General features: G+C 43.8%; 1 pseudogene; it reads left to right on the top strand.

The window, feature by feature from the left end:
- Nucleotides 1-34,123: 34,123 nt before the first annotated feature.
- Nucleotides 34,124-66,190, top strand: LOC130119774 (ubiquitin recognition factor in ER-associated degradation protein 1-like; annotated as a pseudogene).
- The last annotated feature ends 5,899 nt before the right edge of the window (nt 66,191-72,089 follow it).

Below are 72,089 nucleotides of genomic sequence, written 5' to 3'. Positions count from 1 at the left end.
GAAGTCCGTCCCTCTAACCCCTCAACATGTCATGGAACAGCCCTGTTGTGCTCACTATGTCAATATGTGCTGCAAGTCTAAGATCATGCATTGTCTGATGCAAGGTGGGATATCACTCAGTTGTAAGCATAGACTTCAAGTAGCTGTATTAGATTTCAGATGCCAGAGCTGATAACAGAAGTTCCCTCCTTATGGTAGAAGTAGAGGTGGAAACAGAGTGAAAGATGAATGCCGGCCTAGTCCTGTTTCTCCCCAACACGTATCATCTCGGGGGAAGCACGTCGCTGAGCACATCTGAAGGACCAGTGACTTGGTAAAAAGGTGAAGACAAAGATGAACTGTCAAGCAAAAAGCGAAGTTTCCTCATGAGGTGTGAATTGTTCATATCACCGCCTGCCTTGACACGAGTTGTTCTCGCTGCAGGAACATACGGCATTGTGTTCACCAAGTGCTTCAGGTGTGGTTGTATGAACATTATTTGCTTTCACAATGAAAATATCTTGCTCTATTCTCTATATTCCAAAACTTGATTTTTAAAAAAATATAAACTTAGTGCGAGGTGACTCGGCCATACTAAATTGTCTCTAGGTGTGAATGTGTGTCGGCCCTGTGATGGCCTGGTGGCCTATCCAGGGTATCTCCCCGCCTACTGTCCAATGACTGCTGGGATAGGGTCCAGCATCCCTGTGACCCTGAGAGCAGGATAAGCGGTTTGGATAATGGATGGATGGATGAACTGATTTTTTTTTCTTTTTTATTGCATTGTTAGGTGGGACTTGAATGTCTTTTGAGAACTGCTGCTTCTGCAAACGTACCAGCTGTCTGTCTGTACAGCTTGCTAATGGAGAGGCATTTTGGGTAGGCAGGGGGAGGGTGTTAAAATTAATAGGTGTGTTTTAACAAAAAAACAAAAAAAACTATCTGAATAGGGTGTGTAGTATATTGGTCATCTTGTATTCATTTAGGGACCATTTCCAGAAACTGTGGAGGAAATTGTGTTCAGAGTGTGCGGACTCAATTTTTAGACAGCAGAGCATGACTTTATTGATTGGTGTTGTGTGCATTTAATCAAACCACAAAGGAATCGATATTGTCAGGGGACATGTAAATGTGTACTCAGTCTCATATTTGTGAATTATGAGACTTTAAAGAAGTTGGAATAATAGGAAGATGTGTGATCATGGATGGTTGTTAATGTCCTTGTGGTTGTAGCGTTCCTCTGATTTATCCTTTAATGACTATGAATCAATCAAAATAATGTTGGAGCTACATTAAATCCACAGTCATCAAAACAGAGACAAATAATGAATTATTTATGGCTGCACATTGTGGGATTTGTATTGCGAGAAATGCCATGCAGTAAAATGGTGGAAAATAACTACAATGCAGCATGAATGCAGTACTAGTAATGTTTTGGGATATAGAGACACCTGCTGTAATACAGCCACCGAAAGAATTGGCGCCTCTCACTTTGGACATGTTTAAAGGCCAGCTACACCTGTTTACTCATGTATTCATTTCAAGACTTGTTGTTTTATTTAATCATTAATGTTCTGTACTTCTAGGCATGGGGGGATAAAGCCTTTCCCAGCAGGCACTGGGAGACACCAAAGACAGGCCTCCAGTCCATCACAGGACCGACACACACAACCAGTCACACTCCCCTTTCATATCCATGCACAAGTTTGAGTCTCTAAATAGCCCTACCAAGCATATAGACCATGTTCTCCACACACATTTCTGTTATGCACCAGTACTACACTGAGGTGCAACATGAGCTGTGTTTACACAGAACTTTTTCTTCCATTAATAATCAGAATAACAGCCCAGTCACTGTATAACATGCCCAATTTAATCACCTTGATCAGAATTGACTGGGCGGTTTGGAAATGAATTTCCATTTCAGAGGAGTGGCATAAACCTTTGATAATACATTTGACACATAAACAGTTGTCATGAAAATGCTCCTTATGGTTACTCTCTACTTTTGGAATAGCTATTGCCTCCTTTTTCTTTTCTTTTCTCATGGCACCATAGAGATGAACTCATAGGTGACATGTTTTTTTTTAAAATAATAAACTTTATTTACTTAACTGAACGTACAAAACGTTCACAATTTCAACAAGGTAGTGCATGCTCGAGGTATCTTAGGCGCAACGTGACGTGAGCATGAAGTACTTTTGGCGGACACGCCCCTTTTTGTGTGAAAACTAAGCGGTAAAATTGACTGGTGCAAATGGGAGATAGAGGTAGCCACCATGCCTAAAGGTTGCTGTGTTGTGTCCTGCGCCATTAACAATAAAACACAACAGCATTCGTCTCTCCTTGCTACCGTGTCAGGAAAGGGAGGGGGGAGGGGAAGGGGGGGGACGGATTTTATGGCTTCAGGCTATTCAGAGGGAGGATCCCGAGGGAAACCTATGGGATCCCGGGAGCAAATACGTCTAGTCTACATTTTATAATGACCATTTTAACTTTGAATCATTGTACACAATAGGCTATACGATAAAGACCGAAAAAGCAAAGAAATCAGTAGACCGGAAAACGACCTCAGTCAACGGGATATCAGCGCGCCTTGGCAGTGGCTGCACAAACGTAGCAAACGTAGCAAGACACATTACACAAAGTAGGCTGGAAAGGTTTTAACCCCGTCCTCTCGTCTCCTAACCGTGCTATCGTCACAGGAATGCAAATTAAAAGATTGATAATAATACACCACCCATCTCAGCAACTGTCAAAGCACAAAGACATGGGAACGAAGTTTTGCAACAAAGTTTTGCATTAACATTTTTTTAAACAGGACATAGAAGAATTATACTTTGCACATTATAAATGTATTTGTTCCGTACTAACCATTGCATAGTTGAAACATGAATCGGTTCTGTAAAATTGATACAGTGGGCTATACAACATGCTTTATCCTTTGCTTAAGTATTTCAGGATTTCATTTAAAGGATCCACTGCACCCGCATTATGCTCCCTCTGTATACCCGCATCGCCAGGGTTCACATTAGCAGCAGTAGAATAAACAAAGTGGGCAGACTAAGAAGGCAGCTACATATAACCATCTCTAGACAGAAAAAAGGTCATAGATGACAGAAATCGACTTTACCTGGAGACTCGATGAGGTATCGTAGTTGTAAATGTCAGGACATGACACTTCCGGCCATCGAGTGGCATCATTAATCCATTCTGATGTTCGGCTAAAAGGACACTGACCACCATACTGCGAAGTTTATCAAAATACCGGCACCTGTCATCAGCCAGCAAAGTACTAACGTAACTCCCCTTATATGTCATTGCAACTAAAATTTTACTTTTTTTTCTTGACATACACATGCGAACTCAGTGAGTCGCCATTCAAATTGAAAGGTTTTGTTTTCACCCAAAAGGGGCGGAACCACACCGCGGCATGAAACTTCCCGGATGATTCCTCTGCGCCCCCCTCCCCCATTCTTCTAGTTCCGTCCGTGGCTGCCTGTATTCCATCTAACCACAACCCCATGCTAGAATGGACAAGTGGCGGCCATCTTACCTGAGTCCTGCTCTAAATTTGCCACATAATTGGAAATTATGGTGAAAAAGGCGCAGGCTATGTTGTCTTTATAATCCTTGTACTTGTTCAACCAACACATCAGTAGACAATACAGTTGTTTTTTTTCCCCTTCAAAGTAATGACAACCCCCCTGTCTAGAATAAACAAATAATTGGTAGTGTTTTGATTACAATAACTCCAAGAGAACAAATTATGCTTTCAGTCATAAAATTAATTTGATGTACTTTGTTAATCCCCGTGGGGAAATACATCCTCTGCATTTAACCCATCCCAACACACACACTGGAAGCAGTGGGCAGCCGTGTAGCTAGGAGCAGTGGGCAGCCGACCAACTCCAGTTCTTTTTGCCATGGCTCGGTCAGGGGCACTGATAGGAGTATAACCTAACATGCATGTCTTTGATGGTAGGAGGAAACTGGAGCACATGGAGGAAACCCACACAGACATGGGGAGAACATGCAAACTCCACACAGAAAGGACCCGGGATGGCCTGGGGTTCAAATCTAGGAACTTTAGCTGTAAGGCAACAGTGCTAACCACTGTGCCACCGTGCAGCCCAAAAATGCTTATAATTGCATATTCATATTGCAGATTAAAAGTGCACATCCCAGTGTTGAGCCGCAAGGTGCTGAACCAAGCAGAACATCACGAAAAACAAAAAAAGGGAATCAAGTCTGCACACTTTCTGACAAATGCCCTCAGGTAGACTTAATATGGATTACTTGACCTGGTTAAAACATAGATTAGTGTTGATTTACTTTACTGAAAGGATATCATGCAACGATCAGAGGTAAGATGGCAGCGATTGATGCTAATATATAATGAATGACTGCAGGATTCAAACCAGCTGTGCTAAATATGTGCTCATGTTGTGCACGACATCTCAGGTAAACTGCATCGTTTCTTGGTAAGGTTATACCCAGTGGTGTACTGGCCATCAGGCATACTGGGACAAACCCTGGTGGGCCACCACATTGGTGGACTGTCAAAAAAAATCCACAGGCCCAGTGTGCCTGTCACTCGGGATGCGCATGAGAGCGTGTTGTGTGTTTGTTCTGGGACTGGGCTCATTGGCCAATCACAACCAAGTTAGTTAATGCGCATTAACATTCTGCAAAAGTAGCAGGCAGTAGTGAGTTGACCAACAAAAGCCATGGGCTAGAAAAAGTCAAAAAGTAAAGGAGGGGCTGAAAAAATTAGAGAGAAAAAAGGAAGCATGTATTAGAGGCACAGTCTGACAAATGTAAACAAACACGAAACCGGCCAGACCCACAGCGCACCTGTGCTGCACATGTAGGTCTTTTCCTGGATTGCCACCTTGTCGTGATGGAGAAGCTTGCATATACCAATAACCCAAGACCTATGCCATTTGAAGCTTGGATCCTGGTAGGGTCACCCAAGGTGGATAGGTCAAGGGGGACGTTTCAGATGAAGTGCAATCCAACAAAGATCTCAACGGCGGTACTGGCAGAAGATATCTCCAGGTCACAACAGCAGCGAAGGTGGGTGCAGGCTGTGACAGAGGATGGTCCCCAGTCGTCTTGGCTCCCCATGCCATTGGACTCTGGCCACCCCCTGCCAAGGGCCGTGTGGTGGCTGCAGGCGCATCAACCACTCCATGTAAAAAGCTGTCACACGAAGGTGTCCTCCCGCAAGGATACCCACAAGGACCTAGAAGGAGGACAGTCATATTCGACCCCAAGTGACCGCTGATGATGATGATGATGATGGTGGAGCAAGGCAGTGTTCAATGAGAAAGGCGGGGAACCAGCAAGTAGCGATTATGTTCCAAGGGTTACTCGTATCCTAAAAGTGTCATGAGTAAAAGTATGCTAATATAGCAAGCTCACTTCGGCATGTCCTCATCTCGATAACGTTATTTGTTGTCCTCCGTGTGTCAATACATCAGTCATCAGTGTGATCGCGTCCTACTAATTGTCCCTCTCAGGTCTTTGCGACACATAGCCAGTCCACAGCGGCAGTTGCGCACGTACCTTGGGGGGGGGGCAGACTGGGCTTCAGCATCCTCTAGTGGCCAGCAACGCTATTCAAGAGGAGCAGGCTGAAGTGGTAAGATGGACGTTAAATTACAGGCTAGGCTACATGTTCAGTAAAAACTGCTGTAACTTGTGGTTACAAAACGACCCCGCTGATAGGCTACGTGTTACTATTTAAGCCATGCTGATGGCGTGTTACAATATAAGTCTGAGCCTTCTGAACTATTTCCTGGAATAGAAATATGCTACTTTACATTGCAAAAGCCTTTGAATACGCGTTCAGAATCACCTGTCAACAATAAAAGGCCATGTCAGTACCAGCAAGGACTAGGGTGCTCAATCTAGTAGGCCATGTCCTGTAATTACATTACGCACCCCCCCCCCCCCAACTGTAACTGACTGTCCTTTTTCATATGTAATCAACCCTCACCGACTGTGAACCCCACCCGGGCCAGCCCCATCAGATAAGTCCAGGGCTGAATCTCTTTCCCAGTACACCCCTGGTTGTACCATGTGTTATGATGTTACTGGACGTCACTTTGAGCTCTGCATTATCTTGGCAAATATTAAAACCAATACAAAACAAAAGTCCAACTCATATGTTCAGCTAACAAAATAAAGCTGTTCACGCCTATCAGAATATTGTAAAACTGACTGGTCCATTAGCTAATGGTATTGTAGCGAATTCGGGGGGCAACCACAGGAACCACCGTAGCCGGGACGCGAACCCGTAGCTCCCGCACCGCGGGAGACATCGCTAACCGCTCGACAAAAGGGTCCGACCCGTTAGCCAAGGGCCAACATGTCTACTTATCTATGCACGTTACAGTATTTTTATTTACCTAACCAAGAGTGTGCAAGTACTGGCCACCAAATATTTGAAGTCCTCTTTCTCCTTCTCATGATCAGCAGTTCAGATCAATAGGCATCAAGATGACCAGACAGCAGAACAGCTTCTTTCCACATACTATCATACTCAAAACTGTATAACTCTCCACACGATATCTTTTTTTCTGTTGGAAACGTGCTTAGAATGGAACATCCGTACACAATTTTCATTTCAACATGATTAATTTAAATTAAACCTCATTGCATGTTCACTACACAATAGTTGTACATAATTTCCAGCAGTAATTGCTTATTTACTATATTCAGCTCCATTTTGCACTGCTCAGTATTTATATCTACATTTGAATTCATCATGCACTGAAAGATACACTTTGCAATTTGCACGCTTTGCAATAGTTGTACATAATTTTCCAGCCACACATAATTATTTAGCATTTGTTTATATTCAGCTTCATCCTGAACTGCTCTGTGTGGCTGCTGTTTGCATATACACTACCGTTCAAAAGTTTGGGATCACCCAAACAATTTCGTGTTTTCCATGAAAAGTCACACTTATTCACCACCATATGTTGTGAAATGAATAGAAAATAGAGTCAAGACATTGACAAGGTTAGAAATAATGATTTTTATTTGAAATAAGATTTTTTTTACATCAAACTTTGCTTTCGTTAAAGAATCCTCCATTTGCAGCAATTACAGCATTGCAGACCTTTGGCATTCTAGCTGTTAATTTGTTGAGGTAATCTGGAGAAATTGCACCCCACGCTTCCAGAAGCAGCTCCCACAAGTTGGATTGGTTGGATGGGCACTTCTTTGAGCAGATTGAGTTTCTGGAGCATCACATTTGTGGGGTCAATTAAACGCTCAAAATGGCCAGAAAAAGAGAACTTTCATCTGAAACTCGACAGTCTATTCTTGTTCTTAGAAATGAAGGCTATTCCATGCGAGAAATTGCTAAGAAATTGAAGATTTCCTACACCGGTGTGTACTACTCCCTTCAGAGGACAGCACAAACAGGCTCTAACAGGTACTATTTAATGAAGATGCCAGTTGGGGACCTGTGAGGCGTCTGTTTCTCAAACTAGAGACTCTAATGTACTTATCTTCTTGCTCAGTTGTGCAACGCGGCCTCCCACTTCTTTTTCTACTCTGGTTAGAGCCTGTTTGTGCTGTCCTCTGAAGGGAGTAGTACACACCGGTGTAGGAAATCTTCAATTTCTTAGCAATTTCTCGCATGGAATAGCCTTCATTTCTAAGAACAAGAATAGACTGTCGAGTTTCAGATGAAAGTTCTCTTATTCTGGCCATTTTGAGCGTTTAATTGACCCCACAAATGTGATGCTCCAGAAACTCAATCTGCTCAAAGAAGTGCCCATCCAACCAATCCAACTTGTGGGAGCTGCTTCTGGAAGCGTGGGGTGCAATTTCTCCAGATTACCTCAACAAATTAACAGCTAGAATGCCAAAGGTCTGCAATGCTGTAATTGCTGCAAATGGAGGATTCTTTGACGAAAGCAAAGTTTGATGTAAAAAAAATCTTATTTCAAATACAAATCATTATTTCTAACCTTGTCAATGTCTTGACTCTATTTTCTATTCATTTCACAACATATGGTGGTGAATAAGTGTGACTTTTCATGGAAAACACAAAATTGTTTGGGTGATCCCAAACTTTTGAACGGTAGTGTATGTTTGTAACTATTGAAGCGTTTCGATCTATTGAAAAGTTAGGATCACGTAATCTCCGTAAAGCTTTTGTCCCCGAATGTGAAAATCTGTGTGCAGCAACTCGCACTGATGGCTCTGGTAATCTCGAACACACCTGACCCCTCGAACCTAAGAGACAGATATAGCTAAAGTCTTAGGAGAGTGGGAAAGAAATCTGGAACTTTTTCTTTTTTTTGTCTCTGTATAATGTTCTGTATTGAACCTTGGTTTTCTTATCACGACGACACAGGCAACTCTGTAGAATCACACTTATTTTTCATTGTCTTCTTCTCTAGCTACATTTTCTGACTAATTGTCTTGACTTAAGATCTAGCGCCCCCTAGAGGCCCGATGTTCCACTACATCCCCTTTTAGTCAATTATCACATTTAACTTTTCATTTAAACCTTTTCCAGCTTGTTATAGAACAAAACACATTTTCAATATTATGCATTTTCTTTAAACATGAACATGAAGGGCAGGGTGGACTACCGACCCTTCAGGCTCTGCTGCAGGGGTTTATTCTATCCTTTTTCAAAGCAGGTCTTCCTAGTACTGAACATGACCCGTTTTACTAGCCCAGTCTTCAGGTGGACGGCAGACTCCCTGATCTGGCCACAGCCACATTAGGGTCGGGCTGGATCTGGTCGCACTGGTCTCGTTCTGGAAGAGCAGTAAGCTGAGCTCGGTTTCTTCTGTGTTCCCAGCTGTCTCTACTTCATATGATCTTGGAGTTGAAGCCGGTGCTTGTACTGTTCCAGTGGTCTTTGCTGTTCTGATCCAGACTATCTGGCCCAGTTCAAGTATTGGCAACTCCTTTGCTCTGTGTCTTGCTCCATAAGCTCTTTTGGTTCTCTTTCATCTTCTCCCCATCAGCAGTTCTGCTGGTGAGACTCCATGAGCTAACGGGGTTGTTCTGTAAGCCAAGAGAGCTTTCTGGTGATCTTGATTCTTGCTCAGTATCTGTTTTACTGTTACCACCGCTCTCTCTGCCTCACCATTGCTCTGTGGATATCTGGGGCTACTAGTGATATGTGCAAAGTCATATTGGTGAGTGAATGGTGTAAACTCAGAAGAGGCGAACTGTGGCCCATTGTCCCATCACCAGTACCTCAGGAATGCCAAATCTGGCAAAGATGACTTTCAACCTCTCCACCGTGGTAGCAGTTGTGAGCGTCGGCAGGTTGGCTACTTCAATATATCTTGAGAAGTAATCAATTACAGCTAAGTAGTAATAACAATAATAATAATAATGATACTAATACATTTTATTTGTGAGCGCCTTTCAGAGCACTCAAGGACAGCTTACAGAACACAGTATAAAACAAGCAGGCACTGTATCAGCCAGCATAAAATCAAAACAAAGCAGGGTAGACAATAAAAAGTAGTGGCCTTTTCCCCACTGAAATATGTCTGCAGCCACTCTCTGTCACGGTCTTGCAGGAAATGGTGTTGTCATCAGAGGCTCTGTTCGATAACTGGAAAACTGGCAGCACCTGTCACATCTTTCCCCCAGCTCTCTGATAGAACCCAGGCCACCACATGGACTGTTGTGCCCTGGCAATGCACTTTGTCATGCCCTGGTGTCCATGGTGGATTCTTTCAAGCATCTCTCTGCGCATGGGTGATGGAATAAGGATTCGTTCCCCCTTTAGTAGGATACCATCTGCTACATGCATGTCTGCTCTGTATGACCAGTATGGCAGTAGATTCTCAGGGACTGCTTTCCTGTGCACTGGCCAAATCTTGTCTGTGTACACTCTGAGTTGTCTCATCATTGCATCTCTGTTCTGCATTTCTCTGATCTGCTCTATTTCAGTTTTTGTTGCCGGAATGTGCTCCATGACATAATCAATGTAGACTTTACACTCCCTTTCTAGTGTGTCACACTCCTTCATGCTGTCTGGTCCAAGTGGAGCTTGTGACAATGCATCAGCTGGCACTAGCTGTTTCTCTGGTACATGAATGATTCGGTACGTGAACCTCATCATCCTCAGCCTGAATCTGAGTATTCTCCGAGGTAAGTCATCAAGTGGTTGGGAGCCTAACGAGGAGATCAGAGGCTTGTGGTCTGTATGCACAGTGAAATCCAACCCCAGGAGATAGGCACTCAGTGGCTCGCATGCCCAGGTCACGGCGAGGACCTCTTTCTTGATCTGTGCTTATCAAGTTTCAGTGGGCATCAGACTTCTGGATATGTACACCACTGGTCTGTATTCTCCATCTGACTGTCGCTGCATTAGTATTTCTCCAAGGCCATATGATGATGCATCTGCGGACAAGAGTTTCTCTTTTTGAACTATACTGTGCTAAGACAGTTGGCGAGCTGAGCTCCTTCTTTACTTTCTCAAAGGCCGTCTTTTGCTGCATGTCCCATGTCCACTTGCTGTCATTTTTCAAGAGGTCTGTCAAAGGCTATGTGAGACTGGGCAGGTGAGGGAAAACTTGCCGGCATAGTTCACCATCCTCATAAAGCATCTCACTCCTTCAACATTGCGAGGTTCTGTCATCTTGATAATGGCTTTAAGCACTAATTTTATGTCCCAGAAACTTCGCTTCATTCACCCCAAACTCACATTTTTCATTTAGAGTCAGACCTGCACTCTCAAACTTTCCAAGGACTTCACACAACCTTTCATCATGCTCCATTTGGTCTTTTCCGAACACCAAGATGCCATCTGCATGGCACAGTGTTCCTGGTGTGCCTGCAACGATCTGTGAGATTCTCAGCTGAAAGTGCTCAGGCGCTGAGGAAATCCCAAAGGGTAGTCGCTCAAAACAATACCTGCCGAAAGGTGTAATGAATGTTGTCAAGGGCTCAGAGTCTTTATGTAAGGGTATTTGCCAAAATCCTGATGTAGCATCCAGTTTGGAGAACACTACTGGCTCCAACTTCGCAAGTGTGTCATCCACAGCTGGGTGTGTGTCTCTCTCGACGCACACTTTCATTGAGTCTTGTTAGGTCTACGCAGATCCTAATGTTTCCATTGGGCTTTGGCATAACCACCACTCCTGCACACCACTCAGTGGGCTCTTGAATTTGTCGGATGACTCCCATGTTTTCCATCGTATGGAGTTTTGACCTCACTTTGTCCAGAAGGGGTAGTGCTAGACGTTGAGGAGCTGACAGCGCATATGGCGTTGCCCCCTCTGCCAGCTCTATCTTAGCTACCTTGCAGCTTCCCTACGCCTGAAAACACCTTTTGGAACATTGCTTTGAATTTGTTTCCCATAGCATGAACTGCTGCAACCTGTTGCAATAGTGGCAAAGTGTGGATAGCAGGGAGACCTAACAGTGGCATCACTAAATCCTTCACTACAGTACTTCCTGCTCTGTTTTCTTTTTGCCCTTTTTCAGAATTGCTTTGAACGTGCTCAGTACAGTGAGCGGTTGGTTGTTGGGACCGCTTATCATTCGCTGTGCATTGATTACCATCTCTGGCATTTCAGTACATGGATTCTGGTATGGCTGTGACTGGCTGCAGCCTGCGGGAAGGCAGAGTTGACCATCCAGCCCGACTAGCCCTGCCCACATTCACCAGGGCTGGTCCTGTGGACATGGCTGGTCGGGGCCAACTCCGCCTTCCCGCAGGCTGCAGCCATTACCTTCTTCCTCACCCCGATGCACTATTATTATAACAGTATAGTGCATTCATTGTACAGTACAAGTTTTTGATGCTATTCTCAGCATGACAAAATACAAGCGTCAAATACTCTGTTGTAACTCGCTGGTTGACCTAATGTTCTTAGCTCTGGCAGTTGTCATTTTAATTATTTCTGCATTGAACATTTGAGTGGTTAATGTGAAAAAGAAATGCAGAAGGCTTCTTATTTCCAGTTGGGACCTCTCTTAAAGGTTAACTCAGCTCAATTTGCTACTGGCAGATGTGTGTGTCGCTATTTTCATTGGGAGTGACAGAGAAGGACAGGATTATGAACAATTATATTAGAGGGACAGCTCAGGTTGGACAGTTTAGAGACAAAGGAAGAGAGGTAAGATTGAGATGGCTTGGACAAGCGTGGAGGAGAGATGTTGGGTATATTGGGAGAAGGATGCTGAATATGGACCTGCCAGGGAAGAGGGAAAGAGGAAGGCTAAAGAGGAGGTTTATGGATGTGGTGAGGGAAGACATGCAGGTGGCTGCTGTGACAGAGGAAGATGCAGAGGACAGGAAGAAATGGAAACACATTATACGCTGTGGCAACCCCTAACGGGAGCAGCTGAAAGTAGTGGTGGTAGTAGTAGTAGTAGTAGTAGTAGTAGTAGTAGTAGTAGATGTGTGTGTCGCTCATTGAAAGTGATCATAAGAAGACCTTGTGTCACACCTTGTAATGAAATCACTCTTCCAGCAGTAGTAAATAGAGATGCAATAAGGCCTTATGGAATATAAATAGAGTGGCTATTGGGGTGTGCTCCATCCACACAATGCTGTGTAAACTTCTGCTGAAATTACTGTACTAGGAGACCTTCCAATTATATGCAGTAACATGAACATGTGACATCAGTTTGAGTGTTTATAAGACATTAGTTCATACACATGTGATTTGCTGGTAGGAGGAATCACTCATTGCTACCTCTTTGGAGGAATTAGTGTGTACAGCTTTTTTTTTTACTACTTTATTAATCCACGTGGGGCAATTCTTTCTCTGTGTTTAGCCCAACCTATCTGTGTAGCCAGGAGCAGTGGGCAGCCGGCATGCAGCATCCGGGGACCAACTCCAGTCCGTCTTGCCATGCCTCGGTCAGGGGCACAGACAGGGGTATTAACCCTAACATGCATGTCTTCTTGATGGTGAGGGAAACCGGAGCACCTGGAGAAAACCCACCGCAGACACGGGGAGAACATGCAAACTCCACACAGAGGATGACCTGGGATGATTCCCAAGGTTGGACAACCCCAGGGTTCAAACCCAGGACCTTCTTGCTGTAAGGCGACAGCGCTAACCACTGGGCCACTGTGCCACCCACCTTGAGACCAGTCCCAACAGGTTATCTTCATGCAGTGCCTACCTTGATGGTAGTTTCTGTCTACTTTACAGAATGCTAAATTTTGGGTTAATTCCTGAAGTAATTTTTTTGTTTTGTTTATGTTTTTGTTTTTTGGGGGTTTTTTTTTGTTTTTTTTCACCTAAGCCCAATTTTCCCATCATCAGGAGTCAAGCCAAGCAATAGGTAGCAAATCTTTTCAAATAATTCAGTATTGGGCAATCTGGCATAAGTCAACTTCTGCACACTGAGCTACTATGTAATCCTTTGGGGCAATTTCTGATCATCAAACAGTGTCCACCATTTTTGGCACTGCCAGAATGCTATGAGAAATGTCTGAAAACACCTCTTATTGTGAAAAGACAATAGCAGTACAGTCAGTCAGTGAAGTGATGGCTCTTTTTATATCGATTTGAGTTCATAAACAGTTGAAGAAGAATATTTACAAGAATCACCTGAACATTCATCTGCAGTAGCAATTTCTTTGCACAATCATGGCTGAATATTTACCTGATTTTGAGGACCTAGAGGTCTTTTCATTTCACTGGCCATCAACATTTATCTGAGTTGGAATATAAAGATGGAGAGCTCTAACCAAGCGGCAACCACCGAGACTGGAAATTGAAGTCAATGCAGAAGTGCCTTAAGTTGCAGTTCCAACCAGGCCACTAGGTAGCTGGCTCCAAAAAGCTTTCGGTCTTACGTTAAATCAGTGATAGAATTCCACACTTCTGCATTCAAATACAAAGCTGATTATTTGTTTGCTTGTTTGTTTGTTTGTTTCATTTATTTTTATAAGAAGTTGGGGTTTCAATTGCTAATTTCGGGGCAGGCACACAGTGTGATGGTGTTATTTTTAAAATTACTGTTCCATTCAGGATTGAAAAAGTAGGATGTTGAGGGCATATCTGCCTTGTCTACCAACTTACCTGCCAATGAAGTCCCACCCCAGCTCCATGCATGGCTCACCCTGTTACCCAAATTTTGATTTAATGGCTCCAGCAACTGATGAGGGTGGTGAGCATAAAGCCAAACTTAAGGCTTCAAAAAGCCCATTCAGAAACCAATGGGCCGCATCACAGGTGCTGTGTCCATCTTTCTTATACAGTATATGGCTCCAACTAATCAAGGAGAGGACAAGGAGCGTGAGGGAGGAAGATTATCTCTGATTGAACAAGTGGGACCAGTTGCTGCCTGAAATTGGTGGTCATGATGTGTTAACCACTCAGCTACATTATGAGGTTATTGGATATACCTGGCATGCAAACTGGTTAGGGGTGAAAAAGGTGAGAAGGATGCGTGAGCAAGGGTCCGGAGATATAATCCGCCGGAGATATTTTTCTTTTATTTTTTGATATGCTACTAAATGCTCATTTCTGACATCTTTTAGGATTAAACTGGTGCTGGTCACAAGCTAACAGAATTTCAAGATTGAGCAAAATAAAGTACAACGAATTGATTAAGTGCCAACGTACCTTTATATATGATATGCTCACATTTACAAAGAAAATTAACAAAGGGCAGTCACACCTGGTAAACAAGTAATTGCAATTATTTTTAAAATGATCACTTTCCATTTCCACTCTGTGCCAGAAACCACGCTAAAATGTGAAAAGTAAAAGCACAAATGTGAATATGAAATAGTATCTAATGCTTTAGCACTGGTGGGGGGACAGGGCTAGAGGGGATCTGTCCTTATTTTTTCTTCTTGGCCTAGACCAGTGTCTCAAGGGCCCACTTTCACTGTTTTACCATATGCCTCAGCCTTGCCCTCTTCTCTTCAGCCATCTGCCATTTGTTCTTCTGAGCACTGTCAAATGGTTGGCTTCCATACTTGCTCTGCTGCCATTGCTTTAGAAAAGTGGTCAGTTATGGTTCCTGCTGAACGGATGTTCTTAGAGTGTATGGTCCACCTCCCAGTACCTGACATCCTCCCTTAACAATGTTGGCTAGCTTGCTAACAATTCTTGTTTCCTCCAATTTGATCTCTTACCTCAGGCTTTCCGACTGGCAGGTATTTTCCTGTTTTCAGTTGACGCCTTCTCTGAAGTTTTGTGTCTGGCACGCACCACCGTGGCAACTTCATTTTGGCTTTTTCCACACAGCAGGTCAGAAACTGATGGTCTGGGCTCGTGCTGTACTGTAACTAGCAAATTGATCGGCTGCTGCCTTTTGTTGACAGTTGATGCACATTCACAGCGTCAGATGTTCTTACTCCATTGTCTGTCTATGGAAGTTGCTTCGAGTAGGCAGGCTGTCGACCCCCCACCCCCAATTATTTCTCAGTGGATCTGCCTGAATCATGTACTATTTTGGATTCAAAACGATGAATTTTGCCGAGGTATAGGTACTGGTAAGCATGAATACATATATATATATATATATATACACTACCGTTCAAAAGTTTGGGATGACCCAAACAATTTTGTGTTTTCCATGAAAAGTCACACTTATTCACCACCATATGTTGTGAAATGAATAGAAAATAGAGTCAAGACATTGACAAGGTTAGAAATAATGATTTGTATTTGAAATAAGATTTTTTTTACATCAAACTTTGCTTTCGTCAAAGAATCCTCCATTTGCAGCAATTACAGCATTGCAGACCTTTGGCATTCTAGCTGTTAATTTGTTGAGGTAATCTGGAGAAATTGCACCCCACGCTTCCAGAAGCAGCTCCCACAAGTTGGATTGGTTGGATGGGCACTTCTTTGAGCAGATTGAGTTTCTAGAGCATCACATTTGTGGGGTCAATTAAACGCTCAAAATGGTCAGAAAAAGAGAACTTTCATCTGAAACTCGACAGTCTATTCTTGTTCTTAGAAATGAAGGCTATTCCATGCGAGAAATTGCTAAGAAATTGAAGATTTCCTACACCGGTGTGTACTACTCCCTTCAGAGGACAGCACAAACAGGCTCTAACAGGTACTATTTAATGAAGATGCCAGTTGGGGACCTGTGAGGCGTCTGTTTCTCAAACTAGAGACTCTAATGTACTTATCTTCTTGCTCAGTTGTGCAACGCGGCCTCCCACTTCTTTTTCTACTCTGGTTAGAGCCTGTTTGTGCTGTCCTCTGAAGGGAGTAGTACACACCGGTGTAGGAAATCTTCAATTTCTTAGCAATTTCTCGCATGGAATAGCCTTCATTTCTAAGAACAAGAATAGACTGTCGAGTTTCAGATGAAAGTTCTCTTTTTCTGGCCATTTTGAGCGTTTAATTGACCCCACAAATGTGATGCTCCAGAAACTCAATCTGCTCAAAGAAGTGCCCATCCAACCAATCCAACTTGTGGGAGCTGCTTCTGGAAGCGTGGGGTGCAATTTCTCCAGATTACCTCAACAAATTAACAGCTAGAATGCCAAAGGTCTGCAATGCTGTAATTGCTGCAAATGGAGGATTCTTTGACGAAAGCAAAGTTTGATGTAAAAAAAATCTTATTTCAAATACAAATCATTATTTCTAACCTTGTCAATGTCTTGACTCTATTTTCTATTCATTTCACAACATATGGTGGTGAATAAGTGTGACTTTTCATGGAAAACACAAAATTGTTTGGGTGATCCCAAACTTTTGAACGGTAGTGTATATATATTACACTAATGTTTGTAACCCCTGCCTTGCTTTTGCGTGGACTGTGTAATAATGCCAGCTCAACATAACTTTAGCTAATAAATTAAATAACATTACTTCCACTCTGTCTGCAGCAGATCTCCCCAATAGTAATCCCTTTCAATATAGTCACTGAAGACCAGATGGGAGTGTTTAGATCCATTTGTAGCATGACTAGGCACAACTTTGGTGTTTCCCTATCTCTCAAAGATATTCTATGAAACCTATGCTAGATGTGTGACCCTATTTTGTTAACACAATTTGGAAAAGCATAAATCTGAACCTTTCCCTTTGACAATCCCTCCAAGTCTCTTACGCTTTTTTCCTGCAACAACTCACTCCTTGTTGGATTACAGAGCAAGACCTATGCTCCTTTTTAGCAATGGATTGATATCTTTATAAGTGAATAACAGTGATTGATATTATGGCTGAGGCTCTTTAGATTTCTCTCACTGCATTCTGAGTCTGTCATTGATTAAAAGTGCTTTTGTAGTGGACGTTATTTGATGGTCAGAAATTGCCCTGAAGGATTACATTGCAGCACAGTGTGCAGCAGTTGGCCGATGCCAGATTGCAAAATATTAAATTATTTTAAAAGATTCTGCTACACAATGCTCAATTGGGAAAAGGGGCTTAGGTTAAATAAAAAAATAAAACTAAAACAGAATTTTCCTTTAAAGGGAAACATAGTGTGATATTGTAGAGTGACATATCCAGTGATAATGACTCAACCTAACAACCACCTACACATGCAGCGGAAAGGAACCATAAGCCTCTGTCACTAATGAGGAAACATAATTCCTTATGTTGTCATCTAGAAAACCCTGAAATTACTTCCAAGCTGCTCTTAACGTGAGCAAAGTTAGCTCACATTTTCTTCTCTGAAACTAATGACATGAGAACAACACAGAACAAGACAGCGTCTCTCTCTTTTCTGACAAGATTAATTCTTGAGCCCCCCGAACAGACAAGTTGGCTGGGGATTTTCCACACTTTACACCCAGGCCTATATAATTGCCTTTGGTAAAACAGGCTGAGTTATAGGAAGACAAAGCTGCAGGCACAGTTGCAGAGAGGCTCCGAGGTATTTAAAGCAGCAAAATGCTGTCAACATCCTATGCATACCCAAGCAGACCCCAACCCTCATAGTCATATACATTAGCCGGGCAGCTAGCGGTATAGCTATATATGCCGTGACATCAACACCACATCCTTTTTGTGTGGATTCTGCAGGGACTGGATACAGTTGGGCAGCAAAGAGGAGCTGACATGCACCTTTATCACATGGCTTAAGGAAGCTAAGGCTGTGGAGAAGACAGGGCCAGTGATGAATGGGCTGCAGGCCTTGACTTCCTCTCTTCCTTTGACAGAGCTGCTGTAATCTGTTACCAAGCCACCGTTGCCTCCATTAACTTCTGACATGTGCACACCTGCACACTCACCGACACTGACCTTCCACACCTCCACGTTCAATCCCATACACTCGAGACAGTGTATGGGATTGAAGACTCCCGAGTGGGAGCAGGGGACAAAGATGGACCGAAGCCGGGTCTTAAACATAATGTGTATACACGCACACAGATGTCACTGAGAATGAATGGTGCCATCTTCACACTGTCATATTGGGTTTAATCCCTCTTTGTCCTCTAAGATCATTTTTAATGTTAATAGCTTAAACCCCAGGGAGACTGTCCATATTCATTGTCCTTATGTATGAGAGTGGATCTATGAAGGGCAATTTCAGAACTGCACCTGCGTAAGATTCTTTTTTCACCATCTAAATGTCAATTACATAAAGATGTCTTGTCAGGCAGCATACCTGGAAAACCGGGGGTCCAATATTTGAACAGTTTTTCAGGAGGTGATGCTTATTTCTACAATCACGCCTATAAATAGAAATCCATACTCATAGAATAATCATTTTCTAGATTTTTCATGCTGAGGATAATTGGCTAGGTTTTTTGTTGTCAAGGAAACTGGAATTGCTCTGGTGTCGATGCCATTTTACATCAACAAATATACATGGAAGAATGATGAATATGGAGGAAAATACATGACGTGACATTAAGGGGGGGGGACCATACTGACGGCTGAAGTGGTTGTTAATTTTCCATCATCAATTCAGAAAAAACATTCAAACTACAGTGAACATATTATATTATTAGTGAACATAGTATTGTTTAACGTGTTAACAGCGGCAGTGGAAGGAAAAAAGGGGTTCAGGTTGGATTTATGAACGCAGAAAGTGGCAAAGTCAAAGTTTTCATTCAGTTGCAAAATTGCAGTTTAGCCATGTTTTATACGTGTATTTTTTTGTTCTCTTTCAGTTGGTGTTTTTTTTTTCCTCCAGGAGCGTTCGTAAATGGTTATGTGTGTGGTTTAAGTGTGATTTATGCTTAAACGGCTGTGCGCTTCGCAGCTGCGTGGGTGTTGCATTGATGCTGTATAGGTGCTTGCCCACGTGTTTGCTCACAGCATCCATGCATACCTCAGATGTCAGTGTCACATTTACTGAAAACGAAAACACGGAGAGGGAGGGAAGCACCAGCCGGGTCAGATTTAGCATTTCCCATGCGCGACACATTTTTGTAGTTAAGAGATGTGGATCTCTCTGAGACAAAGAGGGGTTCAGCCTGGGCTCAGCCTGCTCCGTGAGAGATGTGCTGTACTATAGTATGTACAGTGCACTTCTCTACAGCCATAGATACAAAGACCTTGTATGCAACATTCACGTAATTCAATACAGATTCCTTTTGCTTTAGAACGTGTTGTTGCACTGACCTGAGCCTTTGGGGGAGGGGGGGGGGGACACATTCTGCACATCTGGGATGCTGTGAAGAATACCATGGATGTCAGGGGAGGGTTGGCTGAGTGCCCTTTTGAACTTTTGGGTTTGTTCCGAGGGGAAAAAAAATCAAATTGGTTTTTTTTTTCCCCCGAAGAGGTCGTAGAGCTTTGTAAGGCTACTCCCCCCCCCCTCCCCTGTATTTACTGGGTGTCGCACAGGTGAGGTTGTTCAAAACAGTAATCAAATCCACTTCAGTTTCCAGGTTTTTGTAAATATAGAGCAAGCTCCATTTTCTATTTCACTTACGTTTACGTAGGCGCTATCATTTCTCAAAATTGAAAGACCACTATTAAACATTATCTAAAGAAAAAAAAAGTAAATAATAGAAAATCTACACAAGTATTCAGGAATCAAGAACACTTCATTTGTCGTTTCACCTCATGCACTTGCGCACATGAAGTGAAACGCAATGCCGTCTCCCCCAGCCCACAGCAGTGCAACATACAGACAACAACACATGCAAGAACTACAAGAACACACATATTCAAACTAACACATACGTACATCCAAACTAAGGAGAGAGAAAAAAAGATCACTGTGCAAGGGAACACGCGTCAACCAGCATGCATACTGACCGAAACCAACGACTAGTTGCACATGCAAGCAGTGTCCAAATGCCACCGGGTACACATCTCTCGCCATCTTACAATGCTATGATTGCAACAATCTCTAATCCTCTGTCAATAGTACACATGGCCTTTGAACGTCTAATTAATGGTCAAACCCATATTTGCATGTGAACCTGGTCTTGGTTTGGGTCATTATGCAGCTGTATTGCAGTGTGTTGTTTATAAGGGTGGGGGGTGGGGGTGTCTGCAGTCAGTTTAGGCTGAGCATGTCACTTAGTTGAGTGATGAAACGTATCTGTCAGTAAACATTGTATCCAGATGAGCTGATGCAACCTTCTGTGATGCTGTTTGGTGCTGTTTTAAACCACCTCATGTATGTGGTTTACCGGTGAAACCGAAAACGGGATCCTAGTTCCTGTCTGTCCTGCTGGTTAGCTAGTGTGCCTAAAGCTTCTACTTATCATCGAGTGGGGGGGTCAAAGACATTTTGATGACATTGTGGGGCCTTTAAGTGCTTTATCCATCCTCATAATGAGAATGGAAGCACATCTGCCACTCATACTGAATAGCAGGAGAGTCACATGGACAGCAAGCAGTGCGAGCCATGCAGCTAATCTAAAGAAACCACACCAAAGGTTCACCACACTGGACTTACACTCCAAAATTTGCCATCATCCTTTTACATAGAGAGGATGAATGATAAGCCGTTGTTCGATGCCACACAAGTCATTTATTTGACTTTTTTTTTTGTTACATGGTGATGCTGGTTGCGTGGCTCAGGTCCTGGGCTGTTCTGGTGGCATCTGGACACTGCTTGGCATCCTTCACATCATATTCTTCATCTATCCATCCATCCATCCATTATCCAAGCCGCTTATCTGAATTCGGGTCGCGGGATGCTGGAGCCTATCCCAGCAGTCATTGGGCAGCAGGCGGGGAGACACCCTGGATAGGCCACCAGTCCATCACAGGGCTCACACATTCACACATCCTCATTCACACATCCTCATCATATTCTTCATACATCTTATAATTCCATTATAATTGTGTTATCTTCTTTCAATGTTGTATTATGTCAATTGTGTAAACACAACATGCATTGCACATTGCCCGTCTAGGGAGAGAGATCCCTCCTCTGTTGCTCTCCCTGAGGTTTCTTTCCATTTTTTTCCCCTGTTCAAGCTTTTTTTTTTTCTTAGGGAGTTGTTCCTTATCTGATGTGAGGGTCTAAGGACAGGATGTTGTGTTGCCATAAAGCCCACTGAGGCAAATTTTACAATTTGTGATATCAGGCTATACAAATAAATACAAGTAAAATGGACTATAAACTACACAATAAATGCTTTACAATTTTTTCCCCATTCATTCATTCATTACCCAAACCGCTTATCCTCATCCGCGGGGATGCTGGAGCCTATCCCAACAGTCATTGGGCGGCAGGCGGGGAGACACCCTGGACAGGCCACTAGTCCAGCTTTTTAAAAAAAAATATTTTTGCAGCGTCACGTGTACATATGTGTTATATTCTGCACACCATGTGATACTATTAACGGCGCAGTGGTACCTGAGAGGGATTAAAGACAGAGCCCCGTTATCGTCGCATCTGTAGGGTTTTATCCTTGGTCGCTGCATTCATGGCTGTTCAGATGCCTCAGCCTGTTTGCCTGCAACACACAATGTTCATGGTCACGCCACATGGACAGCACACCTTGGAGCATTATGATGGGGGGGGGGCACTTGTGGTTGCTGGGGAGGAAACGGTAACAACAATGGAATTTGTCACAAAATTGAATTTTGTTGTTTGACTGTAGGAGAAGGGGGGTGGGGGAGCATGTTGTGCAGTGAACAATGGAAACAGCATTCACTGGACTGAACTGTGGTGGTACTGATTTAGGTCGCAGGAGGTTGGCGTGTATCCCAGCAGACGTTGAGGGGTCACAGGGAGACAACCTGGATGGGTCGCCAGTCCATCACCGAGCCCGAACACAGTCACTACATATATTTTCACCCAAGGGTGATTTATTTAAAGTCTCTTTATTTAGATTTTATATTTATATTATCTATATTATTAAGAGTATTATTAGTAGTAGTAGTAGTATTATTAGTATTATTATATCATTTATATTATATTATATATTTTGTATTTATATTATATTATTTACATATTTATATTATCTTTATTTAGAGTCTCTTATTCACATAGCGTGCAAGTCTTTTTGACTGTAGGAGGAAACCCATGCAAACCCATGCAAACATGCAGTCTCCACACATAAGGGCTGGGATTGGACTCAGGACCCTTTGCTGAGAGGCGACAGTGCTATATGTCAGAGGGTTGTTGTGAATTTAGATCTCAGAGTTGTTATCAACCCACAAAGAAGCAGCTGATCTACCTCTCCACCAAATCCTGTTAATCCTGGAAGCTTATAGCAAAAGTCAGTCATGGCTAGTACTTCCAGCAGGCCCAGGTTACAAAGCCTTGCGTCTGAATTAATTTCAGGATACAAAACTTGCTAACCAAAATATGAACTTGGGTGGTTTAGCACATTTCTGTTTCAGACAATGCGAACACATGCCAGTAAATTGAGTCACTAATACAAATCCGCCATAATCCCAATTAGGATTTGAGGAAAAAAATCCCTCATCCTCAACAAAATCCAGGAAAAGCTGGATAGAAGTGTGTACAAACTGAATCCCATGTTGACCCCTCAGTGCCTTCTTCTCTAATTCAGAATTTTTGACCATACGGTTTCTGAATGAATTCACATGTTAATGAAGGGTTGCAATTTCGGCATGCTTAAGTCCATTGTAAATCAGAATAGAATTACATTTACTTCACAATTTTATATGCATAACCCTTCTACGTATTAACATCAATTGTAAAGAGTATTCACCCACATATGATGTGGAATTACTATGCTGTTTTTACATCTTCCCAGCACCTAAACTGCTCAGGCCTTGTACTGTACTTGCCTGTACAACCAAAGCTCTGCGCATCAGTAAAAGCGTTCGTGCATTTTTTTTTTGCCCCTTTTTCTCCGCAGTTGTATCCGGCCAATTACCCCACTCTTCTGAGCCGCCTCAGTCGCTGCTCTACCCCCTCTGCCGATCCGGAGGGGGCTGCAGACTACCACATACTTCCTCCGATACATGTGGAGTCGCCAGGCATTTCTTTTCACCTGACAGTGAGGAGATTTGCCAGGGGGATGTGGCACGTGGGAGGATCACACTCTTTCCCCGAGTCCCCCTCCCCCGAACAGGCGCCCCGACCGACCAGAGGAAGCGCTAGCGCAGCGACCAATACACATACCCACATCCGGCTTCTCACCCGCAGACATAGCCAATTGTATCTGTAGGAACGCCCGACCAAGCCGGAGCTAACACGGAGACTCGAACCAGCGATCCCTGTGTTGGTAGGTAACGGAATACACCGCTACGTTACCCGGACGCCCGTCCATGCATAATAATATGACTTGATTCCAATGGTGAAGCTGCTGTTTTGCTTACATGTCAATAATGCATGGAGGATCTACGAGCATTAAACTTAGAGATACCCAATTGTATGTGAGGAGTAAATAATGAAACAGCAGACAGGTACCGCGGCGGCAAAAACTAGGGTGTGGGTGGAGTTCGGCGAGGCTATGGAGGAGGACTTTTGGTTGGCCTCAAAGATGTTCTGGTAAACCATCCAGCAACTCAGGAAAGGAGAAGCAGGGCTTGACTCAGGCTGTGTTCAGCCAGGGAGGGGAACTTTTGACCCGGACTGGGGATGTTGTCGAGTGGTGGAAAGAACACATTGAGGAGCTCTTGAACCCGGCTAACATGTCCTCAGTAGAGGAGGTAGAGTCTGAAGACTCAGGGGAAGCCTCACCCATATCCCTGGCAGAGGTCTCTGAGGTAGTTAAAAAGCTCGTCAGTGGCAAGGCGCCGGGTGTGGATGAGATTCGCCCTGAGATGCTGAAGGCTCTGGACATTGTTGGGCTGTTTTGGTTGACAAGCCTCTTCAGTGTCTCGTGGAGGTCGAGGAAAGTACCTGTGGCGTTGCAGACTGGGGTGGTGGTTCCCATATTTAAGAAGGGGGACCGGAAGGTGTGCTCCAATTACCGTGGCATCACATTGCTCAGCCTCCCTGAGAAAGTCTACTCTAGGGTGCTGGAAAGGAGGCTCCGAGCAATTGTCGAACCTCGGATCCAGGAGGAAGAATGCGGATTTCGACCTGGTCGTGGAACAACGGACCAACTCTTTACCATTGAGGAAGTGCTGAGGGGGGCATGGGAGTTTGACCAGCCAGTCTACATGTGTTTTGTGGACTTGGAGAAGGCTTACGACCGTGTGCCCGGAGCACTCTGTGGGGGGTACTGCAGGAGTATGGGGTACCGGGGCAGTTGCTACAAGCCATACGGTCCTTGTATAACCAAAGTGAGAGCTGTGCCCGCATTCTTGGCACAAAGTCAAACACGTTTTCGGTGGGTGTCAGACTCCGCCAAGGTTGTCCCTTGTCTCTGAGTCTGTTTGTGATATTCATGGACTGGATCTCAAGGCGCAGCCAATGTGAGGAGTGTCTCCGTTTTGGGAATCTCAGAATTGCATCTCTGCTCTTCACAGATGATGTGGTTTTGTTGGCTTCATCAGAACGCGACCTCCAGAGCGCACTGGGGCGGTTTGCAGCTGAGTGTGAAATGGTCGGGATGAGAGTCAGCACCTCCAAGTCTGAGGCCATGGTTCTCTAACGGAAAATGGTGGATTGCTCCCTCCGGGTTGGGGATGAGCTGTTGCCTCAAGTGAAGGAGTTGTAATATATCGGAGTCTTGTTCACATGTGAGGATAGGATGGAGCAGGAGATTGACAGGCAGATCGGTGCAGCATCAGCCGTAATGCGGACGTTGTACTGGACCGTTGTGGTAAAGAGGGAGCTGAGCCGGAAGGCAAAGCTCTCAATTTACCAGTCAATCTTTGTAGTGACTGAAAGGGTGAGATCGCGGACGCAAGCGGCTGAGGTGAGTTTCCTCTGTAGGGTGTCTGGGCTCAGCCTTAGAGATAGGGTGAGGAGCTCGGACATCCGGAGGGAGTTCGGAGTAGAGCCGCTGCTCCTTTGCGTCGAAAGGAGCCAGTTGAGGTGGTTCGGGCATCTGATTGGGATGCCCCCTGGGCGCCTTCCTTTTGAGGTTTTCCGGACACGGCCAACTGGGAGGAGACCCCGGGGTAGTCCCAGAACTAGCTGGAGGGAATACATGTCCAATCTGGCCTGGGAACGCCTTGGGATCCCCCAGTAGGAGCTGGAGGGCGTTGCCGGGGAGAGTGACGTCTGGAGTGCCCTACTTAGCTTGCTGCCACCACGACTCTACCCCGGAGAAGTGGCTGAAGATGAATGAATGAATGAGTAAATAATGATACAGTTTCCCCGCTGGATTCTTCCAGATGATACAATAATATTGCCAAAATAGCCTACTTGATCATTTTCCTGTTAGTGTCATATAAAATATTTCAAACATAACACATGCATTTCACACATTCATTCGACTACATTGATTCAACTTTTACCATGCTACTGTGTGGTATGGCGAGAAAGCTCACCCCAAATCACTCTTATGGAAGAGGAAAACACAAACATAAAAATGACAGATTTTTACTCGGTGGACAGAAATATTAGATAGATGAGGTGTTAATAGTCACGGTCTCTCTTGGGCACTGTAAATGTACACATAAAGATGACAGACATGTTTATCCTACACCGCTTCAGCCACTGGCCACACAGAAACACTGATAAGGAGTTGAAAATCAATAGGCTACCCAATGTTTTATGACCTCTGTGCGGCAGGAATGCTTATGCAGCATCTCTGCCCTCCGACCCGCGAGTGAATTTCCAACACTTGCTTCCCTTTATTGTCTTCTGTGTAGTCCACAGACCCTTTAGGCCAAACGTCACCAGACAACAGAGGTCACTAAAATTCGCTTTTATTTTTTTCCTCCCACCACATCCAGGTTTACTGTAATCCAATCACATGCGTTAGAGCAAGCTACATTCACCCCGGAGGGGGGGGTGTTCAAGAGCCCATAACGGCCCGAACATCCCATAATGAATCGTTGCCTCTAACAATGTTGTGCGCTTTCTTGCTGTAGCAACAAAGGTGAGAGTTCATTTGTTTTCATGAGGTGCGTCCAGGGGTGGAGGAAGACAAATTGCAGAGCTGTTCAGCGCTGCTATTTGGCTCAGTGCCCCGTGCTGCTGAAGCCTCCCCAGTGTCTTGCCTCGGGTGTCAGGTTCTCTGTGTGTGCGTGCGCGCGTGCGTGTTTTTTTTTGGGGGGGGGGCGAGTATCATCCCCTGCCCACATCACCATAATATAACATGCAAAATACTTTGGGTCGGGTGCTCAAGTAACTCGGTTATCCAACACCCGTCACCACACAGATCTCAAAGTTCATGCGCTGCTCATCGAGACACAACAAACAGTGTCTCCATAGAGGAAATGATGTGGCCGTATTACATTGTTATTCATACTGTAACGATCATGAATGAGTAGACTCGCTAGCCGGTTGGCTAACGGGTCGGACCCTTTAGTTGACTGTTTGGCGCAGTCGCCCGTGGTGCAGGCGACCTGGGTTCGCGTCCCGGCTGCGGCGGAATCACGGGGCTGCCCCCCCCCCCCGAATTCGTTACATTGGTGTCAAAAGTGGGATGGTGAGACCGTGATGCCATTGGAAGCGCGTGCACCTAGAGGCGCGAGGTGTGAGGGAGCTGATATGCTGAAGAGCGGGGACGCGCTTCCCGAATACGAAGGGGGGGGTAGTGTAACGATCATGAATAAGTAGACTCGCTCGCCGGTTCCTAACGGGTCGGACCCTTTAATCGACTGGTTAACGTAGTCGCCCGTGGTCCGGGAGACCCGGTTTCGCATCCCGGCTGCCACCCCTCCCCCCCGAATTCGCTACACTATATAGCTGGACAGCGTTTGACAGGGCGGGAAGCATTTTTTATTTTTTTTCTACGAGAGGGACCTGTGTAAAAAACTGCTCAGCTGTGTCCTCGAAACGAGTCTGAAATGCTGGCTTGTCTTGCTTCCTCAAGAGCTCATCATCATGTTTGGTTGTTGGATCCCCAATTTGCTGCCTTTGGTGATCGGTTCCTCGTTTCATAAACCATTAGAAATGTGCGCTTAATTGGCTCAGGGTTTGCTCTGCAGCTGCATGGTAATGCAAAACCACATGATATGTGGTTGAATACTCGATGCGACTGATGTTATGCAAGCAGTGTGTTATATAGTTAATAAGTGAATGAATTAATCAGCGCTCTTTGCATGTTTAATAGCACATGGTATAGGGGTGTCTGCGGTGCAGGACCATGATGCAACAGTCTTCTTCATGCTTGGTGTTTTCAAGAAGTAGCAGCAATTTTTTTTCCCGCTCTTGTCAGATGAAGGTCTAGACTTTTATGGAAATGAGGAGCTCTGCCACAGGGTGTACATGGTGAATGAGCCACAAGATACAGTCAATCTATATTTGCTATTCATCATCTTTTTTTTCTTTTTTGCCCTGTTTTAAGTTCCAATTTCAACTTTCGATGGTTCTGCCTTTCATCTCTCAGAGTTGCTGCAATTTACACTTTGTGTTTCAATTCATTCCTGTCTGATGTACTGCTTGGTTATCAGTTCACCGAGCCCCCCCCCCCCCCCCATCGCCTTCCCACTTCTAAAAGGTTGAGAGATGACTCACGGGGGTCATCCACTTCGGTGAATATGAACCAAAAGCCGTCTTCTGTCACCCTCCAAAGCAGCGCTCTTTATGTAATGTCTGTGCACACTTTTCATTTTATCGGGGGGGGGGTGTGGGAGGGGTCCACTTTGTTGATATCATCAATCTGGACTACATTAAAAAGTACTTCTACAGTGTTTGGGTTGTTCTATGTCCTAATCTGTCACCTGGGAATGATTGAACCATGGAAACAAAAAAAAAAAAAGAAAGAAAAAGTGAACCCAACTGACCCCACATTCCTGTTCAACTACTGCCACCTACTGTTCATTTCAGCCAGCCCGTTTCCTCTCGCCGTGCGGCAGCTCGGTGAGCACTACCTATATGCATTGTACGTTGACCTGACAAGCGGTGAATGGTGAAAACTGTAATTGCAGGGTAAACTAAGCATACCTCCGGCTCTCCGAGGGGTACGCGTGTAAGCCCCGAGTCAGCAAACTAGGACTTGGCTGAGGGAGGGCGCAGAACAAAACAACAACAGCCCCGGCCCATTTATTGGTGTCAAGCCGGTGTAATTTGTTAGTGTGAAACAGAATGAGAGGGGACACGCTGTCTAATAGTCCCAGAAAGAGGAGTTACCGGGGCACAGGCTTCCACGGGGAGGTGCAGGGATGTCGTTTCAAGGTATGCAAACAAAAAACAACAAAAAAAACACGCGCGTGCACACACGCACGCACACGACAAACGTTAAACAACAGTGACCCGGGGGGTGTTTGTTGTGGGGGGAAAACGTCCAAATCTCGCGCGACACCGGGACTCCCCCGCCCTCTTTTAACAAGTCAGAAAAATGCCCCTCTTCACAAATCCGAGTCTAAAAGAGAAGACAATGCAAATGTTCAATTTATATTCTTTCTATCAGGGGAATCGGACCGGAGGGGGGGCAGCGATACTTTAGGGGAGGCACAGCTCATCATGTCGACAACTGTCGTGGTTGCGCTTGTAAACCGGATGCGTAGTGACGCACAGACCCTCTGCTTATACAATTAGACGTCATAATTGCTAAATCAACTAGTTGCCGATCTCGTTGCGCGGCCTTCTTGTTGTTAATGCACAGCAAACAGCTGCTGTGCACTTCGCTGCAGCTCCTCTATACGCATTTTCAGGTAAACATGAGCAAAGGGATAAAGAATTACAGGAGCAATCTGCATCTGAAAGGACATGTTTGATGGATACCAACACCGGTGAATCAATTTAGTTCAGATAAAAAGAATTAATTACCGCCATAATTCAGGATTTATTGCTATCCAAGTGTAAGCCCCCTTTGTTTTCAACGTAACTTAATGCATCGGTGGAAAGAGCAAGTCACCGTGGCAAGCATCTTGTCCAAAACATAGATGCAATACTGTATCGTTATTGTCTGGCACCTTGTCTTGTTGGGATGTAAACCGGGGGGCTTTGATTCTCATTCCATCATCCCAGATGTCACTCAAAACCATTTGACCTATGATGCCCTCTACATATATAACACATGCACCCTCTGACATCTTTATATTCCACACCTGAAGTTTGTTGCCTTGTAAAAAGAACAAAATTCACATACAAGTTAACGGACAACTACAAACGGAAGCTTGCGAGGACAAAACATTATGCAAGTCATGGGGTATGTAGGTGTAGGAACACAAACAACTCCAACCGCCTACACAACATGACACGGGGGTGAAGCGACAAGGGGACACAAGCAAGTCAGACATAAATCACCACCCAAAAGCGCCAACATTTTACTAAAATAAGATGTGAGGTTGCTGCGCAACAACCACAAACCTTATGTTGTGCATTTTGTGAGGGAAACATCGTCGAGCAACACCGATCATCTATTTTCAGATAGGTTTGAACTTTGCTCCGTCCAGATTTTCCAGGACCTTCAGATAGAATCAAATTACTTGACTCGCAGCAACCTCTGCAGACTCAGTGAAGAAGCACCTGCTGTGCCAGTCTGAGAAGATGGCAAAGCTGGCAGCTTGTAGATTAAATACAGCTATCTTGCCAGTGCCAAGGTAATGACTTCTCAAACCAGAGTGAAATGCAATACTGAGTCCAAGTCAGGGTTGTTTTTCTGGATGGCTTCATTTGGGGGGGTTGACAGGGAAGACTAATGCCAATGTGCAGTTCCTCACACAGTGCATGCATCGTGCATGGGTCTCCGTCTGAAGCGGTCTCAGTCTTGTGTCGGCAGCAGCCCACAGATTTGATCTCACGTGCGGTTGTACACCACAGCCAGCAGCAGACTGGTATATAGGTTGAGCATCATGGAATTATGAAAATGTAAGGAAGGTAGGCAAGAAATGCCTTCTGTTGGAACTCGGATAATACTGTAAGAACTGAATAGAAACATGTTCCCTCCATGGTTTATCTGAGCATATCAGGAATCGTTTATGCTATGAAATATCGCAGTCTCACTTGCTTACAGATGGATAATGCTGACTATCTCACTCTTTCAAAGATATTAATCATTTGCTTGACACATACAGTCATCTCACACCATTCAAGCCCTGCAAAACACAAAGGACACATTATTTTGATAGGTATTTTCATTTGATTGTATTTTAAATTGTCCCAAACTGGTCCAGCAAATGTGTTGCTCTTTTTCACAGATTCCACAACATGTAGAGTCATATTATGAGTATTGCACCAAAATATTACAAATTCGTTTGTAGATATGACATCATCTATAATGTGAAATGAAAAAAAATGCAGATTAAACCTTTAATTTGCAGGTCTTTAGTGCTGATGTTTAACAGTTTACCAGAAATATTTGAAATATCCTTCCATGACTGTTGACGCTCTTGGTTTGCCAAGTTTTATTCTTTTAGGAGGAAGGGGGTTTTAACTTCAACCCACACATCACCTAAATAAAGCACTTGCCCTAATTCTAAGAACTCAAATGGATTCAGGCTACTTGCTTTTGTTGTTTTTTTAAGATAGTGATAAGGGCTCATAAGACATGCTGGCTTACTGTCATTTATTAATGTTGTAAGATGATAAACTATCCGGCATTGGCATCTTTTCATCAGGCATCCAATTAAATTAGTTTTCTTCATTGTTAAGCATATCTGGTGGTGTGAATTCACATTTGCAGTGGCCTCACCCAGTACCGTCCATGCAGTGTTTTTGTCCACGTCTGCATCTTGTCTTCGTTTGATGGCTGGGAGAGCTGGCACTGGGTCAGCTGGACGAACTTGGTCTGCTGTGTCCTATGGGCCCAGTGACCATGGCCCTGCCCAGAGCTGCACCCAAAGAGGTACCACCAAGGGCAGTCTGAAAGGATGCGGAAGCGGGGCACGCTAAGCTAACTGCTAGCCCATGCAGACCAGCAGTTCCGATAACACTGAGGGCGGTCTGGCGGCGGCCTTGCCTGGCGTCGACTGGGGATGTTTTTGGTGTCGTCGTGTGGAGTGCAGGTGTCGAGGTGTCGAGGATGTCTGGCTGGAGGAGCTGGCATTGGATCAGCTGAGGGAGCCTGGTCTGCCGCATCCGGTGGGCCCAGGGACCCTGGCCCTTGCCTGAAGCTACGACCAAAGAGGAAACACTGAGGGCAGTCTGACAGGATGTGGAAGCGGGGCAGGCTAAGCTAAACTGCTAGCCCATGCAGAGCAGCAGAAAGTCATCCTGGCTGGCATTCGTTCTCTTGGACAGTGATTTTTTATTTTTTTTGCTTAGTTTGGATATATGCATTAGTTTGGATATGCGTGTTCTTATAGTTTTTGGATATGTGTTTTTGTCTTTGTGTGGCACTGCTGTGGGCTAGAGAAAATTATATTTAATTTCAATTCACGTACGCAATGACAAATAAAGTGTTCCTGATTCCTGATATCGAAGCATGTTCATTGAGAAATGTCCACACTGTTCAGCAACACCACATCTAACGCACATTCTGGAGCGGACAGTTCATCACAATTGACCGTTTTCAGCTTCATACTGAACTAGGCTCGTGTGTTGTCTCAGTATAAGTCTATACAGTCTTGCTGCACGCTTGCAGTGATTTGGCATCTCGGTTTTAATGAGCAGCGTCTATGTCACTGTTGTCAGCAACATGTGACTTTTGAAAACAAATGAGACAATGCCATGCTAAACTATCGGATGTTACAAAATAGAAGAGAAGGTAGATAACAGTCAATCTTGCAACCAGCACAAAAGACCTTAAACCTTTCTTAATTGCTTTTTCTCAATGCTGGTCTATACCGATTTGCAACTTACAACTGCAATTAATGAATAAGCAATAAAAGTGTTACTGATAACCAGCAGTTCAGCCAGATGAGAGGGGGAGCCTCTGAACACCCTGAAGCCCTCTCTTGTACTGCCAGTGAATCCCATAATGCATTTTAAATGCATGGAGGGAGAATGTAAATATTTGCTGAATTTTTGAAGCACAAAACACACACCTTCATCTACACCGGGCCGTGTCTTGATAAGGCCATTCAATCTGTCAAAAAGATAAGTGTTTTCTTTCTCTTAAATCAATTTCAGTTGAGATAATGCAATCCTTCTTTTCTTGCCCACACACTCATGGTTGGCATGCCAAAGAATCAATCCTAAACTGTAACAAATGCGTTCAATTCATAGAGGGAAATGGTTTCCATTTGTCCCCAGCTGGTCAATACACATTTGAGGTCCAGTCAAGAGCTCTTTAATGAATGTGAGCTGGCTTGTTTACCCTAGGAGACACAAACATAATTTCTGACTCCATGTTTCTGGCCCACGCATCGCCAAAGCTTCATGCCATGCTGGCTGCAAAGCCTTTTTTCCTAGAAAATATTCTGGGATGATTTTCACAGCTGTCAGGCCTTTCTCTTTGGCACTCCACATCGTGTTACCATCGGGCGAAAGGATGTGGATAATCACTGCAGCCTTTTCTTGCTATTCTTAACTATTTGGTTCAATAGTGCAATATGTAGGGATGCTTCAATCCCTAGATGTAGACATGCAAATATCCTGCAACATGGAACACACAGAAGTTAAAGATAACTAGATGGCGTTATGGCAGATGTGAATGTTGATGCAAGTTGTACTTGAAATGATATAAACCAGATCTTGCATATAAAGCATCTAAATGCAGTAAATAAGTTCAAGGACAGGGGCAAATTCATAATCAATAACTGCTTAGGATCTTAATTTAACGCATTATTCATGTTGACTACTTTGCACCATGGATATTGATCGATGCGCAATGTCATTGAAATGACAAAGATGAATGGGTGAGGTAACGGGACTTATTATGCACTATGCCACAACCACTAAAGTTCAGTGGGAATCCACAAAGAACAGCTTGAGAAGCAAGGCTGGAAATTGAATGGTTTCATAGTGAACTCACCTTATTATGTAAGTCTTGTCAGAACACACGTGCTTTTTTTCCCCCCCAATCATCTCTTTAGACTGATTTTGTGGTTGCTACCTCACAATTATTATCGGCGGTCCATAATGTTAAGGTTCAGTCTTCTGGGAGGCCAAAGTGATAAGTAACTTGCCAGTAGGCATATCTTTACAAGCACGTTCAGCAAATAGAGTAGGCATTTTATTTGCCTGCATTTTTTTTTCTCAGAACTATTTTGTTCCGTGGTTTCTCCCTGACATCTACCATTAAGCAAAGCCGATGCAGCGTAACCCACAGACAAGCCGGGGTACTGGCTGTGAATGCTCTCTCCATCATTCTTTACCAGATGAATTCATGAAATGCCAACTCTTGACTTCAGACAGCTTGAAGACACACTTTGACACCAGCACCCTCTGTCTGAACAGCCACACAGTAAGTGTGTGGTCTATATTAACTATACTAAAATAAGCAACATGTGGGAGAGGGATCATTGCAAATATTTATTTTTCTGCCCTACAGTTTATGCTGCATTCACAATAATCTTTTCATGAACGTAAATATATGTTAAAATGCTATTGCAATGTTACAATGTCACAATTTAATTTAGTAGACACTTTCATCCAACGAGATACACACATCTGAGAGTTAATACATTTAAATAATAATTAATTTAGTTTAATAATAATAATAGTTTGATAATTTAATAACAAGTTAATAATTAAACGTTTAATTATTATTAAATAATTAAATTATTGGCTGTTCACAACTTGTTTTTCCACATAGCAGGGTAAAGCGGGCCGGGACCTTTCCGAGTCCGTCGAAGCATCGGGTAACCATCAACATGGTAAGTGATGCCCAGTAAGATCCTCCGTTTAACAAGCTGCTCCCAGTCCAGATCCACTTTAGCGTCGACTGGCTGTTCAGCTACACTACACCACGGACAGAAACATGCGCCGTCATGATTCAAGTTTTTCTTTTCACGTATTTGACCACCCGGTGTCACAGGCTTTCCAGAACCGCTTCTCCGCTCATTACCTTTGCTACTCCATGTCCATGCTGGCGGGTCCAAACGACCGCTCGGATGTGGAGAAAGGAGGGGAAATAATAATGCCACCCTCTGCTCTTGACCAACTCAGCAGGCTTAACATCACATATCCAGTGTTGTTCAAGTTAACCAACAAGAACTCGGGCAGGACGACACATAGTGGTGTTCTGGAGTTTGTCGCAGGTGACGGAATTTGCTACCTTCCACACTGGATGATACAGAATCTATGTCTAGAAGGGTGGTTTAGTCCAAGTAGAAAGGGTCCACCTTATGGTCGCCACATACTCCAAATTTCAACCACAGAGCCAGCAGACGTCATCGCTATCAACTACAATGAAAAGATCTATGAACTGCGAGTAATCGAGACCAAGCCAGATAAAGCAGTATCAATCCTTGAGTGTGATATGAATATGGATTTGATGCTCCATTGGGCTACAAAGAACCTGAAAGAAGGCCTCAGCACCAAGAAGAACCCACAGAGGAAGAAGGAGACCCAAGCAGTTATGCTGACGTGGATATGGGATTCAGAGCTTTCACTGGCTCTGGTAATCACTTGGATGGCAAGAGGAAAGGCATTGAGCCTAGCCCTGCCCCGATTGACCCAAGTGACATTAAAAGAGGGCTCCCCAACTATGAGGTCAACGTTAGCCGGATCACCTTCATCAGAAGCTCAAGGCCTCTGCCCAGGAAAATGAGAGATGATGATGACGCCATGAGCAGATTCATCGCCTTGTCTGGTGCGGGACAGTCATTATGCAAGAAGGGGAGAAACCCATATTTGAATGACCTTTCCTGCATTGGAATGAATCCAATTGGTGCATTTGGTTTATTATACATTATCTTAAGGTTGACGTGTGGCAGTACAATGATAAAGCCCTGTGATGGCCTGGCGGCCTGTCCAGGGTGTCTCCCCGCCTGCCACCCAATGACTGCTGGGATAGGCTCCAGCATCCCCGCGACCCAGACAGCAGGATAAGCGGTTTGGATAATGGATGGGTTATTATTAAATAATAAACAATTAAATAATTTTATATGATATCATACATTTATTATATAAAATATTTATTATATAAAATATTATATTATATTTTATATCTATTATATAAAATAATTTTATATAATAAATGATATCATACAACAGTAATGCTGTAAAATCTATGCCCAGGCTAATATGTTGCTTCGGAAGTTCTCTATGTGCTCTGTTAATGTCAAGTGTTCATTGTTTAGAGCTTATGTAACACCTCTGTATACAGCTCATCTCTGGTCTTCTTACAGGAAGAGAAGTATGCAGAGGCTCACAGTAGCTTACAATGATGCTATGAGGCTGTTGCTTCATGTCCCCAGATGGCATAGCGCCAGTCAGTTGTTTGTGTCCTCAGATGTGCCTACATGTGATGTACTTTTAAGGCAGCTAATGTATAATTGTATGCGTCGCCTGGATGTGTTGGAGAACAGCGTCATAGAAGCTCTAACCAGCCCTACGAAAAGCTGCTATCGGCTCACATCCAGACTTCAAAAGCACCAGTGAGGCAGCCTGTATCTGTTATGAACTGACTGTGTTGTACATTGCTGTGTGTGGATGTCTCACATGTTGTGTGTCTGTGTGTGTGTGTGTGTGTGTGTGCGCGCGTGCGCATGCTCGTGGAGTGTAGGGGTGTCATGTAGGCCTAAATGTGTATTGGTTTTTTTTTTTTTTTTTTTTAAATTGTATTTTTTTATTTTATTGTATGTTGCTTGTATGCTATGGACCAGCTGTGTGTCCGAAATAAAGATTATTATTATTATTATTATTATTATTATTATTATATAAATATAATTAAACAAGTTAAATGATAAATAATTAAATATTTAATCAAATAATTAAATGTCAATTTAATTATTTAGTTTAATAATAATGGTAATGATGATAATAATAATTTCATCTAGTTAATGCAACATACAATATTAAATTTTAATGATTTGAGGTAACAACTGCCCATGGGATTTCATTAAACGTGGAGCTGAAAATACACATTTCCTAATATGGTTCTCATAAATAGGCTACAGGGTTGGTTTTGCATGTATATGTCTGCAGTTAATTGTAGGAGGGCCGCAATTTGGCAAAAACTGCTCCACAGTATTTGGTTGACAAATAGCCTCATTTAGTCAACCAACTCCACCGGGAAATGGTTGACTTAAAATATGCTTTATTAGGGATGGACATATGCAAGGTGTCTTTGGAAATGTTTTCCTCAACCATAGAAGAGTCAACCTTAATAACCACCACCACTTTAAGGCGTCTCTGTCAATTAAATTGACCTAATTTGGCACTGCTTCAGACAAATCTTTTGTTTGATGCATCACGTTGAATGCAGTTAAATTTCTTATATCTGCAGTAAACACCCCACCCAAAAAATAAAAAAGAAAGAAAAAGAAAAGAAAGGAAAGGAAAGGAAAGGGCAACACAGTTGGCAAACAGTGCCACTGCTAGTTGCTCATTCTGCTATGCATCTCATTGCAATCTCCACTCAGAAGACTAGAAGATGCAATATATTTACCTGGCTATGGGTGGCACTATCAACTTATCAACGTCAACTGCCTGGCAACTGTTTCACTACTCACCTCTTACCTCTGCCCTCAGGCAAAAGACTACATTTTAGCTTCTTGCATCCAATAAATATACTGTGAGGGACCTTTTTTTATTTTGACAGGGCCTGTCCTCTTTTGGAGCAGTGCCATATTTATTATTTGTGAGTTAGAATATAATCATTAGTTATGACTTAGTAAAATGGTATGAGCAAACATTTTCTGAATATTGATATACATTTGTTTGATTTCTTACTGTAAGCTGCAACCAAATTTCTGCAGTGTAGACCACTTTCTGCAGGATCGGCCATACATTTGTCATTACACATGATATTTTGTGGATATAATTTACACCCTCGACAATCTTTTTGAAGCGCGGGGGGGGGGGGTAGTAATTTAACTGGGGAGAATTGCTTCCCAGGAGAGGAGAGTATGGATGGTGTGGTGGTTGGTATATATGAATTAGGCTATGATATTGGTCTACACATTTAACTGAATCCCGAGTAACAGAGGTCCCCTGGATGGTGGTGGGTTTACAGCCGATCTGCTCCACTGAACACATGGTCTGTTGTCGCCCAACATTGTCCGTTGTGGAGAACAACCTGAACCGGACAGATGTGGAAGAGAGCACGGTTATGCATGTGTAAAGTTCTGCACATACGTACAGATTTTGGTATTTTATATTAAATATACACTACATGGCCAAAAGTGTGTGGACACCCGTTCTAATTAGTGGGTTCGGTAATTTCAGCCACATCCATTTCTAACAGGTGCATAAAATCCAGCATCTGTATGCTGTAGCCAATCTCCATAGACAAACACTGGCAGAAGAATGGGTCATACTGAAGAGCTTGGTGACTCCCATCCTTCCAACAAGTCATTTGATCAAATTCCAGCTCAGCCGTGACGCGGCAGGCAACGCAAGACCACTGAATAGGAATACTTAGTGCTGAAGTGCATACCATGTAAAAATCGTCTGTCCTTGGTTGCAACACTCACGACCAAGTCCCAAACTCCCTCTGGAAGCAATGTCAGCACAATAACTATTCACCTGTAGCTTCATGAAATGGGTCTCCATGGCCAAGCAGCCACAAACAAGTCTAATTTAATCTTGTGCAATGCCAAGCATTGGCTGGCGTGATGTAAAGCATACCGCCATTGGACTCAGGAAATATGGAAAAGTGTTCTCTAGAGTGATGAAGCACACTTCACTATCTGGCAGTCTGACAGACCAATCTTGATTTTCGATGCCAGGAGAACGCTACCTACCTGAATGCATGATGCCAACTATAAAGTTTTGTGGAGGAGGAATAATGACCCGGGGCTGTTCTTCATAGTTTGGGCTGGGCCCCTTAGTTCAAGGGAAGGGACATTTTAATTCTACAGCATACAATGACATTCCAGAGAATTGTGGGCTTCCAACTTTGTGGCAACAGTTTGGGGAAGGCCCTTTCCTGTTTCAGCAATGCAGCTGTGCACCAAGCGAGGTCCATGAAGACATGCCGTTGGTGTGGAAGAACTGGACTGGTCAGCACAGAGCCCTGACCTCAACCCCATCCAACACCTTTGGGATCAACTGGGACATCGAACGTGAGCCAGGCCTTCTCCCCAACATCAGTGCCTAACCTCACTAATGCTATTGTGGCTGAATCCCTGCAGCCATGTTCCAAAATCTACTGGAAAACCTTCCCCGAAGAATGGAGGTTGTTTTAGCAGCAAAGGAGGGGACCAATTCCATATTAATGCCCTTGGCTTTGGAATGAGATGTTCAACAAGCACATATGGGTGTGATGCTTGGTTGTCCACATACATTTGGCCATGTAGAAAGTTTGTGTGTGTGTGTGTGTGTGTGTGTGTGTGTGTGTGTGTTTACCATATGGTAAATACATACACACACAGGGAGTTGTGTGTAAATACACAACTGTTGATTTTTCCTGTATCTGTATTGATATTCCGCTCATTAGTTGAGCACTTATAACAACACCATTGACGGTTTCGGGAAAAAAAAAACGCTAACGTTTGCATGTGTTTAGCATGCATTTAATTTATTTGACTGTGTTCCTTAGAAGAGTAAAAATCAACAAATCATGCACAAACAAATGTATTACCTGTGACTTGAGGCAGTTTTGAATGAAAAAGTTTCTTTCTTGAGCAAATATTTTAAAAAACATGTTCATAAAACATCCATGTCTTATAAATACCATGACATTATGAACTCAAACCATGAAAATGCCATTTATATTTGAAATAATGTCTATTTCTCAAAAGAAGTTTCATTTTTTTATGCAAATAGAGTTGTTTTCTCACTCAGTATAGTGAAATGCTCAAAACAAATTGCTGCCCTTGGGCAACAGAGAGTTGCCCTGAAACATGGTGCTACACCATCAATGGGCCAAATTATTAGGAAAATAAACGCATTTATAAAAGAAAACAAATGGAGAGATATGGGAAACATATGCACCAGAAAGCTGATAAGATCTTAAATAGGAGGCTTGTATTTACTGTGAAATTTTACCCAGAAAAAAAAAGGGAGGATGATTTATTCTAGACAACATAATAACCTGCATTACACAAGTCCTTATCACTGGTGTAGTGAAATGGAAAAAACAACACTTATTTGTGTATAGTTTGTTTCCACTTGTCGTGTTACTTGCACAGGTTATTGTATCATGGGCTTTATGTAAGCACATCATAACACGGCAACAGTAAGAGCCATCAGGGCCACAGTGATTTTGGTGTCTCTGAGGTAGACTGTTGAGTTGCAGCTGTATTAGACAGCTAATTCACCTGTCACAGAGACTTCTGCTTAGCTTTTACGCCATTTCAAACATCCGTCCAAATTAACCGACGGAAATTTTTGATTTGCTTTACCTTCATCCATTACAGGATAAGACTGTACACTTCATCACTTCTCTTTGCTTTGTTTGGTCTCCCCTCCATTCCTCTCTCCTTCATCTCTCAAACCTGAGAGAGGAAGGAAAGAGGAGACTGGAAAAGTACGTGTGTGTGTGAGAGAGAGAGAGAGAGAGAGAGAGAGAGAGAGAGAGAGAGAGAGAGAGAGAGAGAGAGAGAGAGAGAGAGAGAGAGAGAGAGAGAGAGAGAGAGAGAGAGAGTCAACTGTTGGAGAGTCATTTGCCATGTTGGTAGATAGTCCATTAGACGGAACATTAGTGCCTCAGGATGCAGAAATGAACCTACCCTCCAGTTCTCCGGAAATAATCACTGGCACCGTGTCTTACTTTGAACCTCTAGTCTAGACGTTACAAATCGAGACAACATTGTTGGGCAGCTCAGGTCCTCCACCTGTTGCTTGGATCCTCTCCCTAAACCACTTTTTTTAAACTGTTTTAATTGCTTAGCACCTGAGGTATCAGAAATTGTTAACTGCTCTCTTTAGTCATGTTGATTTCCTGCTGCACTTAAAGCAGCTATCATTATACCACTTCTGAAGAAGAGCAACCTTGATGCGACATCAAAGAAGGTTGAATCGGTTCATCTGGATACAAAGTTCATTGATGTCAATACACGTTGTATCCAGATGAACCGATTCAACCTTCTTTGATTTTCTCACCTGGGTTATTGAGCATGCATCAACACTTATTTGCAGCCATAGACCCATCTCCCATTTACCATTCCTCACCAAAATACTTGAAAAAAACAAAACAAAACAAAAACAATGTATCCTCAGTTTGATAACTATTTAACTTCAACCAACCTTCTAGCCGTTTATCAGTTTTTGACCTCACCATAGCACAGAAACAGCACTTATCAAAGTTGTGACCGGTCTGCATATGATCGCAGATTCCAATCCGTTCTTGTCGTCCTGGATCTCAGTGCCACCTTCGACACTGTTGTGTTGACCATGAGATGTTACTAGAAAGACTAGGAAAATGGGTCGGCCCATGTGGCCTGGTGCTGAACTGGTTTAGCGGGAGAGGCAGTTATTTTTGTCCTTTGGAGACTTTGCCTCAGACAAAGTGGGTATTATGTGTGGGGTACCCAAATTTCAATTCTTGGACCATTACTATTTTATCTCTATATGCTCCCACTCTCACATGTTATACAGAAACACAAAATAAATTGCAATAATTATTTTTTCTCCTTTCTTTTTTTCCCCCTTTTTTTTCTCCCCAAATGCATCTGGCCAATTCCCCAGCTTTTCCAAGGCGTCCCGATCTCTGCTCCACCCCCTCTTGCCGATACGGGGGGGGGGCTGCAGATTACCAAATGCTTCCTCAATACATGTGGAGTCGCTAGCCGCTTCTTTTCACCTGACAGTGAGGAGTTTCGCCAGCGGGACGATCACGCTATTCCCCCCCATTTCCCCCTCCCCCCTCAACAGGCGCCCCGACCGACCGACCGACCAGAGGAGGCGCTAGTGCAGCAACCAGGACACATACCCACATCTGCATTCCCACCTACAGACAAGGGCAATTGTGTCTGTAGGGATGCCCAACCAAGCCAGAGGTAACACGGGGATTCGAACCACCGATCCCCATATTAGTAGGCAACTTAATAGACCGCCACGCCACCCGGACACCCCAAATTACCGTAATCGTGCAGATGATTCACAACTGTACAGATCCCTATCTCCTGATGACCTAGGTCCCAAACATGCCCTAACTCAGTGTATTGGCCATATTGATCTCGGGATGCCAGAGAGCGTTTTACAGTTGAACAAAGACAAGACAGATACTCATTTATAGTGCAAAGACTCAGAGACAGAGAATTAATTGCAGCTCATCTCAGTTCTCTGTCGCTGGAGTGCAAAAGCGACCCTAGAAATCTGGGTGTAATCATAGACGGCGATCTAAATTTTAGGTATGTAAGTCTTTATTTCAATCATAGAAAACAAGCAACCGTTACATGTTTGAAAAAAGGAGCAGGAGAATGTTTCTACTTATAATACCCTGCCCCCTCTGATGCTCAATCTACACAATCTCGTTAATAAACTTTTGTTTTTGTTTTTGTTTTTGTTTTTTTACACATCAGAGTGTGCCTTACTCGTATACCTCGTCAATGAGTAAAAAAAAAAACCCAAAAAACAAAACAAAACAATAAGAATAGAACCATATCCATCATCTCACAAGAGCAGCCTTCTACCACCTTGAAAACATTTCAAAAAGAAGGAGCTTTCGGCGTCCGGTAGCGGTCTATTCCATTGCCTACCAACACAGGGATCGCCGGTTCGAATCTCCGTGTTACTTCCGGCTTGGTCGGGCGTCCCTACAGAAACAATTGGCCGTGTCTGTGGGTGGGAAGCCGGATGTGGGTATGTGTCCTGGTTGCTGCACTAGCGCCTCCTCTGGTCGGTCGGAGCGCCTGTTCGGGGGGGAGGGGGAACTGGGGGAATAGCCTGATCCTCCCACGCGGTACATTCCCCTAACGAAACTCCTCACTGTCAGGTGAAAAGAAGCGGCTGGCGACTCCACATGTATCGGAGGAGACATGTGATAGTCTTCAGCCCTCCCTGGATTGGAAGAGGGGGTGGAGCAGAGACCGAGACAGCTCAGAAGAGTGGGTTATTGGCCAAGTACAATTGGATAGAAAAACGGGGGTGGGGGGGCCAACCCCCCCCCCCAAAAAAAACAAAAACTAAGGAGTTTTCTATCAACATCAGACTCATGATTAATCCGTAAAGCAAGTTGTCTACATGGTGATGGTGGTTGCGTGGCTCGGGTCCTGGGCTGTTCCGGTGGCGTCTGGACACTGCTGGACATCCTCCTCATCATATTCTTCATGTATTTTATAATTCCATTATAATAATGTTTTCCTCTTTTAATGTTGTATTCAGTAAACTGTGTAAACAACATCCATTGCACGTTGTCCGCCATGGGAGAGAGATCCCTCCTCTGTTGCTCTCCCTGAGGCTTCGTCCTATTTTTCCTCCCTGTTTAAGTTTTTTTTTTTTTTTTAGGGAATTGTTCCTTATCCATTGTGAGGGTCTAAGGACAGGATGTTATGCTGCTGTAAAGCCCCCTGAAGCATTTTTTTATTATTGTTATTTGTGATATTGGTCTCTACAAATAGAGTTGACTTGACTTGGGTGGACAACTATAATGGACCGTTCACCGGCCTCCCAAAGTCAGTTGTGCAGCAACTGCAGTTAATTGAAAGTGCGGCTACACGTGTTCTCACCGGACCTAAGAAGCATGAACACATTACATCTGTTCTTACATCTCTGCGTTGGCTCCCCGTCAAAACTAGAGTTGGTTTTGAAACCGTGTTGCTTGTACACTGAGCTCCACATGGCCTTGTGCCGCCGCTGTATATAAAATACATGTTAATATGATACAAACTAGCAACAACTCCCAGGTTCAAAGGCAGTGGTCTTTCACCCATCCCTCGTACTAACTCTAGTTCAGAAATACATGGAAATGTCAATAAAATAAAAAAATAAAAAATAGACTGTGAACTTAGGTGTCTAATGTAAAATAGCATGAACGCTTTGTAACCGTGAATTAACATCCTGTTATTCTACAGTATTTTCCTGGCGCCCTGGCTGCCGAAACACCCATCCATCCATTATCCCAACCGCTTATCCTGCTCTCAGGGTTTCTGGAGCCTATCCCAGCAGCCACTGGGCTGCAGGCGGGGCGACACCCTGGACAGGCCGCCAGGCCATCATACAGGGCCCACACACACACACACACACACACACACACACACACACACACACACACACACACACACACACACACACACACGCATACCTAGGGGCAATTCGGTACGGCCGATTCACCTGACCTGCCGGAACACCCGCAGGAAACCCACGCAGACACAGGGAGAACATACAAACTCCACACAGAGGACAACCCCCAAGGTTGGACTACCCCGGGGCTCAAACCCACAACCTTCTTGCTGTGAGGCGGCCAAGCTAACCACTGCGCCATCGTTTTCACAGCTGCAGGGGATGTCTTTTGTATTTAGGCCCCAAATAGGTGGAACGCCCTGCCTGAGGACCTGCGAGAGGCCCCCCACACTGAGCACTTTTAAAAGCAGGTTAAAATTCTTACTTTTCACAACAGCCTACGGCTAGGTTTTTGGTGTGTATGAGCGTGTTGTGTATATTTTGATATTTGTAAATTCTGCTCCGATTCCTCTATAACGTGTCTTTCATGGATATATACCAAGTCCAGTCGCACTTGATTCAACTTCTTTGGATTCCTCTATAACCGCACTAACACCTAGTGATGTGCACGCTTATTTTCTACATTTGCACTTCTATGATTGTGTTTCCATTGTATTTGTCACTTAAGGTTTTATCGAGCAGTTGTTTTTTTATATTTCATTTCTGTGTGTGTCAGTGCGACACCTCTAGTGGCGCGTGGCATGTGTCTTCCATCAGCAGGCTCAGTGACTTTTCAATTTCCATGTATTTGATACCAGCCCAAGACAGCGCTGTAGACGGAGGATACAGTGTGTTGCTCCGGCGTTGTGTGTTTGTTACTGTTTTATTATTAGTCTTCTCTTCGGTGACTTCATCCATCCATCCATTATCCGAACCGCTTATCCTGCTCTCAGGGTCGCGGGGATGCTGGAGCCTATCCCAGCAGTCACTGGGCGGCAGGCAGGGAGACACCCTGGACAGGCCGCCAGGCCTTCGTTCACTGTATAGGTGTAATGTGTTTGTGCCAAGTTATGGCAACACCTGCTCTACTTTTGACTTTGAAACAATTGACAGATCATAAGCTGAAGCGTCTTCCTCCATATTAGACCAGACAGTCGCAGTAAACTAACAGGGTACTGATGGCTTTGCAAATTCAAGATAATTCAAGTAAACTGTAGCATGTGGTGAAGATCTGATTGAGTTCATAAGATATAACAAAGGCAAGAAGATTGATGTTGCTGTTGGGATATTTAAAGACGGTGTAATTGGAACCAGAGCATGGAAAGAATTAAATTCATCCCACATATTAACAAGTTTGCAATTCACACACACACAAATCTACGTACATACATAAATACATACATGCATACACACACATACACATATACATACATACATGCACACACACACACACACACACACACACATATGTGTGTGCAGTGAAACTGTTTATATGCAGGGATAACCACTGCCAAGCAATGCAGTGTCGTGTATGTCATTTTTATTTTGGAATTGAGCAGGGAGAAATTCAGAGTTTCCCCACCAAGGGGCTCCCTTGTCAAATACTAATATGAGTATTAAAACGAGTATTATCCTATGGAAGATTGTAGAACACTGTCTTATGTTTTCTGGAAAAACCTTAAAATTGGGTGGGAAATCTTTGTTTTTAAGGTTTACTTTACAAAGAATTTATTTATATACACTACCGTTCAAAAGTTTGGGATCACCCAAACAATTTTGTGTTTTCCATGAAAAGTCACACTTATTCACCACCATATGCTGTGAAATGAATAGAAAATAGAGTCAAGACATTGACAAGGTTAGAAATAATGATTTTTATTTGAAATAAGATTTTTTTTACATCAAACTTTGCTTTCGTTAAAGAATCCTCCATTTGCAGCAATTACAGCATTGCAGACCTTTGGCATTCTAGCTGTTAATTTGTTGAGGTAATCTGGAGAAATTGCACCCCACGCTTCCAGAAGCAGCTCCCACAAGTTGGATTGGTTGGATGGGCACTTCTTTGAGCAGATTGAGTTTCTGGAGCATCACATTTGTGGGGTCAATTAAACGCTCAAAATGGCCAGAAAAAGAGAACTTTCATCTGAAACTCGACAGTCTATTCTTGTTCTTAGAAATGAAGGCTATTCCATGCGAGAAATTGCTAAGAAATTGAAGATTTCCTACACCGGTGTGTACTACTCCCTTCAGAGGACAGCACAAACAGGCTCTAACCAGAGTAGAAAAAGAAGTGGGAGGCCGCGTTGCACAACTGAGCAAGAAGATAAGTACATTAGAGTCTCTAGTTTGAGAAACAGACGCCTCACAGGTCCCCAACTGGCATCTTCATTAAATAGTACCTGTTAGAGCCTGTACCTGTTAGAGCATGTAAACTACATGATACATGTAGTTTACATGATACATAATGTGTGTGTGTGTGTGTGTGTGTGTGTGTGTGTGTATACAGTGCTGCTTGAAAGTATGTGAACCCCTTGAGCAGTTTAGATTTTTCTGTTGTTTTACCATGATTTTCTTATTCTATCATCACCAGTTTTTATGTATGAAATGTCAGATATATGTTTATCAGTTGCATGTACTTGTTTAGTGGGACTTGTTTAAGTAGCCCAAAAACTACATGAAACACGGAATTAGTGTATGTGCAAAAGTAAGTGAACCCCCAGCTGCATTGGTTAAGTCAAGCAGGTAACAGACTCGGGTGAAACACATTTGGGTGCTTAATCAATCATTTAAGCAGACCAATGAAATGACACATCCTTGGGAAAGGGTTTGGCCTGCACGAATTAAAAGAGAGAGGAAACCAACCAAACCACTGTGGTCCCATACAAATCAACAATGCCGAGAGCAAAGGAGATATCCGAGGACATGAAGAAGAGGGTAGTGACAGCCCATCAGTCTGGGGAGGGATATAAGACCATCTCCAAAAGATTCCAGCTCCATCCATCCACTGTAAGACATATAATTTATAAATGGACGGCCTTCAACATGACAGCAACTCTGCCTAGAAGTGGACGCCCATCAAAACTATCACCCAGAAGCACCAGAAAAATAATAAATCAGGTAAAGGCCAACCCACACATCACCTCTAGAGAGTTGCAGACCTCTCTGGTAGCACCTGGGACAAATGTGCATGCGTCTACAATCAGACGGAAATTGAATAGCCATGACATTCATGGGAGGGTTGCTAGAAGGAAGCCTCTGCTCTCAAAAAAGAACAAAGCTGCCCGTTTCAACTTTGCCAGAGAGCACTTGGACAAACCAGAGGCCTTCTGGAAGTCCATTCTCTGGACAGACGAGTCCAAAATAGAATTATCTGGTCACAATCAAAACCAACATGTTTGGAGAAAAGCCAACACTGCATATGAAGAAAAGAACCTCCTCCCAACAGTGAAGCGTGGTGGTGCAAATGTGAAGGTCTGGGGCTGCTTTTCTGCTTCTGGACCTGGACGACTCCATATTATCCAAGGAACCATGAATTCTCCAGTATATCAACAAATTCTTGACCAGAATCTCCTGCCATCAGTCAGGGAGTTGAAGCTGGGACGAAAATTGATTATGCAACAAGACAATTAACCAAAGCATTCCAGCAAAACTACAAAGGAATGGCTTCAGAGAAAGAGGATTCGTACTCTGGATTGGCCCAGTCAAAGTCCGGATCTTAATCCAATTGAAATGTTGTGGCGAGACCTCAAGAAGTTGGTACATACCAGATGTCCCTCCAACCTCTCTCAACTGGCGGCGTTCTGCAAGGAGAAGTGGGCAAAAATCCCCATAAGCAGATGCGAGAGACTGGTTAGTGGTTACAGAAGACGTTTGGTTGAAGTAATGGCCTCAAAAGGAGGAGCCACAAGCTACTAATACAAGGGTTCACATACTTTTGCACATGTTACATTTTCAGTTTTTATGAAATAAACCACCTTCGTTGAATTAAATAATGAAAATATATCTCTTTTGTGTGTGTGTCCATTATTTGGAAGGTGTGCTTTACAAATTGGGATTTGGATGTATGTGTAATAAGCTTATTTTAATGTTTTTTACAAAAACAGTGACCATGTCTGGAGGGTTCACAAACTTTCAAGCAGCACTGTATATATATATGCTTTTGGCATGAAACAGGCTTGTACTGTCTCATAATGAATTTACTTGAATCACTGAATTTTATATACATTATTATTATTATAATAATCATCATCATTATCATCATCACTACGCTTTTCTAGACACTATATATATATGTGTGTGTGTGTGTGTGTGTGTGTGTGTGTGTATGTAATGATGATCAATCAATCAACTTGCATTTTTTCATAGTGCTTTTCTAGCGGCAACAGCCACTCAAAGCACACTCTCCCAAGACAGACAACGTGCAATGGATGCTGATGTTACACAACTGATGATGATTATTATAATAATAATTATTAAGAAGCAGTTTGGAAAATGGATGGATGGATGGATGTATGACTGCCTCTGTTACCTTTAGTCCTAAATGGCTCAAACAGCAGGCATTTTATTTCTGTGCCACATTGTGCATCGCATTGGATGTTTTTGGTTGCCTTGGCACTCCGGGATTTGACTGGAGTGGAAAAGCAACATTTCAATGCTGTTAAAAAGACCTCTAAAACAACTTCAGAGTTGAACAGACATTAACTGGAAAATAAATCATTAGACCAGTAAATCATTTTTCTTCCAACCGTGGTGGTATCACACACTGGCCACAGGCATAGACAGTGATCACTACAACATCACATATTAACAATTATCAACACAACTGGCACTTGGGACAGTCCAAGTGGCCTACACTGTACATATGGCGTTATCCGGCACGTGATATCAAACGCCAGTGTAAAGCAAACTTACCCGGATAATGCACAGGAGCATTCAGCTGCATACTTCAGTGGGCTCGGACCTGAATGGACAAACAGCACAACACAGTAGAGGAAATAGTTGGCTTTGCATGGGATCCACGTCCACCACTGACCTTTCCTGATTGAGTGTAATAGCATACAGAGCAAATGCAAAAAGGTCACTGGTAGAGACAGCTTTAATATTATAATTGGCTTTTTTTCCCCCCAGAGAGACAGCTATGTTGAAAGGAGCTACCTACTTGCTACAGAAGAAAAAAAAATCCATAACACATTCAGTCCATAACGACGACAACCTCTGTCATATGCATGTAAGATGGGTAACCTGGTTAACCATGGAGACTCAATGCTTGATGGGGGAATGAGCTATTGCAGCAGAGGGGATCCTTTTTTTTCTGTTTTATCCTTTTTGGGCTTTTTTTTGTACAATCCCATTCTGAGGTGTTGATTCCAGTTTCTTTGCCAAGGCCGCCCTTTACCCGATGTGATGCTAGTCAATGGAGACCAGGGACAGGGTTGTGCAAAGGAGGGCTGCCGTGCCCCTGGTTGAAAAATAATGGCTGTTTTGTCACAATATCTGCACACTTTTCTTCTGCTCCTGGCTTTGGACCGTTGACAATTAAAAAGTTGAGTAAAAGAAGCCCAGCCGTCCTCTCTGACAAGACGGCCAGGATGAACACGTTGGTGCGGAAGTGTAATGTGAGTTGGACTCGTTGAGGACATCCACAGGAGAAACCACACATCGACTAAACGCCAGATTATTACGCTCGGTCATAATCTGTTAATGGCGACACAGCAACCGATGCTTTCACTGCCTCAACCTCGGGGCACTGGCTGGTATGTGAGGAGTGTGTAATCATTACTTTTTTATTAGCTAATGAACTGGAAAAAAGAAAAAAACCTAAGAAAGTGCCCGCAGTGTTTAAAGGGTCCTGGTCATGGCTATGGCAGCAAAGGCTGAAATGAAACAAACCAAACTTTAAAGTCAACCCCTCCAGTACTCCCTCTGTGCCCCCCACTGAAATAGTAACACGAGCGAGGATAGCCGTTATATAAGCAGTGTTTTTGCACTGAGGCTGAATTGTTAAAGGCCCAGTCTGCAGGGCAATGGTGTTAAAACACAGCTACCCCAGCACAGGTACTGCCTACATCATTATTCACTGGACAGAAGACATGTTCCATTCCAAAGTTTGACTAAAAGGACAAACCATAACCGTTCTGAGGATGGACAGGCTTTAAGGGTTTGGACTGTAAACACTAATGAATGAATGAATGAATGAATGAATGAAAGTAAACTTTATGGCTCCATAATTGTGAAACACAAGGGGAGTCCGGGTAGTGTAGCGGTCTAGTCGGTTGCCTACCAACACGAGGATCGCCAGTTTGAATCCCCGTGTTACGTCCGGCTTGGTCGGGCGTCCCAACAGAAACAATTGGCTTTGTCTGCGGATGGGAAGCAGGATGTGGGTGTGTATCCTGGTCGCTGTACTAGCCCCACCTCTAGTCAGTCGGGGCACCTGTCCACGGGGGAGGGGGAACTGGGGGGAATAGCGTGATCCTCCCACGTGCTACGTCCCCCTGGCGAAACTCGTCACGGTCAGGTGAAAAGAAGCATCTGGTGACTCCACATGTATCGGAGGAGACGTGTGGTAGTCTGCAGTCCTCCCTGGATTGGCAGAGGGGGTGGAGCAGCGACCAGGATGGCTCGGAGGAATGGGGTAATTGGCCAAGTACAATTGGGGAGAAAAAGGGGAAAACAAAATAAAACCTATTCAAACACACACACACAAACATTTACATATGAATTCCCATTGCACTGTACCATACAATGTATTAAACATGCATGAAACAGCAATGAAATAATAATAATAACTCAAAGGACTATTTGTTGTGGGCGATGCAAATACAATGCATTGTAATTCATTGTAATTCATTTACACATCCAAAAATAGCGGCGCGGTGGACACAGCGCCTACTGCGGCTCCCTGTTCAGTGTTTAAGTTTATTTACAGGTGTAGGTCATGCACTCTTCTACAGCCGTCAGGAACTTTTAACCCTCAGAACGGATTACTCACTTCTCATCACGGACAATTCCCCCATCGATATTATCCGCTCACCGGTCTCGCAGTGGAAACACTGCCCCCGTCGGCAACCTAAACAGAAGAGGGGTAAACGTGGTGGGCTACATGCTAAGCTAAGTAGCGTTCCCTTCAAAGTTTCCCTCCCCAGCATCTTTATGGCTAATGTCCGGTCATTAGCTAACAAAACGGACGAGATAAGACTCAGGCTGTCCTCTCAGAAAAGGCTGCAGAACTGCTGTCTGCTGATGTTTACGGAGACTTGGCTCAACAGCAACATAACCGGGGGTCAATTGTCTGCGGCTAATCTCGCAAACTACTGGACCTTCCATCCATCCATTATCCAAACCGCTTATCCTGCTGTCAGGGTCGCGGGGATGCTGGAGCCTATCCCAGCAGTCATTGGGCGGCAGGCCTATTAGCCTAAAACTATGTGTGCACAGTTATGTCTGTATGATGAAGAACCTCTCGTGGTTGCGGTGATTCAAAACCTTCAAAAAAATGTCGAGCTAGCGGGCCGCACAGCCTTCCGTGCCGACAGGACAGCGGACTCCGGCAAGATCCACGGAGGAGGTTTGAGTATTTATGTCAATAACTCTCGGTGCAACAATATAAAGATCGTCAAAAGGCATTGCTCTGCTGATCTCGAGCTCCTTATGATTCAGTGCAGGCCTTTTTACCTGCCCAGGGAGCTAACGGCCATTACCATCGCCGCTGTATACATCCCCCTACATGCTAATGCTAAGGTAGCACTTAAGCAGCTACAATGTGCCATCAGCAGACAACAGACCAAACACCCGGACAATGCCTTTATCATAGGTGGTGACTTTAATCAGGCTAACCTCAGGGCTGTATTGCCCAAATTCCATCAGCATGCCTCCTGCCCCACTAGGGGACAAAACACCCTGGACCATCTCTATACAAACATTAAGGACTCATACAAAGCTACCCCCTGTCCCCACCTGGGGCACTCTGACCACCTCTGCCTGTTCCTGGTCCCAGCCTACAAACCCTTAATAAAACGGGTCAAGCCAGCAGTAAAGACTGTCTGGCCAGAAGGAGCAGTCTCTGAACTCCAGGACTGTTTTGACAACACAGACTGGAGTATTTTTGCACATTCAGCTACCCATGGCTCCCCTATAGACGTTAATGAACAGACATCTGCCATACTAGCCTACATTAACTTTTGCACTGAGAGTGTCACAACAAAAAAATCAATCTGCGCCTTTCCAAACCAGAAACCCTGGATGACCAGTGAGGTCCGGCAGCTGCTGAACGTCCGGGATGCAGCGTTCAAGTCAGGTAACTGCGAGGCCTACAGCGCAGCCAGATCCAACCTTAAAAGGGGCATCAGAACAGCCAAACATAAATATTCCCTACGAATAGAGGACCACTTTCACAATAACTCCGATCCCCGGCGAATGTGGCAAGGCATTCAGTCTATCACAGACTACAGAAGCTCCAATAGCGGTCCCACTGTCCATGATGCCTCCCTGCCAGACAAACTAAGGCATTTCTATGCCCGCTTCGACAAGGACCATACTGACCCAGCCACAAAAATCCCCAGCCACACAGAAAACCAGGTGCTCACTCTATCAATCGCAGAGGTCAGAGAATCATGGCGCAGAGTGAACACACGGAAGGCTGCCGGACTAGACGGCATACCGGGTCGGGTCCTCCGGGAATGTTCCGACCAGCTGGCTGAGGTCTTCACAACTATATTTAACCTCTCATTGTCCAAATCCATAGTCCCGGCATGCTTTAAGACCACCTCTATCATTCCTGTCCCCAAGAAACCAACATCCACATGTCTAAATGACTACCGACCCATAGCACTCACCCCCATTGCCATGAAGTGCTTTGAGAGACTGGTTCTGGCTCACATCAAAAACATTATCCCCCCCACATTTGACCAACATCAGTTCACCTACTGTTCCAAAAGGTCTACTGAGGATGCCATTGCCACTGCCCTGCACTTTGCTCTGACCCACCTTGAACTTAACAACACATACATGTAGATGCTGTTTGTAGATTATAGCTCTGCCTTCAACACTATCATCCCTGCCAAACTAACCACCAAACTCCTCTCCCTTTGCCTCAACCCCTCCCTCTGTAACTGGACCCTGGACTTCCTGACCAATAGACCTCAGTCTGTTAGGTTAGGTGACCACACCTCCTCCACCCTGACCCTCAGCGCAGATGCCCCTCAAGGCTGTGTTCTGAGCCCCCTCCTTTTCTCCCTCTTTACCCACGACTGCCTGCCAACCCACCCTTCAAATATTATACTTAAGTTTGAAGATGACACCACCGTCTTTGGCCGTATCACCAACAATGACGAGATGGCCTACAGGGACGAGATTCAGCACCTCACATCATGGTGTACTACCAACAATCTTGTCCTCAATGTGCAGAAGACGAAGGAGCTGATTGCGGACTTCAGGAGGTCTAGAAGCTGCAGCCACTCCCATATACACATCAATGGGGTGGAAGTGGAGTGTGTTTCCAGCTCTAAATTCCTTGGAGTCCACATCAGCGAGGAATTTTCCTGGACATTAAACACCCAGGCCCTTGTGAAAAAGGCCCAACAATGCCTGCATTTCCTGAGGATGCTGAGGAGCACCCGTATAGCCCCCAAAATTCTCACCAACTTCTACCACTGCACCATAGAGAACATCATGACCAGCAGCATCTCAGTGTAGTACGGCAACTGCACCTCAGTAGACCAGAAAGCTCTGCAGCGGATCGTCAAGGCGGCCCAGCATATCACCGGTACGCAGCTCCCAGCCATAAAATACGTTTATCACAAACGCTGCTTTCGAAGGGGTCTGAGCATCAGCAGAGATCCCACCCACCCCAACCATGGATGTTCTCCCCCCTGCACTCTGGGAGGTGCTACAGGAGCCTCAGAGCCCGCACTACCAGGCTCAAAAACAGCTTCTTTCCACAAGCTGTTGCCCACCTGAACCTGACTACCCACTAAATGTCTGTGGATATTTTTAAATATTTTGTACTCTTGCTCTTTTTTAACTTATTTTTGGCTTTTTGTCTTCATGTGTGTATATCTTATACTGTGTTTGCTGTGTTTGTCTGTGTCTGTCTTGCACTGTTTGGTGAAGCCACAGCCCTCATTTCATTTTTAACATGTGCCTGCACATTGTTTTTAATGACAATAAATTGAATTGAATTGAAATGAATTGAATTAAACAGGGTGACATAATTTGGAAATGTCACGTGACAAAGATGTGTGCTTTGACATATAAAAAGGTTATGGATATGGGATGTAAACATGGTTATTTATTAATCGCTTGTAACAGCAGCAGTCACAACTAAGGGATTTGACAAATATGTGATGTGTATAACTATGAAGCCTTTTTGTTTCTTGGTTCCAATAACTGAGATTCAAACTGCACTGTCATGCAGCATCCAGAGGAAAAATGGCATCATGACAGCATATGAGTCTGTCTTCAGATAACTATCTCTGCCAGGCAGCCAGGTAGCCTGGAGGGGGGTATGTTTTTGTTCACGTGTGTGTGCGTGTGTGTGTATGTGTGTGTGGGTGTGTGGGTGTGTGTGTGTGGGGGGGGGGGTCGATTGTCCGCGGCTAATCTCGCAAACTACTGGACCTTCCATCCATCCATTATTTTAACCGCTTATCCTGGTGTCAGGGTCGCGGGGATGCTGGAGCCTATCCCAGCAGTCATTGGGCAGCAGGCCTATCAGCCTAAAACTATGTGTGCACAGTTATGTCTGTATGATGAAGAACCTCTCGTGGTTGCGGTGATTCAAAACCTTCGAAAAAATGTTTGTTATCGTTATCACCGCTCGCTCTCTTCATTCACTCCCTAGCTCGCTCGACCAGCGCTGCTTTCCATCGCTGCCCAATCTGAGTCAACCGTGCACATACGCGACTCCCATCCACGGTTGAGTCAGATCTGGCAGTGAAAGTGTCAAAACCAAAACATCATGTTTCCAGGTATGAGTCTCGAAAGTAAATAAGAAGTCGATCGTATTTCGCAAGCCAGCAAAGCATTCACTGCTGATGTCAGCACAGGAGAACGGGAGGAATACTGGGTGAGCCAAAAATAATTCACCTTATTCACCTCGCCATCACGCAGAAGTGCAATAGTCTCCAGTGTTAAAACTCTGCTATAAAGATGCGATTTCAAGAGTAGGATCAATCACAATCAGTCACAGCAAAAATCATCTCAGTAGTTACAATAAAGCATTTCCCATGGCTGAGCTATGTTTTCTTACCGTTGCTTTATCAATGAAAGTCAATCAGCAGGACAGCCATTCAAATTCATTCATTTTATATCAGGAAAACTGCAACGGTTACACACATTTGATGTGTTTTAATAAAGGCTCTAAAATTATGATAATCTCTCACTGTCATTTCATGTCAGCCTTGGTCGCATTCATGCAAGTGTCCACCTGGGAGGCTGCACATCCACAGAATGACAGGCAAAACATTTTTATTAGGTAGATTTTTTTTTTTATCTTGAGTGCTGCACATTAACAACTTTTCTTTTCTTTTTTTCTCCGTATTTCCCAGTTATTCGCTTGGGCGCTGCGCAAATGTCCAATAATGGCAGGAAAAACACCCGCTGTTCTGTCTGTATGTGCGTGTATTTCTCTCCAATTTTATTTTTTTATTTATTTGTGTAGCCCAATATCACAAATTACAAATTTGCCTCAGTGGGCTTAACAGCAACACAACATCCTGTCCTTAGACCCTCTCATCGGATAAGGAACAACTCCCTAAACAAAAAAAAAACAAACAAAAAAAAGCAGCGTTGGTCGAGCGAGCTAGGGAGTGAATGAAGAGGGCGAGTGGCGATAACGAGACCAAACATTCTCTCGATTGGTGAAAAAAGGGTTGTTTGTCACCAAATTTGAACGCAGTAGAAGGGGCGATACACATGCCTGGTTGAGATCTGCTTTCTACTGAGTGCACTCCTCTAGTTTATTGATGACTGATAGATGTGACAAAAGCACTGCAACAATATCCCATGCAATGTGCTCGGTTTCGGTGCAGCAGTCTGAAGACAAGACATAGACATAATGAAATTATTGCAATTTTGCCTCAAGAGGGGTGTGGAGTTTAGCCTTTACAACGCATCTGAATGATCCACGCGTACCCTTGAACCCTCTGAATTTTACATAAGGAGGGGAAACACATCTCATATTCCAAAGTACCGGCTATCAAACAACCCCATGGATCTCCGAAGTGAGACTAGTTTGATCATTGTCTCAACATACTGATTAATTCCATGGACCAAAGTCAGGACAACAACTTTACTGGCCTTTAAGCAGTGGTCAAACCCCCACCCCTCATGCCGCACCCCACCCCTTCACCAGCCACCACCCCCTTTCATGATTATAGTGTTTAATAACCTGCTGTCATTGTGGACATTGACATTGTCCACCCAGGATCCTGGTAGAATAGCTTGATTTACCAAACCCCCTTGAACGGGGAAAGAGTCTCATCGAGGAGACAGATTGCTGAAAAGGCTCTCCAGCAGGCCTATAAATCACTCTTTAATCAGAGCTCACACACACACACACACACACACACACACACACACACACACACACACACACACACACACACACACACACAGCGAGAGGTTACACACTCAGACCCAACATTAGTACCGCTGACTCTCAGCTGTCTATGGCTCTGCTCCCAGGCATTGCCTTGCACCCATCCACCCCCCCCCCAGACTCCCAATGCACCCATCATCACTCCCCCCCACCACACACACACACACACACACACACACACACACACACACACACACACACACACACACACACACACACACACACACACACACTCCTCAATACACTGTAGCAGGTCATTAGCCAAGACCAGAGGGCTATCAGGGCTGTCTGGAAAATGAAATATTTGCAACAGAGAAATACTTGAGGTTGGTCTGAAGTATTTGAACAGAAGCTCACTGATGGGTTCTAATGAACATCACTAGAGATTAACACCCTACTGCTGGTATGCACTGGAGCACCTGCACTTCCTCTTAGATGATTTCCATTACTTAGATAAGTTCAGTAACAGACTTTATAGTAAGCATCCAGCAGTCTATCTAGCAGTCTACACTGTGTTTGTATGTCATGTACTTGTCCTTAGAAAATACATTCTAAAACTCTGTTACTCAAAACCACATACCTAAGGTCAATATTCCCCTGTTCTGTTAATATTCTCATTAAATATTTTCTCACTGGTTCAATTTGTTTCTTACCGGTAGATTATCTAATGGGTAAATACTGTGTAGTATACCCACTTTCTACAGTTTTTTTTCCTCCTTGAAATTGTCATTTTGGGCTTTTAATGCTCTGATATCATTCCCTAAATTAATATCCTTAGATACTGTTTGTTTTGATGTTTGAAAATGTCAATACATCTTCTTTTTTTTCATGCTAGTGTATCACCAAGTCAAATTCAAATAAACACATTTCTAAGGCGCATAAATAAATAAATATGATTCAATATGATGTTTGGGTTTCAAAGTTAAATCTCAAGATGTTAGGCAATGGTTATCGGGTTAGAATGCAAAGCAAACACTTTAAATTAAGGGGTTTTTCAGTTGTTCACAATCAGAAAAGCAGTTTTACAAGCCTTCTCATGGTTTAAGGATGGGAAAGTGTTTGGATTGTTAACAACAGCAGTCTCGTAACCTGTTGCTTTAAACGTTTTACATTTCAATGCATCTCTATAAAGATGCCACTGTAGACAATATTCAGTTTTTTTAATTACGTGATTAAATAAATGAGTACAAATAGGGAATGGTCTTGAATATCAAACTAGTTTTTAAAGGTCATCATACAGACTTTCATGATTAGTTTGAATAGCATAATCAATTGTTCTCCCTTTTCGTGACATACTAGAGAGACAGTTACTCAAGACATGGATGCATATATTTAAGGCCACATAGTTTAAATCATGATTAGTTAACCCAGCCACTGAGGATGCACAAGCCAGTGGATTCTTGGTTGGCCAGCAGGGTGTCGGTTTGAAACTATGCTACTGTTGGGTGAAGGAGAAGGAGAGGGGGAAGGCATGTGCAGAGGCAGCAGGAGTAAAGGAAGGGTAAGAGTGTGGAGGTGAGAGTCGTAACTTTGAATGTTGACAATATGACTGGTAAAGGGAGAGAGCTGGCTGATATGATGGGAGATAAGGAAGGTAGATATACTGTGTGTGCAAGAGACCAGGTAGAAGGGGAGTAAGGCCAGGAGCATTGGAGAAGGGTTCAAACTCTTCTACCATGGTGTGGATGGGAAGAGAAATGGGGTAGGGGTAATTCTGAAGGAACAGTATGTCAGGAGTGTGTTGGAGGTGAAGAGAGCATCAGACAGAGTGATGAGTATGAAGCTGGAAATCGATAGAGTGCTGATGAATGTTATCAGCCCAAGTTGGGTGTGAGATGGAAGATAAATAATTCTGGAGTGAGTTGGGTGAAGTGGTGGAGCATGTACCCAACGAGGAGAGATTGGTGATTGGAGCAGACTTCAATGGGCATGTTGGTAAAGGGAACAGAGGTGATGGGTAGGTATGGTGTCAAGGAGAGGAAAGTGGAAGGACAGAGGGTGGTGGATTTTATAAAAAGGATAGACATGGCTGTGGTGAATACATATTTCAAGAAGAGGGAGGAACACAGGGTGACATATAAGAGTGGAGGAAAGTGCACACAGGTGGACTATATCTTTTGCAGGAAGCACACAATCTGAAAGGGATTGGAGACTGTAAGGTGGTAACAGGGGAGAAAATAGCTAGACAGCATCGGATGGTAGCCTGTATGATGACTTTGGAGATCAAGAACAGGAAGAGAGTGAAGGCAGAGCCAAGGATCGAATGGAGGAAGTTGAATGATGTGGGGATAGTGAATCAGGAAGTGCACTGGATTAGCAAGGAGGAAGTGAGGACAGCTATGAAGAGGATGAAGAGTGGAAAGGTGGTTGGTCCAGATGACATACATGTGGAGGCATGGAGATGTTCAGACAGTGGAATTTTGAATTAGATTGTTTAACACAATCTTGGAAAGTGAGAGGATGCCCGAGGAGTAGAGAAGAAGCATACTGGTACCGATTTTTAAGAATAAGGGTGATGTGCAGAACTGTAGCAACTACAGAGGTATAAAGTTGATCAGCCACAGCATGAAGATATGGGAAAGAGTAATAGAAGCTAGGTTAAGAGGAGAGGTGACGATTAGCAAGCAGCAGTATGGTTTCATGCAACGAAAGAACACTACAGATGCAATGTTTGCTTTGAGAATGTTGACTGAGAAGTATAGAGAAGGCCAGAAGGAGTTGCATTGTGTCTTTGTGGATTTAGAGAAAGCATACGACAGGGTGCCGAGAGAGGAGTTGTGGTATTGTATGATGAAGTCAGGAGTAGCAGAGAAGTATGTAGGAGTGGTGCAGGATATGTATGAGGGAAGTGTGACAGTGGTGAGGTGTGCGGTTGGAATGACAAATGGGTTCAAGGTGAAGGTGGGATTACATCAAGGATCGGCTCTGAGCCCTTTCTTGTTTGCAATGGTGATGTACTATGATGTTTGTGGATGACATTGTGATCTATAGTGAGAGTTGGGAGAAGGTTGAGGACAGCCTGAAGAGGTGAGGGTATGCACTCGAGAGAAGAGGAATGAAAGTCAGTAGGAGCAAGATGGAATACCTATGTGTAAACGAGAGGGAGGGCAGTGGAATGGTGAGGATGCAAGGAGTAGAGGTGACGAAGGGGATGAGTTTAAATACTTGGGGTCAACTGTCCAAAGTAACGGGGAGTGCGGAAGAGAGGTCAAGAAGGGAGTACAGGCAGGGTGGAGTTGGTGGAGAAGAGTGTAAGGAGTTGTTTGCGACGGAAGGGTACCAGCAAGAGTTAAAGGGAAGGTTCACAAGATGGTAGTGAGAACAACTATGTCATATGATTTGGAGACAGTGGCACTGATGAAAAGACAGGAGGCAGAGCTGGAGGTGGCAGAGCTGAAGATGCTAAGATTTTCACTGGGAGTGATGAAGACCGACAGCATTAGGAACGATTGTATTAGAGGGGCAGCTCAGGTTGGACGTTTTGCAGACAAAGAACGAGAGGCAAGATTGAAATGGTTTTGGCAGGTGCGAAGGAGAGATGCTGGGTATATTGAGAGAGGATGCTGAATATGGAGCTGCCAGGGAAGAGGAGAAGAGGAAGGCCAAAAAGGAGGTTTATGGATGTGGTGAGAGAGAACATGTAGGTGGCTGGTGTGACAGAGGAAGATGCAGAGGACAACAAGCGATGGAAACAGATGATTCGCTGTGGCGACCCCTAACGGGAGAAGCTGAAAATAGTAGTAATAGTAGTAGTAATTTATATCATGATTATTTAATGATTATTTCACAGGTATTAGTAACTCAGATCCGTCTTCAGCGGTATCTATCTATATAAGCACAAATGTACCTCACAATGGCTTAGGGGAGTTTAAACCAAGTGTGGTCAGCAGTACAATCCTCATTGCTGTTTTTTTTTACCACTGTGTTGTGTTTTCCTGTATGGTATTGGTTTTGAGGCCTGATGCTAAGCTTTCATTTTGGGCTTCGTTTGCTATCTGGTTTGATATTTTTCATTTAAACCACCTTGTTAGCTTGAATGTGAAACACAATAGGGGAACGTCTTAATTTTCTTCCTGGGGACCATCACCCAATTTAAGAATTGCACAATCGAGAAAAACCTTGCTGATCTATGGGAAGATAGTTAGATTATATCTGAAAGCCACAAATCAAATGTCAAAGACAGAAGATAATGAGATGGAAATTATGTACCGACACTTATGTGCTAACAATGCACATGAGGTACTGGTGATGTGGTTTGTTTCCACCGGCTTACACATGCTCTGGAAGGTGTATGACCTAATATGATAATGTGTTGCACAAAACCCTACCAGTAAAACAAAGGTAGGATATGGTGAACTGCATAAAAATAGCAGGATGATATGATTTATGAGCTTGGCCACTGTGTTAATGTTCACATCCTCCTTGCTTGTCGAATAACAGTGAGATTACAATATGTCTGCTGCAGTTGTTTTGCCGAGGGCCAGTGTGTGATTTTATTGCACTTTTTGTTTCTTCGAAACTCGACAGGCCCTTCTATTTTTTTCTTTTTTTTTATTGCAATTCCCCCCCTCCCTTTTTTTTTTCTCCCCAATTGTACTTGGCCAATTACCCTACTCTTCCGAGCCGTCCCGGTCGCTGCTCCACCCCCTCTGCCGATCCGGGGAGGGCTGCAGACTACCACATGCCTCCTCCGATACATGTGGAGTCGCCAGCCACTTCTATTCACCTGACAGTGAGTCTCGCCAAGAGGACGTAGCGTGAGGGAGGATCACGTTATTCCCCCCAAACATGCGCCCCGACCGACAACAGGGGAATTCGAACCGCTGTCCCCATGCTGGTAGGCAATGGAATAGACCACCACGCCACCCGGACGCCCAGGCCTTTCTGTTTTTGTTCGATAGGCATATGGTAGCATAAAAATTACCATTATCGCCACATTTTAATGACGAATTGTCCCTTTGATAATCAGATGGCATTATTGGTGAATGGGGGAGGGTTGGAATTAGAGATAGTTGCCAAAGTAGAATAAGAATGTTGAAGGCGGGCACCAGAATACATACAAGAACTATAGCTTTGGACGAAGGGTTTTTTTCACTCCTCTTCACTCTCGTTACATGCCTTACCCTTTCCATAGATTTTGTCTAATATGTCTTCCAGTGATGTAAATATGTTTTCATTGTAGTGAGTCCCCGGGACCCACAGGTGGTCATTTGAGTGGATCCCTGGGAAACTGAGTGGGGCCTAATAAAAATGTTTTTCTTTTCGACAAATTGTAGTGTTAAACTCATTTTTTATGTTATATATAGTTATAATTATGGTTATATTCAATTATGTGTTGAAAATGTATCTGAAAATTAAAGAAACAAAATCTCCCATCTGAAAACATTTACAAAACAATGTCACATCATCGTGACATACCACACAATTCCAATAAACAAAGTAAGAGTTGAGTATATCACATGTGGAAAAAAAACACATTCAAATAAAACAAAATGGTGTCTGTCGCACCAAAATGAATTATAGTGCACTGCATAAAGGCCCAGGTCAACGGTCACCATCGACACGAGTGGCAGTGACCACGTGAGTTTATTTACCAAGTTTGTAGCTTTGATTGTCAAAATGAACCAGATACCCCACTCTCCCTATTTCACCAAAAGCAAAAGAAACTAATGTTAAAATGATAAATGATACGTATCCTTGTAATGAGTTTCTGAGACAACGATATAACATCGACAAAAACAATTGTATGTTTTGTGATTCTGTTATTTGTTTCTTTGCTTGTAATTACACTAGAGCCTTTTGGGGATTATTTCAAAATTGGATATCTGAAAAGGACTTTCATTTGCCCCAGTTAGAATATAAGGATATGAAATTTGGAGTTATAATGGAGGATAAATGGAAATGTTGTACAATAGCCTGATTATTATGGCTAAACAATTTATCCATAGATCTAGATTTATTCATGTCAGGCCACTATTCTCAGTCTTCATGAATGAGTTGGTAAATTTCAAGAAAGCACTGAAATGTATAAAAACCAAACAAGCATTGAATATTTACAAAAATATACATATATTAACTTCTGGTGAGACCTTTGTCGTTTTATTCTGTTATTATCATTATTATCATTTTTGTTCATTTTTTAAATGTTTTCTCCCTTATTTTTTGTTCCGTGAAATACTAAAAAAAATGTAATAACTCAATCTGAATTGTATTATTTGGTGATTTGTTATTGTTATAGCCAGCTTTTGTTAGTATAGTAAAGGTATATAAGAAAAAGATTGTTGAAATTTAATCTGTGCGGCGAGCTTGTTGCTGCTAAAGTGTAACGTCGCGATAAATGAACACGGGCTCTCTCGCGTCTACGCAAGTTAGATGCGCGCGCAGTTGGTTACAAAATGGTGTCCGGTGGCGTTTTTTTTTCGTTTACTTCTGATTTCAACACACATTTGTTGTTTACAATTTCGTATTATCGGGGGGGGGGTGCGTCCCCTGGATGCGATGACAGTGAGTTTACTGCATCCTTTAATGTGTCAGAGACCGCGGCCTTCCCACGAAGCAGAGTTAAGCGTTGCAAACACAGACAGCGTTTCTTTCAGTTACACTGACGTTGCAGAAAAGCACATGCACCTGCTGCCTCCCCATGATTTACTTTGCTATATAATTGGCTTCACGTATGCGAAAGTTGAACGTACTAGATAAATGTATTTATCTTACAAAAGGTTGAGTAGGACCGTCCTACCTCTGGGTCCGTCTGGGTCCTCAGGTGGCTGTAGAGGCCGATCGTGGAGCCGCATAATGGGAGGACGCCTGCGCGTGACAGCTTTTTTACGTGGAGTGGCTGATGTGCCGCCACACGGTCCTTGGCAAGTGTTGTGTCCTGTAATGGTTGATCTTGTAACGCCACTAGGAGGCACTGCTGGATAATGAAATGTGTGTTCTACATTAATACAGTAAGAAGAAGAGAATATAAGATGGCGGCTACGCATTTAACGTTGAGTGCTTATTGATCTCAGTAAACCTTTTCTTAACATTACCTGCTGACGTTATTGAAATCTACTACGATACCACAAATCGGCGACGAGGATCCCCAGCGTTTTATCGCTGACTGGCCGACAAAATGTCTGTGAATGTTCCTGCACCTGCAGGGTTTCTGCCCTGCCCGGGACAGCCGGCGATGCCTTTCGACACGTGGTTGCGCATGTTCAACAACTGTTTAGTGGTGGAACAAGCAACGGGGACTGCTTGGCCGAAGCCCGCAGGAAAGCTACGTTACTTCATTGCCTGGGAGCCGAGGGACAACGGATCTCTTACGCACTGCCAGATACAGGTACAACTTATGAGACTGCTGTCGCCGCGTTACTAAAGCACTTCACCCCCACAGTTAACGTCGCTGTGGAGCGGCATGCGTTCAGGAAGCGATTGAAAGCGCCACATGAGACCATAACACAGCGTGTAGCTGCCTTGCGTGCTCTTGCTGCAAAATGTGACTATGGTGATAAAGCTGATGAGATGATCCGTGATCAACTGCCGGAACACTTGTTACGTGATAACATTGGGGAGAGGCTGTTACTGGCGCCAGACCTGACTTTAGAGAAAGCTACAACAATAGCAACACAGATGGAAGCTGCTGTTGATCAGGCTAAACATTTTTTTTTTAAAAAGACCGCTGATGGCTGTGCTCCAGTGCAGGCTGTACGGTTCAAGCCACACAAAACGAGAAATAAACAGCACCGTGCGGTTAAGCCCCGTACTGCTGCTACCCCTTCTCCACGCAGATCGTGCTGCGCATGTGGCTCTGACAAGCATTTAGCTAACGCCACTCAGTGCCCTGCAGCCAAAGCCCAACGTAAATTTGCAATAAAAGAGGCCTTTTTGTCGTGTATGCCGTTAAGCTCTTTCCAGTAATGTGCATGAATTACGGTTAACTGACGTGACTGTGCTGTACTTAGAGAACTCTGTCTATGCCCTAAAAAGACTGCTTTGTAATGTCAGTATCTCTACTCCCACCACCTCTGCAAAAGAAAAACAGCTGGTTATGGACACAGGCTCTGCTGTATCCATACTGCCACACCACATTTACACTCAGTACTTCAGTACTAGCCCGTTGTCTGCACCTTCCACCAGGCTTGTGATTTACACACGGGATTGCATTCCTGTGGTGGGATGCCTAAAAGCCCAGGCATGTGTGGGGAACATCTCTGCTGCAGCCACTTTCTTTGTAGTGGAAAAAAGGACTGCGTTACTGGGTGTGGACTTCTTCACTCCCTTACATCTTTCTATCAGAGGAGATACCGTTTTCACTTCAACCCCAGTGCCCCCTAATAATAATAATAAATTAAACGTATTTAGCGATTTTCTAACACTCATAGTCACCTTACAATAAACGGGGTGAAACATGACAACAGATAAACACAACACAGACGCACAGGGGTGGATGGGAAGGGGGGCTATGACAGGGAGAAGCGGCAGCCACACACAACGCCAGCAGTACTCTCTCACTTAAACACATACAAAAGGGCAAGAAAAACAAAACACAATAGCACTGTGGATGTTGATTTTCTGTAGGGGTTTCCTCCCGTAGCCTATTCCTCTTCTGAGGTATCCACTAGGCAGTGGCACAATTTAACCCATAGCTGGGGGCTGGTTCGTGGGCATCAGGGAATATCTACACACCGGTGGGCCTGCGTACCACACATCTAGGGGCCAGACCTCCTCCGAGTCCCTTGCAGTTCAGCCAGGGTCAAGGTGTACCCAGTTACCGTGTGTCGCCACCAGGAGGCGCTACATAGGGCTTGCGTTTGGAGAGGCTATGTACTGGCAGGGAGAGACTTACGTGTTCAGCGCCCCTGTTCGCATTTCTGCTAGCCAGCGGTGAAGGTTGATGGTGTGACGTGACGGACACACAACACTACAGCAACACACTAGATGCTTCACAGCAACCCCACCTATTACACAAGAATGTCAAACATGAGAAACATGCAAGATGGCCAAAATCACACAGTGATACTAAACCTGGCAGAACCCGTGTGTTTGTGAAAGAAGAGACAGGAGGGGGTCTTCTGGCTTGCTCAACTTTCTGTTTCAACCGTTCATCTAGTTATTATGAGTATCGTGTGCTTAGCTTACTTTATTCCATCTATCCAGTTAGCTTCCCACTATGTTTCAGCAAACTGAAACACTGTGGGTCTGTAGAAAACACACGCACACACACACACACACACACACACACACGCCTACTTCTGTGATGTCCACAGGCATCACAACACCCCTGGCTACTGCTCCCTCTGAGATAGGATGTGTTAAGAACTTTGTACACAAGGTGAAACTTGATCCTGCAGTCAAATGGCGCTTGCCTTTTTTGCAATCAGGGCTGCTGTCTCTGCTGAACTGAATCGCCTGCTCAAGGCTGGCATCATAGAGAGAGTTGATGCCTTCGCCTGGGTTTCCTTCATAGTGGTCACAGGGAAGAAAAACGGTGGAATACAAATGTGCACTGACCTTCAGGAGCCGAAGAAGGCTATGGTCATAGATAGCTACCCATTGCCTCATGTCGATGAGCTGCTAGCCAACCTGTGAGGTGCTAAGCTGTTCTCCACCATTAATCTGGCAAATGCATATTACCAGGTGCCCTTACATGACGAGAGTAGAGACATAACAACCTTCATTACACATGAGGGGCTCTTCAGATATTGTAGGGTCCCCTATGGCGTGGTGTCTGCACCCTCTGCCTTCCAAAAAATGATGGCAACCATCCTGCAGAGTGATCCTGGTGTTCAGAACTAGATGATCTCATTGTCTGTGGTGCCACTGCCGATGAGCACGACCCTAGTCTGAGTACTGTACTGCTGAAACACTGAAAGAGGCTTGCTTGGTGTTGAATGACAAGTGTCACTTCAGAACGACTTCACTGCACTTCCTTGGTCATGTCATCACTGCTGAGGGCATCCTGCCTAACCAAGAACACTTTGATGCCATCCTGAAAGTCGCGCCCCCATCTGCTGCACATGCCTTAAGGTCTTTTTTGGGCCTTGTGTCCTGGTACTCCAAATTTCTCCCCAACTTTGCTACAGCTGTGGCCCCATGCATGAGTGTGCCAAAGACAAAGACACATTTACATGGACTGATGCTGCTCAAAACAGTTTTGATGAACTCAAGCAGTCCCTGGTGGCCAGTCTGGCCTTTGCTCTTTATGACCAACCCTACTCTCCATTCAGTGATCTCTACAGATGCGAGTAACTACAGACTGGGTGCTGTGTTTGCCCAGATACAGCCGGAGGGCACAGAGAAACCATTGGCCTTCGCTTCCTGCATGCTCACTGCAACAGAGCATGAGTACTCTATAGTTGAAAAAAAGGTGCTGACGTGTATGTGCTACAGAAAAGTGGCGGACATACTTATGGGGCTGTCATTTTAACCTGTGCACTGACCATCAGGTGCTCACAAACTTGCTTACTACAAAAGGTATGGGTAGAGCTGGGATTCACTTGGCCCGCTGGTTAGTGCATCTGCTTTGCTTTGATTATGATGTTGTGTATCGCCCAGGCTCCCAAAACCACTCGGCTGACTGCCTTTCCCATCTCCCTCTGTCTCTGCCTACTGACCCCTCTGTTGATGTGGAACCTGAACTACTGCCGCTAATCTCCTCCACACTGCATTCCCTTCCAGTTGCTGACTTTGAAGCTGCCTGCTCTGCGTGCCCTGAAATGACAGCTCTTCATGAACAGATTCATAAGGTGAACAGATACTATAAGGTGAGAGAAGAACTCTCAGTTAAAGACAAATAAATTTTCAGAGGCACAGGGCTCTTAGTGCCTATCTGCTTATGTCACACTCTGATTGTCCTGGCCCATGAGAGTCCCCAAGGGGTTGTCTGTACAAAACAATGTCTGCGTGACCTCTATTGGTGGCCACGGATGGACTTACAAGTTCAGGCCTGTATATCGTCATGTGTTCCCTGCCAGTCCAATGATAAAATGGCCTTCACCCACCCTGCTCCCCTGCAGCCTGTTGAACTCGCTGATGGTCCTTGGAAGGAACTGGGCCTTGATATTGTTGGGCCATTTGAAACAGCCACCCCTGCCTGTCGGTATGCTATTACGCTAACAGATTACTATTTCAAGTGGCCTGAGCTTGCCTTCTCCCACAGTGCTACAGCTGTAGATGTTATAAGGTTTTTAACTTGTCTTCAGCCGCCATGGCAACCCAAAATGCATTGTCACTGACAATGGGCCTCAGTTCACTTCAGCTGTCTTCGCTGAGTTCTTGGAGACACGGGCATACATAATATCCAGACATCAATCTACTATCCTGCAGCCAATGAAGCCATTAAAAGATTCCATTGTTCCCTGAGAAGCTGCATACAAACGGCAATTCTGCAGTTGCAGCCATGGAAAGAGGCTGTGCTGACCTGGCTTCAAGTTTACTGCACAACACCACATGCCACCACCTCCACCTCACCCCATGAAATGCTCTACAGCTGGAAAACACGTACCAGATTAGACATCTTGCCTCTGCTTCCTGTTGCGATACCTCCTCCTGACAATGTATGTGACAAAGTACAGAAGAAACAAGAGAAGATGAAGCACTATGCTGACTCAAAACGTGGTGCACGTGCTCCTGTCTTTCGTGAGGGGGAGAGAGTTAGGATAAGGATTCCCTGGTCAACTCCTAAAGCTCACCCCAGATTCTCTGCCCCTTTAGCAGTGGAAAAGAGAATGAGCCCCAACACCTTCTTACTTGGTGACGGAAAAAAGTGGAACGCAACACACCTGGCCCATTTTCCACATGTGACTGAGCTGGGAAAGACAAACCATACACTGTCACTCTCACACACCACTACATACACTTCCCCGAATCATCCATGCACCAGATACAAACCTAAATGGTATCAGGACTATGCTGTGTACTGACCAATACTGCCCTGCAATAGGTTAAATTCAGAGCTATGCTCTTTGGGGGATGATGTAATTTCATTTGTACAGCATTGATTGGCATTCTTTTCTCTTTTTTTAATTAGTTGTACTAATACACAATCCATGTTCATGAATTTGATGGTTATATACTTAATCAGTTGACTACAGATTATACCTTCTGAGCATTTGATTATGAGGGTTTTGTTACTACTTTTAGAATTTTCATCCAACGGTGAGTCATGTTTACCACTTTGTTCATTTATGGTCGACGCAAGCAAGAATATTATTTTACAGAGAGAGGAGATGTGTCCTGTAATGGTTTATCTTGTAACACCGCTAGGACGCACTGCTGGATAATGAAATGTGTGTTCTATGTTAATACAGTAAGGAGAGAATAGAAGATGATGGCTACACATGTAACGCTGAATGCTTATCGATCTCAGTAAACCTTTTCTTAACATTACCTGCTGTCGTTATTGAAATCTACTACAATACCACAGCAGGGGGTTGCCAGAGTCCAATGGCATGACGAACCAAGAAGATTGGGGACCACCCTCTGTTGCAGCCTTCATTCACCTTCAGTGCCGTTGTGACCTGGAGACATCTTCCACCAGTTCCACTGTTGAGGTCTTTATTGGATCGCGCTTCATCTGGAACCTCCCCCTTGACCTATCCGCCTTGGGTGACCCTACCAGGAGCCAAGCTCCAGAAGGTGTAGCTCTTGGGATCATTGGTATACGCAAGCTTCTCCACCATGGCAAATGCCGATCCAGTAGAAGTAATACAATACATACAGTGCATACAGTACAATTAATACATTGTTCTCTGTTTCTAAGACGAGACACTTCTAATTCTACCTGCCTCCTAACAAATGTTCAGATTTCACCTCACATGCATCAGTAATCTTTCCTCATTCATTGAATCCTTGTTACTTTTGCTCATTTTGCTTTTTATTTTGCTGTAAATCACTTTTTAACACTGGTGTCAAAAGTTGTAATTCAGATAAAGATTGAGATTTTTATAGTTTATAACATAAGACAATCCTCTCTCAGTAGTAGTGACAGCAGGCCGTTTCAATCTTTAAATCCCTAAAATGTTCTAGTCACTATTATGCTCTAGTATTAGATGCTATTTATTGTTTTGTTTTTTGTTTTCCCCAGTTACTAGTCATTAATGTAATTTTATGACTAAAAAATACTGTTTTTAAAGAAGCTGTAGACAATAACCTGTTCTCTACTAGTCAATTTTCTTTTTTGGGTAGGAACAATTTGATAAATGCTAGCGCTTATTTTAATGTGACTAGCGGCCTGTCCAGGGTGTCTACCTGCCTGCCGCCAAATTACTGCTGGGATAGGCTCCAGCATCCCGCGACCCCAATTGGGACAAGCGACTTGGAGAATTGATTTGAATTGAAAGTCACTATTTTTATTTCTTCTTGTCAGTTTTAGTAAGATTTAAGCAGGATTTCAATGAAATGCAATGGGTTGATGAATTTTAGATATGAACCTTTTACTACAAAATTAGTTCTACAACTCCAGCTACTCCTGCAGATCCTGGGACTGTCAGTGACTCGATACAACGAGTCACTGACAGTCCCAGTTATTAAAGCTTTTGAGACTATCTCTCTTCCAACTGCTTGCCTACTTGACCCCTTACCAGCAAAAAATTTTAAAGACCTCTGGCCTTTTCTGGGACCTACAATGCTAGACATTGTTAATTTATCACTTGCTACTGGCACTGTTCCCAGCAGTTTTAAGACATCTGTGGTTAAACCTCTACATAAAAAAGCTGCACCTCCATCCAGGGTCTCTTAATAACTGTAGACCTCTTGGCCAAATTATACGCAGTTATGGAATACATTTCCATTGCTATGCTGATGATACTCAGCTGTATGTGCCTATAAGGGCTGATGATCATATACTCAAATGACCAACTTAGAGACATGCTTGGCTATTGTGAAAAACTGGATGTCACTTAACGTTCTGCTTTTAAATTCGGATAAAACGAAGATGCTGGTTATTGGCCCTGCTAGACACAGGCACCAATTTGATAAAGTAACAATAACAATTGACAATTATGTGGTTTCACAAAGTGTGGCAGCCAAAAATGTTGGTGTTATGCTTGATCCCAGCCTTTCCTTTGATAAGCACATTAAAGAAATCACCAAGACTGCCTTTTTTCACTTACATGACATAGCTAAAATTTGGTCTTTTCTCTTCATGGCTGATGCAGAGACTCTAATACATGCATTTGTTTCATCCAGACTTGATTACTGTAATGTTCTGTTCTCAGGTCTGCCACATTCTAGTACTAAAAGTCTTCAGATGGTTCAGAATGCTGCTGCTAGAATCCTAACTAAATCTAGGAAATTTGACCATATTACACCAATTCTAGCCTCCCTTCATTGGCTTCCTATCCATGTTAGATCAGAATACAAGGTGCTTCTGCTGACCTGTAAAATCCTAAATGGGCTTGCCCCGTCTTACCTGTCTGATCTCCTTAAACCGTACATTCCATCTCGAGCTCTTCACTCTCAACATACAGGGCTCCTGTGTGTACCCAAAGTTAAAAAGTCAGCTGGTGGCAGGGCCTTCTCCTATCAGGGTCTGTTCTTGTGGAATAACCTGCCTGCTGCCATCAGACAACCAGAGTCTGTTGAGTCCGTTAATTCCAAACTTAAAACTCATTTATTTGCCTTAGTTTACAATTAGTTGCCTTTAAGTTGAGTGCTTCACAACCTGTACTGCATGTCGGGTCAGTTTTCCGTCTCAATGAATTTACCAACTACTGTTCTGCCAATGAGATTATGGAGTACAGATTATGACTAATTGATGACTTAATGATTGTGACTAATGACCATTGCAAACTGTTCTCTCACGTGTCTTTTCTCTCTCTCTGAACGATGTCTTCTTGTTTCTCTTTTTCTGTGTGTGAATGGTGTCATTAGAGTCCTCCCAGGTCTCCGTGGTGATGGTGGTCACAACTTGGACACTTCCTGCCATTACCCTTAGCACATTTTCTTTTTATAAATCCATATATACACTACCGTTCAAAAGTTTGGGATCACCCAAACAATTTTGTGTTTTCCATGAAAAGTCACACTTATTCACCACCATATGTTGTGAAATGAATAGAAAATAGAGTCAAGACATTGACAAGGTTAGAAATAATGATTTGTATTTGAAATAAGATTTTTTTTACATCAAACTTTGCTTTCGTCAAAGAATCCTCCATTTGCAGCAATTACAGCATTGCAGACCTTTGGCATTCTAGCTGTTAATTTGTTGAGGTAATCTGGAGAAATTGCACCCCACGCTTCCAGAAGCAGCTCCCACAAGTTGGATTGGTTGGATGGGCACTTCTTTGAGCAGATTGAGTTTCTGGAGCATCACATTTGTGGGGTCAATTAAACGCTCAAAATGGCCAGAAAAAGAGAACTTTCATCTGAAACTCGACAGTCTATTCTTGTTCTTAGAAATGAAGGCTATTCCATGCGAGAAATTGCTAAGAAATTGAAGATTTCCTACACCGGTGTGTACTACTCCCTTCAGAGGACAGCACAAACAGGCTCTAACAGGTACTATTTAATGAAGATGCCAGTTGGGGACCTGTGAGGCGTCTGTGTCTCAAACTAGAGACTCTAATGTACTTATCTTCTTGCTCAGTTGTGCAACGCGGCCTCCCACTTCTTTTTCTACTCTGGTTAGAGCCTGTTTGTGCTGTCCTCTGAAGGGAGTAGTACACACCGGTGTAGGAAATCTTCAATTTCTTAGCAATTTCTCGCATGGAATAGCCTTCATTTCTAAGAACAAGAATAGACTGTCGAGTTTCAGATGAAAGTTCTCTTTTTCTGGCCATTTTGAGCGTTTAATTGACCCCACAAATGTGATGCTCCAGAAACTCAATCTGCTCAAAGAAGTGCCCATCCAACCAATCCAACTTGTGGGAGCTGCTTCTGGAAGCGTGGGGTGCAATTTCTCCAGATTACCTCAACAAATTAACAGCTAGAATGCCAAAGGTCTGCAATGCTGTAATTGCTGCAAATGGAGGATTCTTTGACGAAAGCAAAGTTTGATGTAAAAAAAATCTTATTTCAAATACAAATCATTATTTCTAACCTTGTCAATGTCTTGACTCTATTTTCTATTCATTTCACAACATATGGTGGTGAATAAGTGTGACTTTTCATGGAAAACACAAAATTGTTTGGGTGATCCCAAACT

The sequence above is a fragment of the Lampris incognitus genome, chromosome 10, assembly GCF_029633865.1.
Source record: "Lampris incognitus isolate fLamInc1 chromosome 10, fLamInc1.hap2, whole genome shotgun sequence".
NCBI lineage: Eukaryota > Metazoa > Chordata > Actinopteri > Lampriformes > Lampridae > Lampris > Lampris incognitus.
Note: the sequence above shows the minus strand (reverse complement) of the source record. Positions and strands in the feature narration are given on the sequence as shown.